Here is a 72,089-nt window from a genome sequence, read left to right as displayed (position 1 = left end):
ATCACTTTATTTAGCGTTTGTAAACACTAAGTGCGGATTCATCATTGGGAATGAATTCATTCAGATTGAAGCAAAAAGGGTCCATGTAAAAGTACCTAATGTCAGATCGTATTGCATTCAAATCGCATTATTATAAGAACAGTTAAGTCCCTGAAATCAACTAACAGTATTTTAGATCCACTCCCATCTTCTGTTAAGAATTGTATCTCATCAATCAGTCCTCATATTGCTTTAGTTGTGAATTCATCATTGCCATTAAACCAGTCCTTCAGAAGCCTAGATGCCATGTTTCTGATGTTTCACAATAGGCCTATACTTTCTAACCATAGAAATGAAAGGAAATTACATTACCATCGTACACATGAAAAGCCCAGAGACCATTAACATTGACATTGCTGTTGGATGACAATTCGGATGCTGTCAGTAAGGAAATAGAAGATGTGTGTGCAGAGTCCACTGTGTCGTAGAGAGCCTGAATAAAAAATGCATGCACTGTAAATTGGTATTTTGTAAACTAAATCTATTTTAAAATGCAGTAACACTGAGTCTTACGAGCCAATGCTGTCTTGTCTCTGCAATGTTTCCATAGTTGAACAGGACGAAGGAGTGGTCAAGATTGGACACTAAAACAACTTGAAAAGTAACCACCTTCAAAACACCAATAGACAGAATTCAGAACATTTCAAAGTTAAATACACAGCACTGGATAATCAACATTGATGAAGTACTGAGATTTAAAGATTTGGTCTTACCCCTTCTCCAGAGGAGTACGGCACACTGTCCCAGGTTGCCACAAAGGCTGATGTAGTATTAAAAAGAAGGAGAAGGTTAGGGAAATATTGGTTAACAGCTGCAGTGACTTGTGTCAGTACAGCACTGCTTGTGTCCTCTCTATAGGAGATAGTTCCTCCAAGTCTGTTGTCAAGGCGAGTCCAAAGAGGAGCAATGATGTCTCTTCCGGAATCCAGAGAGAGGTTGTAGGCAGACAACGGCTCGGTAAACGTCAGATGGCCATTGTTGTTCACCTAAAATTCAAGAAAAAGATTGTTTGTGTATGTGTTTTAAAGGACATATTTTCCTAAACAAGACTGATCCACTTAAAACCCATTCAAATTTGAATTCCAAAAAGTCTTTCTCCGGAGCTAAAGAATTCTTCTCACAGATATTTTTGAAGAAGATTGAAGACTGAAGAAGAAAAAAATGCTTACAAATATCTGATCGTATGTCCGTCCAAAGAATGTGAAAGGCTGCTGCAAAACAATGGCTTCCGAGGTTCCAACATCAGAAAGGGGGTTTACTATTTCTCCATTTCCAAAAGGCAATAAATTTGCCGGCACTGTGAAAATGAAAAGAGAATGAATTAGTTCTGCTAAAGAAACATAAGTTAAAAAATGTTACAGCATAAGTTTGAGATTCCTGTTAAAATGGTTTGTATTGCAAACAATAAGACAATTCATTGACGCACAGTTCGGTGAGCCATCAACATGGAAAGACCAGCAACCAGTCACATTAATATTGCTCCTGGATGAGAGTTCTGAGGCATTGGTTACTGGAATTGTAAAGGAACTGCCAGGGTCCACTGTGATGTAACCAGCCTGTAGAGGCAAATTAATAGTTTTTAGGTCCTCAGCCGGTTACAGATAAATATCTTCTGCTTGTGATGTTGCAAAAATGACAAGCAATTTAATATATGAAGTGAGGCAAGGCAATTCCTTGTAATTCTCCATTGTAAATTACAAAGCCCTGTCTCCACTCACCAGCCAAATTTGTTCGGTTTCTGCAATGTCTCCATAGTTGACCAGGATAAAAGAGCGATGAACACTTGAGACTAAAACCACTTGGAAAGTAGCCACCTTTAAAATACCAACAGATGTCATTAAAAACCTTCACTCTTCACAGGACAACGTCAATTTATTGATAAACAATTATTAGTTCTTACCCCTCCACCACTGGAGTATGGCACACTGTCCCATGTAGCGACAAAAGCTGAAGTAGCAGCAAAAGGTATGTTAGGGAAGTATTGCTGAACAACTGCAGTGACTTGTGTCAGTGCAGCACTGCTTGTGTCCTCTCTATAGGAGATAGTTCCTCCACGTCTGTTGTCAAGGCGAGTCCAAAGAGGAGCAATGATGTCTCTTCCGGAATCCAGAGAGGGGTTATAGGCAGACAGCGGCTCGGTAAACGTTAGATGGCCATTGTTGTTCACCTAAAATTCAACAAAAAAAAAAAATTTTTGATGTGTTTTAAAGGGCATATATTTACCCAAACAAGACTGATCCACTTAAAACCCATCAAAAGTCATCTTTTTCTTTTTCCTTTCTTCAGGACAAAAGTATTCTCACATATATCTTTGAAGAAGAAAAATTAGCTTACAAAGGTCTGATTGTATGTGCGTCCAAAGAATTTGAAAGGCTGCTGCAAAACAATGGCTTCCGAGCTTCCAACATCAGAAATGAGGTTGACCATTTCTCCATTTCCAAAAGGAAAGAAATGTGTTGGCACTGTGAAAAGGAAGAATTAATTATTTAGTTCTGCTAAAAAAATATAAGTAAAAAAATGGTACAGGTTAAGTTTGAGTTTCCAGTTACAATGGCTTTTATTGCAAACAATAAGACAATTAATTAGCTTACAGTTCGGTGAGCCATCAACATGGAAAGACCAGCGACCATTCACATTGATATTACTGCTGGATGAGAGTTCTGAGGCACTGGTTACTGGAATTGTGAAAGAATTGATAGAGTCCACAGTGTTGTAACCAGCCTGTAGAAGTACAGTAAATTAATCATTTTTAGGTCCTCAACCTGTTACAGATATAAATGTCTTTTGCTTGTGATGTTGCAAAACCGACAAGTTATGTAATATATGAAGTGAGGCAAGGGCAATTTCCTTGTCATTTTTCTAATTTGTAAATTACAAGGACCTCCACTCATTCAAAGACAGTCTCCACTCACCAGCCGACGTCGTCCTGTTTCTGCAATGTCTCCATAGTTGATCAGGATGAAAGAGCGATGGACATTGGAGACTAAAACCACTTGGAATGTAACCAGCTTCAAAATACCAACAGATGGCATTTAAAACCTTCACCCTTCACAGGACAACACGTATTTATTGATAAGCAACGATTAGATCTTACCCCTCCACCATTATAGGATGGCACTCTGTCCCATGTAGCGACAAAAGCTGAAGTAGCAGCAAAAGGTATGTTAGGGAAGTATTGCTTAACAACTGCAGTGACTTGTGTCAGTGCAGCACTGCTTGTGTCCTCTCTATAGGAGATAGTTCCTGCACGTCTGTTGTCAAGGTGAGTCCAAAAAGGAGCAATGATGTCTATTCCAGGGTTATGTATGGGAACGTAGGAGGACAGCTGCGCTGTAAATGTACAGTGGCCATTGTTGTTCACCTAAAATTGAGAGAGAGAAAACAAAGGTTTTGACCAATATTTGACCAAATTAAATATGGAAAATATTGCACACTGTTAAATCAAAATAATCTATAAGAAATATATCAATATAACCGTTTTTTTTTTAAATCACCATTGGTGCATAAATAAATCCGCAACCAATTAAATAGTCCAATACTTACAAAGATCTTACTGTGTCTACGTCCAAAGTAAGTGAAAGGTTGCAGCAAGGAAATTGCTGGAGAGCCTCCATCATCTGAACGAGGGTTTATTGTGTCTCCGTCTCCAAAAGGCAGGAAATTAGTTGGCACTAAATAGAATGCAAATTACATTACATTATTAATATGAGAACATATGATAAATAAACCTGCATACAAATATTTGTAACATTTAATTGTATGTAATATTTTCATTTTCAAAAACTTTTCAAATGTTATTTAATTGTTTTGCTTTTGGAATAGTTAAGAGTGTGGGAATACAGAATATGTGTCAGGACGGAAGATATATATATCCCTTGCAGTATTAGCAAAATGTTTTTTTTTTTCCAGACACGCACAAAAAAAAAAGATTCTTAAATCAATTTAACTCCTTATTTTGAGTTTTGGGAAACTTGTGAATATCTTGTGTAGTTTCTGATATATAATTTGTATTATTTTGTCATTACCTTGAGCTTCAGTTATTTCACCTGGTGGAATGAGAACAGAAAATAGTATTTTTCAGAGTTGCAATAGATTAAATTATACTGTACATTGAGCTTTCATTTAAACTATATAGTAATTTTTTTTTTTATATACTTGACAAAACTTTGCAAATTAACATCCAGAATCTATATATTTTGTAACCTCAAAGTATCTAATTAATTTCATCAATCATCAATGAGATTTTGAATATTTTCATATTTAATATCTGACTGCCTTACTGGCAAAAAGAGACAGCAGTGATACAACATATAACAGGATAGGTTCCCCCATCTTTTAGTTGGTCTGTCACACCGTATTCTGTAAAAGAACAAAAACATTTTGTTTGCATAACATGTACAACATTTTATGATGTATTTGTTGCTACTGGGTAAAGCCGGGTTCACATTGTACAGGCCGTCTGAGAAAAAATAGGTGAATCCTAAGAGATTTCTCTGATCAAAGGCCAACATTTTAAGTTTGCCTACAGCCAAGTAATGACCATTGCAATAAAATTTTACCTCAGATTAAATTCTGGCAGTTTCAGAAGGTTTCAGGTTTATAGTGTAGCTTCTCCGATGACAACCGTCAAATCAAAAACCAATTGGAGCGCATGAACCTGATGACAGATTAGTGCGACGACAACAATCCACTGTAAAAAAATATACAAAAAAATAGACAGTGAATGTACATGTCTAATGTAAAATAACATGAAAAACCTGTAACTGTGAATAACAAAAAAATTTTTTTTTACATACGATTTAGACGATTTATTGGAAATATATGAAATGTTTTTTTCTTTCTTAAGATGACGCTGTGTTTACATAATTTTTCATCGGATAAAGAAATCTCTGTCTCTATCATTCTGAATTCTGTACCACTTCTGAACTGTGTGCATGTGACGTCAGATTGAGGTGGGGCAATGCCAAACTTCCACACTTGCTTCCACCTGAGTCTGTTTTGCCCGATGCCTTTTTGTCTGAGGCCACTTCGTCCGATGCCTTTTAGTCAGTTGTTGTTTTGCCCGATGCCTTATTAAACGAGACCTGGTGCTTGACTTTGTTTTTCCTGAGGCATGATGCCATTTCGTCCATTGGCTGATTCCTTTTATTACCGAGTACTGTTTACATGACAGAAATAAAGTCAAACTGAGTTGTTTGGAGCCGTACCAGCAGGCGCAATGATATTACAAACTTAGTGCCGGTCACGTTGGAAGTTACCGAGCTGGGGACTATTTTCAGGCGCTGCGTAATATCATTGCGCCTGCTGCCCCCCTGGTACGGCAGCACAGTTCCTTGATTATTACGCAGGAATGAGAGTATAGTTCCTAGTCATATTGGCATAGAAAATCGCAACTTTTTAATTTTCTGTCGGTATTAGTACACGATGTAACTACAGAAGAGTCAAGTTTTAAATAGGGAAAATATCTTAAAACTATCATACAAATATCATAACACTCTTTGGTCAGAGAGAGATGCTAACGATCTAATCAGATTCAATGATCTATGCTAAGCTAAGCTATGCTAAAAGTGCTACCGCCAGACCCGGAGATCGGCTGAATGGATTCGAAAACGGTAAAACTGTTTAACTCTAGGGGAGTCGGAAAATGAGCATATTTCCCAAAAAAGCGGATAGTTCCTTTAATGTCTTCTATTATCTTCAGTTGATTTCATCTAAGGCTGTGGCTGGAAGTAATTTTGTGTTCTTGTCTTTCTCTTTTTTTCTGTTCTTGTTATTTATCTGTCCTTCATAGATTCTGCTTGTTAACAGCAGGTGTTCATCACTAATGGTCAGGCATTTAATTAATCACTTAAGTATCGAATTAACTTCAACACTGAGCAGTGTTCATTTAACACTGAGGATTTTGAGGGGGTTAAGATAAAGACAAGTCTTCTTGTGTGCGTACATTTTTAACATGTCTTGACTGCTGTACAATCTGACATTAGCACCAAAACTTTGGAACAATCTTCCTAACATTGTTCGGGAAGCAGACACACTCTGTCAGTTCAAATCTAGACTAAAAACACATCTCTTTGACCTAGCATTCACATAACACACTATAGACTTCTATAACTCAATGTTAGGCTGCATAGTTTAGATCAGCCGGAACTGGGAACACTTCCCATAAATCCCATGAATGTACTTTTCTACCTCTGTACAGAACCATTGTCAGAATAATTCCGGTTCACATGGCTATGCGGAAGCTATAAAAAATTCTGTATTATACATTTTTCAAGGCTCGTACCTTGGAACTTATTTTATGGTTTGCGTTCTCGAGACACCAAGCACTGTGCAAATGAGCGGCCGGCTTGCATTAAGGGTTTTCTGTCAGAGCGGTGTCGTGTTAGCGGCCACTAAGTTAATAACTAATGATCGTTGCGACGGAAGTGAATCAATCAAATCTAACTTTAGCTGGACAATAACTTTATTCTAGATCTGCTATAAAACAACTATCTCTGTTTCTTTAATTACCTATTATCACTGTAAAGCTGCTTTGAAACAATCTATATTGTTAAAAGCGCTATATAAATGAAGGTGACTTGACATACATTCATACAACACAATACAATACAATACAATACAATACAATACAATACAATACAATACAATACAATACAATACAATAAAATAGTAACATCTTACCAAAATGCCAAAAGGAAAATGTGATATTATTGAAAAATATCTAATAAGGAACTTCTGCAGTTTTTGGAACACTTGTTTTCAACGTTGTTGTGTCTGTATTTATACCCACAGTAAGTGTTCTGGGTGGGGTTTTCACATTGCACACACACACACACACACACACACACACACACACACACACACACACACACACACACACACACACACACACACACACCCACACACACACACACACACACACACACACACACACACACACACACACACACACACACACCCACACACACACACACACACACACACACACACACACACACACACACACACACACACACACACACACACACACACACACACACACACACACACACACACACACTCACACACAGAGGACTGAATACTTTTTTTAATAATACTTTTTTGAATCTGAGAACTTACCGCACTCCTTTGTGAACATCCCTACTTTATAAATGGGAAAACAATAATTAAGTGTTCACACCTGAATCTCTCTCTTTCCCTCTTTTTTTTATTCTATAATACCGAAAATTGTGCGTTGCTAACCTAAGGATAAATAGCTTGTAATATGTGTAATAATAAAGTCAAGGTTCAATGTTTGTATGGTTCAGAATCTATGGGACTCTGGCATGACATTTCACGTTTTAGATATATACAGAAAGCTTAGTTTATTTGGGATAACTTACGACACAGTTATAAACATGATGATGAATTTTTATATATATATATATATATATATATATATATATATATATATATATATATATATTAATAAAGGGATTTGTAGGTCCAACATTTTTAGAATTTATTACTCTGTAGTATAGGTCTGAACATGATTTATCTCCAACCTGAAGATGAATGGCTTATGACATGCTTAATAACAAAGTATGAAGGTTAAAAAATGTTATGTTTCAGAAGCCGAGGCTACAGCATGAAATACCACATTTTGGACATATATGAGCTGGAGCTTTGGACATATTTAAAATTAAAATTGCCTTTAACTGGTTTTATGAATTTAAAGAATGTCTTCACGTCTTTAGAGACTTTAAAGGGGTCATGACATGAGAAACCAAATTTGCCTTGATCTTTTGGTATATAAGAGGTCTTTGTACCATTAAAACGTCCTGCAAGTTTCATAGCTTAAGACGTCGTCCCCATTATAAACGAATCATTTATTTAATCAAGCTCTAAATACAGCTCGTTCTGGATCCATGGTAAGAAGTGACGTCACGGTACGAAGTGATGTACCAGCGTTTGCATATAGACCGCCTCCAGCACAAGACAGCTACGCTTAAAGCGCAAGACAACTACGCTCATTTCGTATCGTTGTCGCGCCCGCGCGCCGCACGCCTCACTAGTGTTCAGTCGCCGGACAGCGAGTGGGTCTGTGTACAGGGAAATCACGATGCCACGCAGATGTGCTGTTCCTGGCTGTGGACAAACAACATCTTTGAATACGCTGCAGAAAGATCCAGATGTCAGGGAAAAATGGATGCACTTTATTCTTTGCGGACGTCTCAGTCACGGCAGTGTTAGTTTAAGCGTTTGTTCTATACATTTGAAGGATGACTGGTTTGAGAACAAATCCCAAAATGATGCTGGCTTTGCCAGAAAACTGTTGCTCAAAGATAAGTCCGTGCCGACTATTCTGGGCTCAACAACGACGACGCAAACTGTAAGTAATGTGTTTAAAACTTTAAACTACTTTTTAAATACGCTGAATCCGCAAATCCTCTGGCTGGGGGCGTTAATAATTGATGCATAGGCACTGACGTTAGCCAATCATAACAGTGGGCGTTAACACTGAACTCTTAAAGGGGAAACACCCCCAGAACAGACTGTTTGAATCAGAGGATAAGAAACAGGGTGGGAAAAGGTCATAAATCACTACATTTTAAAAGTTTTTTGTAAAAAAAACTATAGTAATACTATAATTGCACCTAAGGGAACATAATAATAAAATAAAAAAACCCATGTCATGACCCCTTTAAGTCTTTACGCTAAAGGCACGGACCATAATTTAGGTGTAAAAAGGTTAATATAATTGTTAGTGCCTTAAGCAAAATATGTTTTTTAATTTCACATAACCAATTCACAGTGCGTTCAATTTCCAACACTTTAAAGAAAGTTTTCAGGTTTCATTTCAAGCAAGTTATTTCAGAAACTTGACAACTTGATCTGTGCTTGAATAGGCTATTATCTGTTCTATTAGATATCTGTTAACTCATACATCATCAGGTGGTATCACTCATTTTTGATCAACAGAACCCAGCAGGTCTGAGTGAATCCGACATTATCTGGGCCTAAAGTGATCAATACAGGTGTTCCTCAAGGATATGTAAGTTTTCCCATTATAGTTTACATTATACACAAACGATTGTATGCAGTCATCCCAGTTTTATTGTCAAGTTTTCTGACGACACTGCCATCTTGGGACTTATGGATACAGAAACTGACATTTCTGGCTATAGTTTGGAGGTTAAATGTTTGTACAATGCTCAAAGTGACAAACCCACTCCAGCCCACGAGCTCAGTCAGGAGCCTACTCCATACTCTATCTTTCATATTGATTAATATCTGTATAACACAGCCATAATATGTTTGTATACATTTGGTCCAATATGTGCTGTAGAAAATGCTACATTGTTTAATAAAATAAAAAAAGAAGAAAGAATTGATTACTGGCTTGGCAATGAGGCTGTTTCTATGTATGGGTATACATTTACTGTCTCCAGTGCTCCATTAAACAATCATTGTTTAATTGATTAAAGTTTAAAATCAAATGGCGACTCTCACAGAACTAAAGGAATTTAATGCTGAGCTAATCAATCAGGAAGACTATGGCACATAAAGAGGATTATAACTGAGATTGGTAACAAATGTATGCCCAGTGACAGTAAATGCTATTTTTTAAAAATATGAATTTGGAGAATATTCAATCATTTATGGGATTAATCTTAGAAAAACTGATTTAGTACTGATTTATTGTCTAACATGCTCGATTAAACACATCAAGTTTGATCAGATTAATGTACTTTACGTCGTCTTGCGACGCTGTGAGGAATAATAGGCTACTATTGTGATCGAGCGTTCAGACAGGGTTCGCCTAACACTTCAGAAAAAAAAAAAAACAATAAATGATAACCGTTTGGAACTCTTCTCCACTTTATTATATAACACCGATCACCAACTCCAAAAGAAACCCGCGACACTCCAGTACCAAGTGCGCGCATGACCCATGCCTATCTACGGCAAGCCCCGAGGGGAAAAATACATTACATACACACATATACAACGAGCGCCAGTACATCCAGAATTAGTGCATCATAACTAGGGATGGGAATTGATAAGGATTTAACGATTCCGATTCCATTATCGATATTGCTTATCGATCCGATTCCTTATCGATTCTCTTATCGATTCTCATTGGGCGAGGGAATAAGAACAAATTTGTTTGTTTGTATTAACTCGCTTTAATATCTGATCAGAAGACACAGCACAGAGCACATACAAATTATGTGTAGCAACCTCAGAACAAACCTAAAAGTAGGTAAGCTACTTCTCAAAGGAAAGTCCAGGGACCTATTGTCACAGTGTCTGGTGGTTCTCTGGGTTTAACACTAGAGGTCTCAGTTTTCACGGTGTCTAGGCATTTTCACTACATTTCCCATAATCCTGTCTGTCACTGGTTGTTAATTTCCTTCAGCTGTTTCTCGTCACCTTGTTTGCACTTGTGTATATATACCCTGTCTGTTTCAGTGTTTGTCACGGAGTCCTTGTATATTGTCCCCACACTTCCGTTCCTGTTGCTGCCCGTTTCTTGTCCTTGTTCATGTCTTGTGTCTTTGGATTGCCCTATTGGATTTTGACCCTTGCCTGGACTGGTTTTGTGAGTACGGATTACCCTATTAAAGAATACTGCTTTTGGATCTTCGTGTCTTGTGTGTGTGTCGTGACACCTATAGCCTAGGGCAGTGTTTCTCAACCAGTATGCCATGGAACGCTAGTGTCTGCCTTGAAAGATTATCAAGAAGAGTGCCTTAGTGCCTTCACATTCATTGGTCCAGACAAAAAAAAACAAAAAACTGCCATTTATGTGCCATAAAAACGAAAAACACAGACTGAAAACAGTCAAGGAAGAGCTTGTGCCTTTTGGAATATTAACAGTGCTCATTTGGATTCAACCTGAAACAAAACGTGTGTGCGCTAGTGAGTGAGCGAGAGTGTGTGCGCTAGTGAGTGAGCGAGAGTGTGTGCACGCGCGTGTGTGTGTGTGTGAGTGCGAGATAGTGTGTGAGTGAGCATGTGTGCGTTTGTGTGTGTGTGTGTGTGAGTGACTGAGCGAGAGAGTGTGTATGTGCGCTTATGAGTGAGCGAGAGTGTGTGCGTGAGCGCGAGATTGCGTGTGAGCGCTAGTGAGTGAGTGTATATGTGCGCGCGCGTGTGTGTGAGTGAACATGTGTGCGTTTGTGTGAGTGAGTGAGCGCGAGTGTGTGTGTGTGCAGTGAGTGCGTATGTGTGAGTGAATGTGTGTGAGACGGCACGCGATAGCTGGTCGGAAAGCAACATGGCGTCCCGTTAAATGCCTCATTATACTTTTGCGTCGAACTTCTGCCTCTGCCATGTTTGCCGCGTTCTGAATCAAAACAACGCAGCGCGTGTGTGACGTCATGACACATTTGCAACGAGCGGAACCGATACGCGGAATCGGTACGCAGGCATGCTAACGGTTCCAAGGAATCGATTCACTGGGCACCGGTTCTGAAGAAGAATCGGTTCTCGGTTCCCATCCCTAATCATAACAGAGTCCAACAAAGTCTGTTACATACGGTCCCCCTCACAAAATAAACGTCCCCGTTTATGTTTCAGAATAACAACATCAACCGTCAAAAACAATAAACAGCCGTGTACAATGAAACACAAAACAGAGTACATAGCACATTATTTTTACTGCAACAAGCCTATTAATAGAACAGTTTTTTTTTTTTTTCTGACAGTTATAACAGGCTCTACAATAGAACAAATTCAAACTTGCACTCTTCCATACCCATAGGTATACAGGCACTTCAATATAAATCAAAATCCTTCAAATGGCCCGGAGGTCTATGAACTCTCCCAGTCCTACTCATGTTTCGCTCAGACCCCTTAACTGAATAAGATGAATCAGAAGAACCACTCAGATCTTTATGGGGAGAAACACATTCCTCTCCATCAGAATCTCCTGACTTCAGGGAAAGAGACTCAGGCTGTGAGTCCGGAACATTGAACAATGTCTGGTTCTGTGACACAAGAGAAACAGGCAATGTGTAAGGCCGCACCCTATTGTAATGTACGACCTGCGCCCTCTCACCAGAGTCAAAAGGATCTACAATACGGTAAGTCAGTCCCTGTTCCCCACATGACTACAGGGCCACTTGTGAGGGGACAGAAAAATGAGCGGCATAACAATCCATCAATTATAGAAAGACGGTTGAATTCAGTCCAAAGCTTCCGTAAGCACTGAGAAGCTTCTTGTAGTTTTCTCCTGGTCTTTGGGATTGCATCACCCAGCTCAACACAGTATTAATATCAGGGTCAGCATGCTGCATTGCCCTAATATCTGATAAGCTGTGTGACAAAACATTCATGGAAGACATGCTGTCTGAATTGTCATGCGAGTTGACAGCAGTCGCATCTCCTGCCGAATCAGTGACTTCAGAGGAACATGGAATGTTATCCATTTGACTAGAACTCACCACATTCACTTCCAGTACCTCTTTAATACTGGCCTCTGCCTCGTTAGGGCCAGGTGTCTCAGGGCGGTGAGAAAGCGCGTCCGCATTCTTATGGTTTTTTCCATCTTTGTGTACAATGACCCAATTCAATGGATCAAGCTCCAGAATCCACCTCCCTCTTCTTCCTGTTGGATCATCATCAATGGACATACGCCGAAGTGCCAAGAGTGGTCGATGGTCTGTGATAATGGTAAATGAGGCAAGTCCAATGTAATGCTTGAATTCCCTTACTGCCCACACGATAGCCCACAACTCACGATCAAATGTGGACCAACGCCTCTGTGTGGAATTCAATGCCCGGCTGGCGTATGCGACCACATGTTCGAGTCCATCTCTATCCTGGGCAAGAACTGCACCGACGGCCAGGTTGGATGCATCAGTGTAGATTTTAAAAGGCACACTGAAGTCAGGCAATACCACTACAGGATCAGATGACAACACACTTTTCAAAAGGTTAAATGATTTGTCGCACTCAGCATTCCACACAAAGGGCATATTTTTCCCGACGAGATGGTTTAGTGGAGCAGCGAGTTTAGAAAAATCCTTGACGAATCATCTGTAATAGGAACACAGTCCCATAAATGCTCTCACCTCAGAAGGAGAATGGGGAATTGGCCAGTTCAAGACTTTCTCAGTGTTCTTTGGATCAGGATGAAGACCTTCTCGAGAAACAACATGGCCAAGAAAGACCACGTGATCTCTGGCAAGGTGGCATTTGCCTGGATTTAGTCTCAAGCCAGCAGATTGTATTCTTGAGAACACCTCTTTCAGGCTTGCCAGGTGTTCTTCAAAAGTTTTGTTATAAATTAAAATGTCATCGAGATATACCATGCAGATGTGCCACGGGAGCCCTCTGAGGACAAGCTCCATCAATCGTTGAAATGTGGCGGGGGCGTTGGATAGGCCCATCGGCATGGACTGCCGCTGATAGAGGTCCTATCCCGTTGTAAAGGCCGTCTTTTCCTCTTCCTCTTCAGCAACTTCCACCTGCCTGTAACCGTTAGAGAAATCTAGCGTGCTGAACCACTCTGCGCCTGATAACGCATCCAGTGTGTCATCCACACGGGGTAGAGGATGAGAGAGACTTTAATAGTCGCACTGTTTAATCGCCTGTAGTCTACACAAAAACGCCATGTGCCACACTTCTTTTTCACCAAAACAACTGGTGACGTCCAGGGACTACAGCTCTCCTCAATGACGCCATCTTCTAACAGGCCATCCACTTGTTTCTCTATCTCAGCACGTTTTTCAGGGGATGCACGATATGCACGCTGTTTGATAGGAGTCTGCTCACCAGTTCTGATGTGATGTTTTACTAGTGTACATCTACTGGAATTCCGTTTGAAAGAGCTGAAGATGTCATTATATTCCAACAGCAATGCTGAAAGCGCATCCCTCTCAGATTCAGAAATAGATGAATCATCCAACGACGCAGGAGGCGTGACCCTGGAAAAGGTCGCTCCAGCTACGTTAACCGGAGCATGAAACGGCTGAACATCGGAGTCATCAACTGTGTTAAACTCACCCAGGTGCATACCTTGTTTCAATGAAATGTCCTGTCCAGTAGGATTCAAAACCCGAGCTTTTGTCAGTCCGTTGTGAACCATGGCAACTGTGTGAGCAACCACTAGACCGGAAGAATCCGCCACATTGGGTTCCAGATAGCCAACAAAGTTACTCGCCAAATGGGCTGCGTTGGGTGTACACACTTTAACTGCCACAACTGACTCACTGAGGGGTGGCAAGTTCATAGCGGTGGCCAGAGACACGTTGCAGCACAGTGGAACAAAATCTTTGCTGGTAAGGAGAGGAACTGAGATGTCCCACAGTTGTAGCTTAGCACGGCCTAGGTCCACTAAAGCATGGTTTGTGTGAAGCCTCGAGTTGTCATAGACGCGACGCTTCTCGTCCGGTGTGTGCGATGCCTCGAGTTGTCATAGACGCGCCGCTTCTCGTCCGGTGTGTGCTAAGCCTTGAGTTGTCAAAGAGTGCTTCTTGTCCGGTGTGTGCGATACCTCGAGTTGTCATAGACGCGACGCGGTGCTTCTCGTCCGGTGTGTGCGATGCCTCGAGTTGTCATAGACGCGACGCGGTGCTTCTCGTCCGGTGTGTGCGATGCCTCGAGTTGTCATAGACGCAACGCGGTGCTTCTTGTCCGGTGTGTGCAATACCTCGAGTTGTCATAGACGCGACGCGGTGCTTCTTGTCCGGTGTGTGAAATACCTTGAGTTGTCATAGACGCGACGCGGTGCTTCATGTCCGGTGTGTGCGATACCTCGAGTTGTCATAGACGCGACGCGGTGCTTCTCGTCCGGTGTGTGCGATACCTCGAGTTGTCATAGACGCGACGCGGCGCTTCTTGTCCGGTGTGTGCGATACCTCGAGTTGTCATAGACGCGACGCGGTGCTTCTCGTCCGGTGTGTGCGATGCCTCGAGTTGTCATAGACGCGACGCTTCTCGTCCGGTGTGTGCGAAGCCTTGAGTTGTCAAAGAGTGCTTCTTGTCCGGTGTGTGCGATACCTCGAGTTGTCATAGACGCGACGCGGTGCTTCTCGTTCGATGTGTGCGATGCCTCGAGTTGTCAAAGACGCGGCGCTTCTTGTCCGGTGTGTGCGATACCTCGAGTTGTCATAGACGCAACGCGGCGCTTCTTGTCCGGTGTGTGCGATACCTCGTGTTGTCATAGACGCGATGCGGCGCTTCTTGTCCGGTGTGTGCGATACCTCGAGTTGTCATAGACGCGACGCGGTGCTTCTCGTCCGGTGTGTGCGATGCCTCGAGTTGTCATAGACGCGACCCGGTGCTTCTTGTCCGGTGTGTGCGATACCTCGAGTTGTCATAGACGCGACGCGGTGCTTCTCGTCCGGTGTGTGCGATGCCTCGAGTTGTCAAATACGCGGTGCTTCTTGTCCGGTGTGTGCGATACCTCGAGTTGTCATAAAAACGCGACGCGATGCTTCTCGTCCGGTGTGTGCGATGCCTCGAGTTGTCAAAGACGCGGCGCTTCTCGTGTGCGGCCCACAGAGGAGGTTGCTGCGCATTTCAACACGCATGTTTTTTTCCGCTTGACAAGCCAACCGAACGTGACATGGGGGCGTGGCAGCATCGACCATTCCATTTTTTAATTCGATGTTTTAATTCGATGATTTTTAAATCTCTCCTCATTCTTTGTTTATAGTTCCCTCACAGTCCCACCTGACAGGGCCATTATGGGAGGGTCTTTGTCTTTGTCAGGTGTGAAACACATCAACATCCATGATGATTCACAGCTCCTTGCATGTTTTCTTACACAAAATGTCTTATTCAGATAAAACAATATATTGATTTAAATTGTGTGAGTACGCAGGAGGATTTCCACATAGTTTTGAAGCTGTTAAAATATTGCACTCTTACACATTGTAATACGGTATCAGTCGAATTACCTATTGTTCTATTTGAAGCTATTACGGTTTGAACGTGATATGACGTTGTTACGTGATTACGTTGTAAAATGTTTCCTGTTTATGTTTTGCTGAATAAAGCTGCCAAGGAGATGAAATAGAGAAAAGCAACGTTTCGTTTGTTTTCCAACAGAGTGATGGGGAACTGCACGCTCAAGTTTAACAGAAGCAAATATTCTAGGCTACGTGATACAATTTTCAAAAGTCTTGTAAATAAATAATTAGTATGGGTTTCATGACCTTCAGTTTCTTTTTATTTATTTTCACAAACCACGCATAAATGTCATTATCTCAAAACTACAAACTTTTACATACATGCTGCTGACATATTATTGTAGCAGAGTTTGTGCTGAATACAGTGTAATAAGACTTCAACCATGAACATGTCATAAGTAACAGAAATAAGCACAAATGTCAGAGCATGTCAGAAACACCTGCAGGGCCCAGAAAACACCTCTGACCCCAGAGGGTTAATCCTTGTGAACCATAATTACATTCACATGTATGCATTTGGCAGACGCTTTTATCCAAAGCGACTTACATTGCTTTTCAAAGGTACACATTTTTACATTCTTATCAGTTCTAATTAGCGTAATTACTTTGCTTTTAACTTGGAATGTCATTTTTTTTTCTGAAATGAGACAGCCTTGATGACGTATGTAGCCCTCTGGAGAGTGCGTACTTCAAAATGAGACACAGCTATTGTGGAGTCCCTGCAGGGACAGATTCATGAACAGGCTTTCGTAGGCCGGGACCTAGGGGTCCACATCGATCAGCGGGCTCTGTTCAGTCATTTTTATTCATTAATTTTTACGCGATACAATTTTCTAATTTTGTGAAGAAATAATCAGTATGGGTTTCATGACCTTATTTCAGTGATTTTTTTTTTTCACAAACCACACAGAAATGTCATTATCTCAAAACGACAAACTTTTACATACATGCTGCTGATACATTATTGTGCAAAATACAGTGTAATCAGACATTAGCCATGAAAACATCAGTAACAGTATAAGTAACAGAAATAAGCACAAATATCAGAGCATGTCAGAACACCTCCAGGGCCCACAAAACACCTCAGAACCCAGAGGGTTAATCCCTGTGAGCCATAATTAGTGTAATTACTTTGCTTTTAACTTGGAATGTAATTTATTAGTTTTTTTCTGAAATGAGACAGCCTTGATGACGTATTTGGCCCTCTGATGAGTGCGTACTTCAAAATGAGACACAGCAATTGACAGATTCATGAACAGGCTACCGTAGGCCGTGACCTAGGGGTCCACAGCGATCAGCGGGCTCTGTTCAGTCATTTTTATTCATTCATTTTTACTTACACCTTATCAAATCTCAGGCCTATTACATACCCTTATCGTCTCTGCTCCAATAAAACACAGATGACTAGTAGCTGCTTTTAGTGGATTCGTATTTCAGTGTTACCTTTGTAAAAGCTATAGAGGTGGATGCCATTATTGTTGGTGATTTTGTTTTCTCATTATTTATGGGTAGTTAGAGAATGATATACACAACAGTTCTTTCTGGTTCTCGAATCTGATTGGCCGAGAGCCTTTTGCAGTCGTGCTATATTCACACAGTAACATCACTCTGACCGTCTCACCGTTTGTATCACTCCACTTGCGACTGTCATGGCGACTGTTATGGCGGTCGGACAAATCCACAATATTTAAAATAAAATACTATTACTAAAAATACTATAAAATACTAATACACCGTTTTTGTATCACAAAATGAAGTTTTTTTTATTTTATGTTGATCATTCATATGAGTACAATCATATTGTATATTTCAGTTTACATACAGTGCTCAATACAATCACAAAGTTTATTTGCAAAAATGTACAATTATCTAATGTGTTTTAAATATAAGTTAAGGCATAAAATGAAGTTAGGGCATAACATATCGCCGGCATTGGGTCGTCTCTTCGCAGGCGTCGAGTCGTCTCTTCACAGGCGTTGGGGCATCTGAAGTCTCCATGAGAGGCTGGATACATAACTGGAGCTGACGAACTCTATTTGAGTTACTGGCGTCCCGAGATAACAACAAAAAAAGGCAGATGGGAAATAATTAGTGTAGCTGCTGTTCATAATATGAATGCATTTGATCTGATTTAACTGTAGTATAAAAGGTATGAGATGCATTATGTGAATGCTTGGCTAAAGAGATGCGTCTTTAGTCTAGTTTTAAACTGGGAGAGCGAGTCTGAGCCTCGGACAATATCAGGAAGGCTATTCCAGAGTTTAGGAGCTAGATGTGAAAACGCCCTCCCTTCTTTAGTGGACTTAGTTATCCTAGGTACGACCAGAAGCCTCGAATTTAGCGATCTTAAAGAGCGCGATGGATTATATGGCGATAGAAGATCCCTTAAATACACAGGAGCTAAACCATTTAGGGTTTTATAGGTCAGTAGCAATACTTTGTAATTGATTCGGAACTTGATAGGTAACCAGTGTAGAGATGATAAAATTGGTGTTATATGATCATATTTTCTTGACCTAGTAAGAACTCTAGCGGCTGCAGTTTGGACTAACTGTAGCTTGTTTACGGAGGATGCAGGACAACCAGCTAATAAAGCATTACAGTAATCTAGTCTCGAGGTCATGAATGCATGAACTAACTTTTCTGCATCAGAAACAGATAGCATGTTACGTAGCTTAGCAATGTTTCTAAGGTGGACAATGGTAGCTTATTTAATGTATAAATTAATGTAAATGTCCAAAAAACGGGTAATGTCATACTTTGTAGTAGCGCTATCGTGGTGTAATAATCTGTTTGGTTGTAAAATGTATTACCTGAATGAAACAAAATCGAATGTATAGTCCTGTGGATTCATTCATTCACAGGCAGCTTACGAATATGTCCAACTAATAGAGATCTTCATCGCTGGCAAAAATATGATGCAATTGCAGATTTGCTTTCAATTGGCTGTACTGTAGGTCCACGGCCACTTCATCTAACGCTCTTGATGTTCTTAAATCTTCCAGTCAAGTGTGAATTTAAACCGCTTTAGACGATTCAGTGCGTGTAGGAAACTGAACAGATCATACAAACTGATTCGTGAACCGATTTAGAAAGATCTGCCAACTTGTTTGATGAAGTCTTTGAACAGAATCGACTCAAAAGAGTAATTTATTTGTGATTGAGCATCGGTCATGCCCAGAAAAAAAGAAACTACAGTACGCATTTAACAACATGCATTGCTTTAAAATAAAGTAACGAGAGGAACGTCGCCCAACGTAACAAAGTAAAAGTACAGTTTTTTTCATGAGAAATGTACTCGAGTTAAAAGTAAAAGTACCCACATTTAAATCTACTCTTAAAAGTAAAAATTTCCCCAAAAAATACTCAAGTAAATGTAAAGAGGTAAATGTACTTCATTACTACCCACCTCGAGAACGATAGAGAGAAGCACCAGTTGTATGGGCTTGCCTTGTTGTCATATGTAAGATTAAGCGAGGTGTGCCATCGCTCATTCTAGTTGTAAAACTATGTTATACTGTAGCTTAGGCTTCCTCTCATGGTGAGAGCATTTGAGGCCGCCACTCATTCATATGAAATATGTTATCAGTGGAGAGTTAAGTGGCAGAACGTCATTCTAGAAAGAAGGTACACACATCCGTGTTAGCCCTCGGGCTATTAGCCACCTCAGGGTAGAGTAGTCGGTCTATCTAAAAAAAAACAAAAATTGTTTTGTTGTTGTTTTGGAGTATAGACTGACGCTGGAGCTTCAGATAGATCTCATGTCCGACCCACAGGGCCGTCTGACATCTTTTGGTCCTGAGTACATCACCCTCTTGTGCTCTGTTTGAGTTTTCAGTAGGCTGAGCGATTCTGCAGCCCCTCGTATGAAACAAATGTATATAAAAACATTTTCTCGTAAGGCTGTGGCTCCTATGAGCCCTCAGGTAGATCTATGCTTACAGGCTGGCCCTCACCTGGGCCGCCTCTGTAGCTGGCCTAGGCTTTACTAGGGATAGGGGAGGCATTCTGCTAAAGCATTTCTGAATCTGGCCCTTCACTATGTGAATGTAGGTTTTTAGAGTGTCCCTATATGACAGCCTCCTCCCATGGGAATCGTTAGGCCAAGGCCCGCCCACTTTCTGCGTTCTGGGGCGAGAAGAGTAGCGCAGCTTGGTGCAGAGGCATGATTTATAATGACCCTGGGTTGGGCCTTAATAGGGCTCCCCGGTACAATGGGTCTTCTTGAGCAGGGTTAGGCTATCTTTTCGCTTCACGAAGAGACTGTTTTTTTTTGTCTGCCCGAACCGGCCAAACTGAACCGGCTACCCTGGGACTGACACCCGGAATCAGGGTTCATAGCAACCAGTTTTTTAGCTTGCTATCATGTAGTAGGCTTCTCCAGGCCTCCCTGAAGGTAAGTTCCCACATATGCTGGCTATCAGGTAGTAGGCCTCACTAGGCCTCCCTGAAGGCAAAGTCCCAAGGACGGGCAACTTGACAGCTAGCCTGATTGGCTATTAGGTAGTAAGCCTCACCAGGCCTCCCTGTTAGTGGTTTCCCAGCGAGACTAGGTTCTGGCATCTGTGTACCCATATATATAACTGGCCGCTCGCTATCAGTTCACCTGTCCTTGGCAGGCAGCTTCTAAAGGCGAGCTTGCGCCCTAACACGACTAAAATTGTCATTTTTCTGCTACTGGTTCCCTCCCGGAATCTCCTTTTGCTTACAGCCTGGTTTTGCCTACCAGGCAGGCCATGTGCTCCCCTCACTGAGGGTCACTATGAGTACTCGGCCTCAGTCTGCACAGCAAAAAGTCGAGTGTTGAATTAACTCTCACAGAGTTGATTTCAACACTTTTTGAGAGTTTATATAATGTAGCTCTACACTCTCCAGAGTTAAATGAACACTTTCACAATAGTTAAACATTTAACACTATGCCAGGGTTCCTTCTTTGACTTCTTTGATAAAGTGTTAAAATAACACTAAAAGGGATACAGAAAAACAACACTGTTCAGAGTTACATGCTTTATGTAGAATTAGTTTCAATCTGTACAGTGTCAAGGAAAATCTGCAAAAATAGTTAAATAAACTCCAGCACACAAAATAATTTCCATCAACTTGTTTAATTTTAATCATCTTTCAAAGTACAATTTTAAGTTGATTTAAAACATTACAAAAGAAGGTATGATATGCAAACTTTCATCTGCAACACTGTATGAGCTTTGAATATCAAATGGCTTACAAAATTGAATCTCATTTTTATAACACAGCTTTCCTCACTTCGTTGTAGTCTGAATGCATGAAGATGCTCATCAAAATGATCTGTAAATAGTTTGTTTACCAATAGACAAATGAGGTTGTCAACCAAAAGTACATTTCTTATTTGAAAAAAGACTGGCATTTCATTTTCCATTGCACTGCAAATAACAAGTCCAGCTCTATATTCGACACCATCAACTGTAACCCAACTGGTTGAGAAGACATATTTTGACAAGATAATTTCAAGGATATGATTGCTGACCACATTCTCATCTCTAAGGGTAAATGATTGAATCAGCCCAAACTCATAATGTTTGAGGGTTGGCCTTTTAGCCAACGATTTTGTTATGTTTTTGAAATGTTTAAAACAATCTTTGAACATCTTGTGTTTGGCCTTAACCTCATAGACCACATATATAGTAAGCGCCAATTTTCCTTATTGAAGAGGAGTAATGGACCATAAACATTTTTATGTGGGTACAAGTACTTAAATAATTTGTGGTGGTCAGAAATCAAGTGCTTCAAATAAACTGTCATTTCTAAAGTGATACAAGGTGAAAACACAATATTCATTATTTGAAGTAACAATAACAACAAACTCCAGTGTTTGTGACCTGGGGGCTGTTCCATAAACCAAGATTAGAGTATAAGCCAGACTTATTTTGGTTAGTCAGACTTATTGTCGGTTGATTCTGTTTCATAAAGCAAACTTAAAATAGTTCAAACTCAGTTACCCTGGCAACTTATGCTGGGAAACTAGCCTGGTCCAGGGCAGGCTAACTGTCAGGCTAAGCCTCAGTTGTTGCACAGATCCTCTAACACTGACCAATAGGAACACAATTACTGACAATCTCTCATTCCATTATTTGACTTTATTAACCACTATAAGTCCAAAAATAAATATACAGTAAAGAAAATCAACTTAAGGCTACAATGATAAATTAGACAATATAGACCTAAAAACATATATATGTCGGGGTTTATATATATATATATATATATATATATATATATATATATATATATATATATATATATATATATATATATATATATATATATATATAGGCTATATCCTACAGGTTTTCTTTTCTTACTGGCTGAATGTTTTGTTATTTAATTAGATAGTTTTAAAAATGTATGAAACACAACATTTAAAAGAAATCATTACAAAAGATGAATTAAGATGAATCTGAGCTTAGTAATTGTATTAACCTACACTTGATTTACCCCATTACAATAGTCCCTTTACAGTTATCATCCTAAAAATACACTAAATTGTAGGTTTAAAATTCTAAATAAGGCACATCTAATGTCCAACAACCAATATTTTAGCATATATATATATATATATATATATATATATATATATATATATATATATATATATATATATATATTATGTACTTTATGTCTTTCAATTCAAATACATTTAACACAATTATACAAATGGACAGTTCCTTTAAAGACATACTATTTCCCCCCAATAAATCTTATTTTTCCTTCTACTTTTTTCTTTTGTGATAATACCCACCAACACATAAAAACAATTAGAACAACAACCATTAAGTAGCCTACATAGTTAGACACTTTTACATATGAAAAAAATGGAAAAAAATCAAACATTCACATATTTATATCAAACTCTTATAATGACACATAATTCATAATAAGTTATTAAAGTAATATTATTTAAATATTAAATAAGTAAATAAATAAAATAACAAATAACTAGGGAGGGAAGGTTATTTAGTTATAGGCTAATATGTATTCCTTTATTTTATGGAATATTCTTTGATTTTAGAGTTGCACATATCTTTTCAAAATGTATACTTTTGCTCTTAATTTCATGTTATCCTCTCCATAATGCACTGTATAAACTAAATCTAACCAAACATTCTTGCTTTCTCCAAAAAAAAAAAAAAGATTGCTTTAAAAGCTGTAATTCTCAGCATTCTAATTAAATAAGTATAAGTCATCTTTTTTAAGTAGCTTAGGTCCTAAACTCAAAACTATATTTTGTATCTTTATTATATTTGGTTTCTTAAAAATGTCTTCCCTGAATTAGGCCTACTTCTGTTCATTTTTATTATAGCCTAAGTATAAAATATATGAGTTTAATGAGATATAAGTTCACTGCAACTGATCCAACATCCTAAAGATAAATTATTATAATTAGAAGATATTTCTGGTGTAATAAAATATCGCATAGCCTATTCATTTTCCAAGCAAAATGTATATTAGTCAGAATTATTGCGCTCCGATTTGGCGCGCATGCGCGCAGCAGCGCTCATTCAATGTGAAGTTTACAGCAAAATGGAACTATTTGCACGACTTTCTAAGATTTTCAGATGGAGAATATTCCTGTGAAATGTAAGTTTAGCAAAAACCATGTCTTAAACGCATAAAACAGCACAAAATATATGCAGTTTGATGGTGGATCGATTTGATCTATGATCGACCTCCAGGGCTGGTTAAGAAACGCGTGCACACGCAGTTATCTAGACTAGATAAACCTGGATCAAATTAGTGGGATTGCGTGAACTTGAATTACCTTTTATGAAACCGCTTTAGCCCCAATTTATTTGTTAGGTTTATTCAAGTCGGGTTTTGGACTTTAATCCCCGCTTTTTTAAGCGGCTTTTATGGAACAGCCCCCTGGAGGAACAATGTCACCAAACAAAAGAGGCAGTTTTTTTGGGTTTGTGGGTTTTCCTGGAGAAACTGGCAATGCATTTCAAATATTTATTTTCCACAAAGGACCACCTTAGGACCATCCTCACTGTGAACTGTTTGAGAATCCTGCTTTTCAATTAAACAAAGGCGACAGAAATGACGGCTACTAAATGACTCATTAAAACCAAGAATTGAGTGCATCCCTAGATTATCGCCAGTGATCTGTCTAATGGTCCCATAAATCTGCTCATCTGAAAATGGAAGACTTAATCCTTGGCTTTCCAGTATCTTTTTATCAGTTATCAACTGTTCCAGTATGACATTTAAACCGTACTTACTTACTGTAGATCTTCTGTGTGAAAAAGTGATAACAAATGAATGTTCATCAGAACATAATTCAATTTGGGGGACAAGTTTCTTACAATAAAATAAAGACAGCCAAGTTTGTGAATTACACGTTTGGAGCCAAGGGGACTGGCAGTTTTAAAATCTTCATAGTATATTTGGATTTGTAATGCATCTCTTGGTTGTAAACAAAAGGGTGAGTTTTAAAATAACTGCCATCGCTAAAATCTGTAAAAGTGTCAGTCTCTAATCTACAGTCTTTCCTAGGAGATCACAAATGTCTGGATTTCTGCACATGCAAAGTTTCTAAAATTGGCACATAAATAAAAGTATCTTTAACTGGTACTTGGTCATAGGCTACCAGTTTTCTGATTCAGTCTGCTTTCATATCTCAGTCCAAGTGTTATCTCAACTGGTTCAACAACTCCCCATTTTTCTTTAAAGTATTTATTTAGTTTCCATTCGGTATTCAGATTTGTGAATGGGTTTTCTAATTTTTCAAAAGATTAATTTATCACAAATTTGTAGGGGTCACTTGTAGGTAAAGCAGAAAGCAAGTTATGCTTTGCCTGTGAGTGAGTGAAGTGTATCTGTTAGTTCCTCTAGTGTCTAGATCTCCTACAAGTGAGGTCAATCCCACTTTTGGAAATCCCACTTCCTTGTAATTTTGCCACAATGGATTCACACAATTCTTTAGTTGAATCTTCAGTAAGCTCAGAATCATTGTTCTCAGAGGAAACACTGGAACAAGGGGATTCATTTGGTCCTCTAAAGTTTCTACTCGAGATGAACTTGCAAGTGGCTCACTCGAGGATCATCCAACAGTTGAAGTTTGAGCAATGTTCTGAACATTGCTATGTTTAGGCTTACAGTCTGTATCCTTCACATACTTCACGCCAGGTCAGGCCTACCTAGTGGCATTCTGGGTGTGTTTTTCTCCTGAATAGTGATTGGCTGGGGCTTCTTTGGGTTCCCTAGCCACATTCCCTAGAAGGGACCCCTTTTCATTTGAAGTTGTGGTCCTAGGCCCTTGAGCAGGCCCATGTAGGCCCTTTCATTAAACAGAGTCTATGGAGGTTTTTCCTGTGAAGCATAAAGCTTGGGCTATGAACGTAGGGGATTGTGTCACTGACAGCCCAGTGTGAGCCCTTTGTGAATGTAATATCAAGTTATATCTCAGTCTGTGAACTCTTACAGTTTTCACTTGCCTGGTATGTAAAAAAACAACAACAAAAAAAAACAAAGTAACAATTTACAATAAGGTTCATTAGTTAACTTTAGTTAATGTATTAACTAACATGGACTAACCATAAGCAATACATTCGTTACTGTATTTGTTAATCTTTGTTAATGTTACTTGATACAAATACAGCTGTTCATTGTCTGTTCATGTTAGTTCAGAGTGCATTTACTAATGTTAAGCTTTTAATAAAGTATTAGTAAAGGTTAAAATATTTTTTTTAACAAACATTAATAAATGCTGTGTTAATGCAGTTCATTATTAGTTCATGCTAACTAATGTAGTTAACGAACCATATCGTAAAGTGTTATCCCAACCAAAAAAGAAAAAGAAAAGCTGGATATTTACGATTTGATATTGGTGTGGTCCTGACGTTCTTCCGAGCAGATTCCTTCACTCCTAACATACATCAGAACACAGGGAAATCTGATAAGATAATCTGCAGAACCATCAAGATAATCAGGACTTGAGCTAGAATTGAAGGGGAGAATTGGGCCCAAAGTTGGCCCGATTATCTTGTAGCATGTGCGTGCCTTTAGCTGTGTCTCCTTTTGAAGGCTGCGGTCTCTGAAGGTTGTATTTGATGTCATCAGGGCTGTCTGATTTCAGAAAAGCTACCATTATGTTAAACAGAGAAAACATCTCAATTAGCAGCAAAATACAGAAAAAGCTGTACAGTATGCTGTGTTGCCGGTGCGACTGCATTTCGACAACGGAGAACAAAGACTTTACATATATTATTCCTGTGGGGCCCCAGGATACCTACCGCCTGTAGGAAGGGCCAGCTCAACACTGGTTGGATGAGAGATAATTTTCTGTTAAACTACAACTGGACATTTGCTGTCAAATAAACATTCTTTACATGCATAACCTAAATAGTTTTTTTAACACGGAAAACTAAGCATTCCTGTTTTCTAACACACACTCACAGTGTTCAGTTTCAGTAGAAGTCAATGTTGCCATCCGTTAGTTTTGACTAGGAGAAAACGAGCTAATTTTAAACCTTTTTGCACTATTTTCAACTTCCAGGTTTAAATTAATCTTTGTGTCAACGTCAGAGGATGTGACGTTTTCTCGTACTAGTACAACGATGACTAATAATTATTCATGAGACGCTTCGCAGAATTATTCATGACAGCTCATTCAAACAGTGAGATGATCACATGCAGTTAGTGAGAGATGTATTAATGGATCAAAAATTAGTGTTTGCTTTGTAAGAGATTCTGCATTGCATAGTTATCTTGAATAGATAAGTCTTCGACACAAACGCGATTCATCCACAATGGGGGCCCTATTTTAGCGATCTGAAACGCAAGTATCAAACGTGAAACGCAAGTGACTTTGTGGGCGGATCCCGGGCGCTGTTGCTATTATACCGGCGAGATAAATGCCTCTTGTGCCCGACGCAAATCTAAAATGTGTTGGTCTGAAGTAGCTTCATTACTCATAGGTGTGGTTTGGGCGTGAAATAAACCAATCAGAGCGTCCTCTCACATTCCCTTTAATAGCAGGCGTGCTTGTTTCATGGCGGATCGCTATTATAACGGCGGATTTGCCAGGCGAAAGCCAGGAACGATTCACAGCCGACTGAGCCGAGGAGACCGACGCTCTCGTCAGGGCCGTAAAACACAGAGAAGTGACATTGGAGATGATGGGAGAAACCCACCGAAATTAGCTTCGGTTAAACAAGCGTATAATAATTTGGGTAAATGTGTAATCTAGATTTGATTTTTTCACATGTGATTTCCCTCATGTGTTAATATAATAATGATTTGCAAAAATGAAAACTGCTGCGTCTGTTTAGATTAGAGAAGCAAAGTGTATCACTTTTTCACACGCTACATTAGGGCCAAGCATGTGCCCTTAAAATAGCACAACGCGCCACTGTCTTTAGACTAGGTTTTTCCTGGTCAGTGGCGGAATTATTTTCTGGAATTGAAAAATAGGAAACGTTTGCGCCGGAACACGCCTCCTCTTTTCGCTGAACCAGGAGCGCAAGTTCATTCCCTAATTTACCGACGTGCGTTTTCTTTTCCTGTGGAGGGAAAAGTCTGCTGTGCGCGGGTGCAAAATGTCGGGACGTATGCGAATGACGGATATAGTGGAAAGGCGGCTTAAGAAACTGTTTTTATTTTTCTGAGCATCGTGGCTGAAACAACAACACACGTAAGTATGGCAATGAGAAACTCAGGTAATGTTTATGTGCTTTATTTAAAGCTGCAGTCCGTCGTTTTTCCTCTTTGTCGCCATCTCTGTTCGAAATCTGCAATTGCAGTAATTCGCGGAATTATTAACTGTGCGTGGGTAGTAAATCGGCATGAAACAGCGCGGATGAACACAATGTATTGAGGAGAACATGTCGCTGTGGATACTGTACTGTCATCAGCAATGTCAGAGTATACTTTTTGAAAGTGTCAACATTAGAATTTACGTCGGAAAATGTCATCCGAACAAGTAAGTAACATTCACTTTTGTTCTGACCAAATTCGGGGGGTGGGGGGAAGCATTGCAGTAGCTATATCATGCTGATTAAATCTAACGATTGCTTATATCACGTCAAAACGCGAAAAATATATTTTTTCTGTAGCCACTCTGAAGTCCGAAGTCTTTGGGGTTTACAACTGGTGAATCTCCAGTTGTCACTGGTGATTGTCGCTTTAAACTTTCGGGATCCGCCATACCAAGTGCTAAGCTAAATCTCCACCTCCATCATCCACACACGCTAGCCGGGACTGCTTCTCTATGTGTACAGAAGTGGCGTAATGACGCAAAGACATGCTCGAAATTCCCGCGGAAATCCACCAGTACCACTGGAATTAAAATCATTATTACAAGCTTACCGTTTTGAATCGAGGTATGGCAAGCAGATCGTTTTGAACACTGGCTGGTTACGTTTTTTTTCAAAATGTATCTTTTGGATATTTTTAAACCCAAAAAAGTGCCGGACTGCAGCTTTAATGTTAAACGCGTGCAATGTGATTCTGAATATCATTAAGTGCTCCCAGCATTGTAGCCGTACTAAAAGCAACAATGGATAATTCACCTCAGATCTTGTGACAAAGATTGATTTAGTAACTCAGTATGTTTTTTTAATGTTTAAATGGTGTAACATTTGTGAATTTGATTATGTACTTACTCGTTTCCTTGTGAGTGTCGTCAAGATTATTCTTTAGTGCCGCCTAATCCCGCCCAAATGCTGTTCTGATTGGCTGTGGTTTTTGAGGGATTTTGTCACATCTCAGTCATTTATGAACCTCTTGTCCAACAAAAGAAAACATTAATCAAAGCATTTCAATCTTCTGTTTATTCAGCTACAGTATGATGCCCGATAGGGATTTCCTGCAATGATGTGCGTTGTCTACTTCTGTGGGGCATATTTGGAGTGTCTGCTCAAGAGCGCCCTCTGGCTTTCAGATGGAGCAGCACTTACTACCGATCACAGAGCCGTACTTCACTGACAAGCCAATTTGCGTGCGGTTTCATTTCGATGAATCGTGCAGCCCGTGCATCTAACAAATGATTTATTCAAGGTCATAGTGCAAGTTTACTGCAATATTGGAGCCACGGATTTCACATACTTTTGAAAATCCAGCGTTTAGTTGATCCTGGTAAGCGCTCATTGTCACAGTTGTGAACACCATGGTGGACCATTAAAGAATGCAACACATCCTGTATAACTCATATCTTCCGGGACATCCTGTAGAACTCAACCATCAGATGACGACTTAGAAAATCCTGTAGTGTTTCCAATTAAGTGTGCCATATGCATCAGCCGTTTAGCCAATGGCCAGCTTTTGACATATTGTTCAATTTAAAGATTTTTTTTTTCAATAAAAAGGCCGTTTTTAATGTCATCCGGCATCGTTTTGTGAATCTTTTTTTTTTAAGTATCGGTTCAGGCAACGTTTACTATTAAAGTCGGCATGAAACGGAAGTTGAGATTGTAATTTTGTCCTTGTTGTGACGTATATCCGAATGAAACGGCTTCTGAAATTAGAAAAAAATGTAGGGCGGGGCTTGATTTCGTCCTTCGGGAATCGATTGGATCGTTGGAGGTTGGGCGTTGCAAACAAAATGGAGGCAGATTTGAATGCCAGTTTACATTCAGTTGTGGAGGATTTCTCTCCACCGGACTCCCCAGTTACCCTCCCATGAAGGATTTTTTTTATTGAGAGCCTGGCGACGAGAACGAGGACGAGCAGCTACATTTTCAGGCAGGAATCAGCCCATATTTATATTGAACGAGACAGACACCGATAACCGCACCCTCATCGGCTCTAGCCGCACCCTTTCGCCACGGCACGTGACCGGAAGAGAAGAGAGGTCGTTTCGAGGGGGGAGGGAAGGGTAATGTGTTTGATTTGAAGATTATAAGGGTACATGAATTTTTAAAAAATAATGAAGTGCACAGATAAATAATTTATAATAAACACTACAATATTACATATAAAAAGAAGATTTGTCAAATTTGATTTCATGCCGACTTTAAACATTACTATTACTTGTACTAAAAAAATAAAATAAAAAAAACGATACCCAACTCTGTTTATATACAAAATCATTCAATAGAATTATTACATGAAGTGCTTTCTCCTACTGCAGAAACGTACACTTTTCTAAGTGATATTTAACACCAGTGTGGCGAGGGGGCGTGGTTCCATGAGGTCTGTAACGGGAGAGAAGGATTGAGGACTTGTACGCTGGAGAGAGGGATCAAGAAAGTGGAAAGAGTCAGAGAGCTGATATAGTTTAGTGTTGAGTGTTAATGTGGAATTGTTTTGTGCTGAAGCGTGGCTACGGTGAATACAGCTTTTCCGCCTTTTGTTTTGATTTGGTTTCTGTTTGATTTACAATAAACGTACGAGTCCCAGTCACGCCGACCCTGTCTTCTTCCTTCCAAACCCTGAACTCATCACAGCCAGTTTATCAGGAACTGACCATTTTGCATTTGCATTTTCTTCTTGCAAATGTTTTCTGAGATATTCCAATTTTACAAAGTTAAATTCGCAACTTTAGATAGAAACATAGCTATTGTTTGAAAGGGACTTCAGTAGTGTTTAAGAAACAATGTTGAGTATATGATAGTGATCATGAACGATTCGTACATTTTGAACAACTCTTGTCCCCTCAACAGCCCTCAACCATTGTGGAAGTTATCAAGTGCACTCATTCAATCACACAATGCACCGCGATAACAAGTGTACAACCGATGTACGCTATAGAGAATACCCATAATGCACTGTGAGAATCGTGCGTCTAATGAATTCCCGTGTCTGACCAGAAGAAGGCGCCACAGCTGAATCATCCATTTCCCAAACCGCTGGTCCAATGTAGCTACAGCGTAATACCAAACTAGTTTAAATTCCCTTTTAATTGATTATTAAAAGGTTTATACGTGCAAATTACCATGGCAGAGTTCAAGTAAGGGTTAATGCCCGACGAGGTGTCCAATGTCAGGTTTTAATGGACGACGGCGAGGTGTGAACCGGCGACGCGCAGCGGAGGACGGTTGCCTCCGCCGAAGTCCATTAAAACCTGACAATGGACACCTCGGAGGGCATTAACCCGCTTATACCATGGTCACTTGCCAAATAAAACATTAGTTTATATTTTAATTAGGCTAAATCTAGTTTTTACAAATAATAACTTGCCTGACAGTTTATTTAGCAACCGGAGATATTTATAGTCCGCTCAGCTTGTAGAACCCTTCAGGTTCAAAAATTCATTTTTTTTTTTTCATGAAACACAAAGGTAGGCATAGTTATTTTTTTATTACACATAAAACAATGAATCAAAAAAAAAAAAAATCAGTTCTGCCCTCCAGCGATTTGCGCTTATAGAGGGCAACAAATTAATCAGATCAAAGAGAGGGTCATTTGCTTACATGCTAGCTTTTTTATTTACAATCAATTTCAACGTTTCCATTTATAGTGCAATTTGAAAAAGCCGGCCAGTCAGACATAGGGGCCTTTGAAGGAGGATCCACAAAAGCTGGGTACTGCCCATGATGGGCCCTTGATGCAGACAGTACGTTGCTCCAGCTTCGTCTCTCACGGACTGACGGAGCCCAGTAAGCCCGCAGACTGCTCTCGCATCGATGGCCTGTCACCGACATTATTTGACGGCTCTCCAGTCCAGCATCGGAGAGTGTAATTTTCAAAGCTGGAGTCCTTTTTTTTTTGAACAATAAAGTCTCTGAGTGTATTTACTGCCCATTTCGTATTTTTTTCCATGTGTTGATCTCATCTTTTTCGTCTTCTATTTGATTCAATTCTCCCGGTGTTATCTCTTTGTGTCGTTTCATTTTATTAATTTTTTTTTCTTTCTTCAGCAGCATCCCAGTCGTCAAAGTTGTCATGTTCTCCATAAATGTTAAAAGAAATAACGAAGTCGCTCATTGTTGTATTAGTAGGCTATGTAATATCTAACTAACGTTAGATGTTTGTTTTGATATTGCAAATTGTTAACGGATACATTGACTGCCTGTTGCTATGGTTACTCACAGCTGTTGTAGGCAGCGCATTTATTTATTAATTTCGAATGGTAAACAGGCAGTTTCACCAGAACCACTTTACTAGGTGTCCTCTATCACTTTTTAACGGACACCCTGCAGCCAATCAGAATCGAGTATTCACCCAGACCATGGTATAAGATAAATCAATACTACTGGAGCTGCAAGTTTGCTACGTTTCAAATGGTTATTAAAGCACACCCAACGCAAAAGCGCAAGACCTCCGGCACACTCAGTGTCCGAATTCACTCACTCGTTTTCATTTACTCCTTCAAGTGGACTATATTAGAGGAGGAATGTAGGGAATAGTGAATGAGGGTCTATGGGGGCGATTTCGTACACAGCATCAGAGTGATTTGTTAATTTTGTGTCGACCGCATATACACAACATCCCATAGGTTCTGTACAGGAAACAGAAATGATCAGTTTCCCTCCTGAGTCATTCGTTCTTTTGTCACATGACATGACAGCCGTATTGGATAGAGAAATTAGTAAACAATTCCCAACCTTCCTAACAAACAAGTTTTTTGTGTTTTTTTGTACTCTTGCTCTCTTAGTAATGTGATGTAGCCTGGGTTTCCCCATACTGCCATTGCGCAGCGCAATTTTATTCACGCTGAAAGGCAGTCTGGATACCATGGACCAGATTTTCGCCTCATCCAGGGAACCAATCACAGAACGGGGAGGGAGCAGCAAGACGATGACGACATCTTTGCGACACAACTAAGCAGTTTGTTTATATCCATATATACCTTCGACCCTCATGTTTATCTTGCACAAACGGCAATAGTCGCTGAACGTCATTGTTTACACAAAAATATCTTACCCATCGTCTTCTTCCTTGTCTAATTTCTGTCGCTCTACATTCGTCATCTGGTATAATGGAAACGATTGGCTATGAGCTACGTACAGGCGCTTTTGCGTTCTTAGCACCCAATAAACGCCGCCGGGCATTCGTAAACCACGCCTCAAATACGAGAAAATGCACATGTGGTTCCCAGACCCAAGTCTCAACGAGAATTGGGTCTGGCGTTAGCCAGGCTAAACGTGATGCCTTTCTGGTCTCAAATTCCTAACAATTGCGAATTTTCTGTTATGATGGTTCTTTTCCATAGCTCGTAATGAACGGACGACTCGGACCGAAGTCTCGGGTGGTGAACTAATCATTTCTGTGTCCGGTACAGACTGAATAGCTTCATGTGACGTGACAAAATAACGGACGACTCAAATCGGGAGGTGAGGTAAACAAACGGACTCCATCGCCTAAAGTCCCAGCTAACTAATCTGTTTCTCATAATTTGGCCTTGGTTTCATTATAGTTTTTTTTCTTATTCTAAATGTGATCAACATTTGTGCAAGTTCATGTGTTGCGAAATTTGGCTATTAAAGTGTAACATTTCAATTATATTCTGCTAAAATGAACAAAATGACTGAATGAAAGATTTGTTAAAGGTCCCATGACATGGAGTTATTATATTATTGTATAATGTGTCCTGGGTTGCCCTTATAATGTTAGTATGTTTTTTAGATAGAAAATAGTCATAATTTAGAAACAAAAGGCATTTTTCCTAGCCCAGTTTTAGCCTCTGATTTGAACGCTCTGTTTGAAGGGGCGTGTCTGTGTGAGACTTCGGTGTAACCGCCCACTGCTGTGATTGGCTGACATGCTTGCATATGAAATAGCTACTTATTACATGTGAAACTCTCTCGAATACTTTTACTACAGTTATTATATGTTTTTACTATTACAGCCATCGAGATTAACAAATCGTCAGAAGTTTTTAAAGTATTTAGATCTATTCCCATCACATAAAATGTTGCCGTGATGCGCATTGCGCAAGCAGATGTCTGCAGATCGCGAGAATGAAGATCTTATCATTGCAACGCAGTTTCTGCACTCTCTCTGCTTTCACCAATATAAATACAGTAAGAGCGATCATGTGCAGTGTAACGTGCGTCATTGATTTCATAACGAGTTTGGCAAGTGTCCAGATAAACTCGATCGCGCTGTGTCCATGAGAAAATGAGCTAGGAAGTAGGAACGCGTGCGCGCGATTCTTTGATGCTTTCTGTATATAATTTATTCACAATTTAAATACGATTATTTTCATCCTACTAAAAGAAACGATGTGAAGTTGATATTTTAGTCACTGGCTTGACTTACTGAGGCATAAACAGCAGTATTGAACGATTTGAGAGAAAGATTACCTGTCTGAACTTGAACAATTAACGTTACACATCAGAAATTGTTGCTCGGCTCGATCGATTTATTTTCAGACGTTCGTCGAGGCCAGCTCTGTAGTGATCCAAGTTGAGGAAGCAGTCGTCGGTGAAATGTGTGCCGCAGACATGCAAAACTTTGGGGAGTTGTGTCGGCGCATTTCCAGAGGAAATGAAATGAATCCACTGGTTCTTCTGGGGCTTGGATGAAGGAACTAAAAAAAGGCTTCGGTGTTCATTTGTACATACAATTATTAAACAATTATGATGCTTCGCTCGCTCAAAAGCCATGATATCTCCGTGGACAAACTAAAATCGCGCGCACGCGTTCCTGCTTACTAGCTCATTTTCTCATGGACTGGAAATATTCTCTGGGCGGGCAAAGCAGAGAAAGGGGAGGTAACATTTCCTCCTTATGACGTCATGAGGAGATTCAAGATCAGCCCGATTGAGCTTCCACTTTTTCAAAGGCAGAGAAAGATAGCAAAAGCTCGATTTACACCGATTGAAATTTCTAGAAACTTGGGGACCATATACAGGCTAGGGGAACTCATATTAATGTTAAAAAAACCTAAAAAAGTGAAAATTTCATGTCATGGGACCTTTAATTTTGCTGAACGAGATTCAAAGATCCAAACTTCCCATCAAGGACTATAAATTCTGTAATAAATCTAAGACCCGTTCAGCTACAAATGTGTAAATTTTGTTTAGATTTGACATTTGAAAATGAATGTCTTTGTTTCACTAGTCTTTGTAATAGTAAACCATCACAGCCCTTCACACAAAAGCCAGTGTATATCGTCGAGCAATTGTACACACAGTGCAATATGGTTCAATGTTGTTGAGGCACAACATTGTTTAACAGTTTTCCACTGAAACCACTTATTTACTGAAAAATCCTGTGAGCTTGTTTTATCCAAAACCCAAACACCAAAGGCAGTGCTTTTTTTGTAGAATTTTATTTTTGAAATTATTTTATAAAATCATCGCTTTAATTAATTTATATAATTATAGGATTATACTTTTACTGACACACCCCGACCCACCCAGCCACTTCGCCCCACCACGCCAGAGAGAGAGAGATCTGATGAACAGCAGGACAACGAGGAGCAGAAGAGTACGTGTCTCTGTGTGTGTGTGTCAGGGTCAGTTCACTCATCATCATCAGTCGATCTCCAGTGAGACAGATTACCAGGTCAAGATGACGTGTGTGAGAGAAAGTGTCATCCATCCCCCAAAGGTTAAAACACTTTCAAATGGCTCAGTTACTGTGCAGATAAGCAGTAAAGGTACGGTTCTGCCTTCACAGCCTGTGGGTGTTTGGCACATAGCAAGTTTTGACTGGTTAATCATGCTGTCATTTGGGTGGAAAATCCAATCACACAATTCTTGGCTGCTGTGTTGTACTGGAAACAACTGCAGGATTTGAAGGAGGAAGCAGAGTTTCGTTCAACGGAGAGGCTAGAGGACGAGCCGCATCCACTAACACTCATTTCACTAAATCAAAAAACACATACTGAAGTTATTTGTCCGAACATGCCGTCTTCATGTCTTGTGCTAGATTCTGTTTCCCTGACGTTTTTTTTTTTTTTTTTTTTGGCCCTCGCTTTATGCTGCGTACAGACATTAAGCATCAAGTCCTGCATTGTGTGCAGCCTTCAGGTTACCTAAGGCAGCAAGGAGAGCAGGCTGAAAGGTCTCTGAAATTAAAGATATGCATCCAGAATGATATACTGACTTATTTTTGTTCGTACAGGCAAAAAAAAAAAGATACATACATATATATATATACACACTGCCCGGCCAAAAGATATTCGCTGTTTGGATTTAAATAGGCAAATGCTTAAGAGTCTATATGACTGGATCATTATTGCAGTGATTATTATGTTTCTAGCATGTTATATGTTTGGCAACAGTTCTTCTAACCCTATAATTGATGGAGTGAGTAGCTTTTCATTTCTTAAACAGCCATGTAGGGAAACACAGCATGGCCATATTGATGGAAGTTATAAAAAAAAAAAAAAAAAAAACATCGAGTAATGGTGACTCGACTTGGACTCGACTCGGACTCTTCTTTGGTGACTCGGACTTGGACTCGAACACTGGGACTCGAGACTCAACTCGGACTCAACAGTTGGTGACTCGACTACAACACTGGATGGAACAACATCACAACATTTATCTCCATCAAGAGGTGCATACATTTTTAGTCAAGATCTTGTATTGTCAATGCAAGAGTCCGGCACTCTGTAAAGTCTCCTCCAGCACAACCCAAAGACTTTCAATGAATTTAAGATCTGGAGATGTGCCGATTCATGTGTGAAAATAATTCTTCTTGCTCCTCACAGCCATTCTTACACAGTTTGAGCCTGATTTGAGTTTGAGATTATCATCCTGGAATATGGCAATATTCCTACTTCATTTAAGAAATGAAAATCTACACACTCTGTCAATTAGCATATAACATAATAATCACTACAATAATGATTCAATCATAGACTCTTAAGCATTTGAATCCAAACAGCAACTTTTTTCTTGTGGTCAGCCAGTGTGTAGATTATATATATATATATTATATATATATATATATATATATATATATAATTTAATTAGTGTTACCTTCATGGAACAATAGAAATCAGGCCAACTTTTGAAAATTGTGCTAATACAATGACTAAAAATTTTGTATTAGGGTGAATTTCACAAAAACATGTCCAAGTCATATTTTACTCCAGAATAAAAAATAAATAAAAACAGCACAAAATAATATTCTGCATAAAGAAAATTAAGCCTATGCTGGACCATTTCCTTGTGGCATTATTTTCTTAACAATCAAGCACGATTCCCCTTAAAATACACTCTGAAAATAATCATAATTCTCATAACCATGACCATAGTTCTCAACCATAAGTGAAAACAACACTTGTAAAGTATTACTGTAAGAATGCGATAGTATTTGTTGTACTGAGTTCAGAAAAAAAAATCCTTCAAGACCAAAAATGATGATTTTCAATGTTGTATTTTTTTTTTTTTCAGTGCAATAATGAGAATCTTATTTTCTCGAAGCATAATATAATGTCTTATTTGGATTTTGGGGTGAAATATGACCCATACAATCCTTTGTGACATTCACCCAGTAGTAACACTTTAGTTTGCAATGGTATGTGTACACACACAAGTCATAAATTTCATGTACAATGAATTAACAAAAATAACGTTAAACCCTTTCTAATGACTGTCAGTGTAGCAAAATATTAAATTATTCTCCATTTCAAATGAATTAAAATCTTAACAGGTTACAATAATGTAAAGGAAACCTGGACAGAGGAAAAAAATAATATACACAGACATAATCATACAGTATGTGCATTAACTTTGCCAAGAAGAGATTCATGGTTCTTGCAAAACATGTTGAAGCCAGGAGTGCCCTCTCCTGGTGTTACTTTCAACAGCAGCATTTTTGACCAGCGTAGGCTGACTTCTGAGGGGTAAACCCACAAGGCATTTCCTGTCAGAGGACTCAATATAGGGACTTAACAGCGACTAGAAGTTCTGATACAAATGCACAACTTAAACCCCATTCAACTGGAAAAGTCTTACATAGATCTATAGTTTCACAATTCAAAATATATACTATTTACGTCCAGTGTAACATTTTTTTTTTTTTTTTTCATTTGTTCAAGTTTGAGAAGTTCCAACTTACTCAATTAAAATCCAGGGTGAAGTCTCTGCTAAACTTTCACAGTTCACGCTGCATGGTTATCTTAAAGTTAACAAACATTGATACTGAAGGGATTTCTCTGGTTAAACACCTTTTTTTTTTTTTTTTGTCCTTGATAAAGTAGAGCTACTGAGGGACAAGAAATGCACTGCAACATCACATGACCAAAACAAGTGCCAACTGAGAGAGGAAGCAGGAAACGTTAAATAAAAAAACAAATCAAGGGTGGAAAAAAGCAGAGATAAAAGGAGCAATAGAGGTGTAGTGCACAACTGAAGCGCGGCTGTGTTCCCGGTCTATCGATACACGAGGTGGGATATGGTGCTGGATTTGAAATTGAGCTGATGATTGGGCACAAAGTTATGATGAGGATTTTTGCGGGTGCACACATCACTGCCGTAAAGGCTCATGCACATGTCACATGACACCTTGGAGCAGTTCACACAGGTGTGGGAGGCGCCGGGCTTGTTGCAAAAGCCACAGCGGGAGCCGCCCAGACTCATCCGCTCCCCCCCGCCGCCGCCGCCGCCACTGTTGACGGAGCTGCCCACCGATCCCACAGGTTTACTGGGAAACAGCTTGCTGCTCATCACAGCTTTGTCCAGCAACAGCGAGTGGGACTGAGCGTGGGGGAGTGGATGAGGGTGAGTGTGCGAGTGGGCGTTGGAGTAGACGGACAACTTCTCCTTGATGGGCATGTATCCGTCCAGAGGGCGGGAAGTTTTAGTGTAATCCTGGAAGCCGCAGCAAGGCGTCGGTTCCACCGCATGGCAGGACGAACACAAGATCATGTCGCAGCGCTGGCAGGAGGAGAGCGAAGGGCAGCCCAACCCGCAGCCCTGGCACTTCATCATGTGCCCCTTCAGAACCCAACTGTCCCGGGCTTCTCGAGGCTCCCGGCTCGGCGGTCTGGAGGGCGTCTGGAGGCCACCCAAACCCCGCTCAGTGTACAAGTCCACCTCATCCAGGGAGGACAAGTGGTAGGAGTATGGCTCGGACGGGGGCGACTGGATGGGAAAGAAGTCTGCCACTGGGCTGTACGAGGGCGGAGCCGCCACGGGGTACAGCGAGGGACTCGGTCGGAGGATTTCATCCTTCATGTCTTCCTCCGTGTCGACGAACAACGGCTCTTTGCGGAGGCTGAGCGTAGCCTTTAACACTGGCTTGCTGGCTTGGTGCCAGTGTCCTGCGCTGTCCGTTACATCCACTGATTTGGAGGGTCGACCACTTCTCCTAAGATGGGCACGGTCGATATCCACGGGCCGCACCGACAGGCGGGACAAGTCCCCGGTGAGGCTGTCCCGTCGGCGGAGGGCGTCAGCACACCCTGCTGCATCTTCTCTGGTGTTCCTCCTCACATCCACGGCCTCCAGCTCCGACGCGAAGCCCCGAGACATGGACACCACCTCGCTGAGTAACCGGCATTCAGCCTGGGCGAGAAGCAGCTCAAAGGAAAGCTGCCGAAGGTGGGAGGCTCCGCCCGGATGGTCCCGAACGTGGTACTGCAATTCTTGGTCTCTTGAATAGCCCATGGAGCGCAGAAGTGAACGCAGGTCTGCGTCGCATATCACCGACTGCAACTGGTACACGTATGGCCCTGTGAAGGTCTGTAAGGGTGAAAGAAAAGTCATCAAAAGGTCAAAAGCACATTCACACTGTCTTGTCTGAAATCTTTCACATTTACAAACAAAAAAAGTGTAAGGTAAGGTTTTAATAAAGGCTCAATAATGCACTGAATCTACAACCTTAGCTCCTCACACAACTTGTTTCCTCTGATATATCGTAGTTCACCCAAAAAAGAAACATCTGTCCTTTTGTGCTCCACAGAAGAACTGAAAAATGTGATTTTTTTTGGCCTTTTTTTGTTGTGAGAATCCTTCAATCTCTCGACTCACCTTAATGCAACGGAACTCCTTCTTCCACGGAAAGAGCAACAAGTTGGTACAGATGGTTTCCAGCGTCGCAAAGGCTGTCTCCAACATACGCAAGTTTGCGCCTCTCTGAGTTCTCAGTGAGTTCTCCGCTACGTCGTAGAACCGAACCATGCGAAAGCGCTGCCCGGGATCAGGCTGGTATGAGCCTAGCAGTGCCGTTGCAGTGGAAATCAGTGCTTCCTCAGTCTTAGCCCCTGGCTTATCTCCTCCTCCTCCTTCACCGGTTCCCTCCTCGAGCCGATTCTCCAGAGATGCCACATACCTGCGGAACAGATCTTCTCGCAACTTGGCATCCATTGGTGGCGGTGGGCTGCGTAGCTGGCAACCGCTTATCCCACAATCCAGGAGTTTCTTTAAATGGGACCCCTTGCCATCTCAAGGCCTCTCTCCCACTGGACACCGAAAGACCTGGGACAACGGTGCAGTACAGTGGGGAAAATCAGCAAGTTGCGATCATCCTCCAAAGGGGTGATATGGAATAATGAAAGTGAAGAGGTGGTGTGCGGTTTAAGTTGGGCGTACACCTTGCCCAGGGCTCTTCCCTGCTGCTGTTGTAGGCATCTCTGGGTGCCTCACGAGCCAAAAACACCCCAAAAGAAGCAACATGACATGAGAAGATGGCTGGACTGGGGGCTGAATGGAGACTCCTCACCTTTTTAAGCCCTCACTGTCAGGTTTTCCCCCTGCAGTAGGTTGAAGGTCAGGGCTTGCAGAGAGGAGAATACGTTAAAAACACCATGTCCAACGCTGCAACGAGAGAAGAACAAAATCTGTTTGAACAACACCAGTCTGAGTAATAAGTGGAGCCTTGACTCAAGTCTATTGACCTGCAATCACAGAGCGAGTTCATAATGCAGGCATGCATCACAGAAAGACCAAAGCAGACCATGAGAATGAACATTACACATTTCTGATGTGGTCTAAATTATAGTAGGCTGTTTTTTTTTTTAAAACCTGAGCTTTTGTCAATGGAAATGTGTGTAATGGATTTAACTATGGGTTAGCCTAAACGGAGTAAAATGTTTAAAAAGTTAGCATGGGCAGTTAGCCCCTGCTGGTAATGCCGTAACACCATTTTAGGTACAAAAATAATCCTCCTCCTCTAACAGACATTAAGTCAAGTCATCTTCATTTATATAGCGCTTTTAATCCTCATGCCCTATTCACATAACAGCCCTTAGTGGACAAATGTGGGCACAGAGGTCTCACGTGTGATCCAATTTTTGTTTATATATAAATGTTATATCACTGTCTTCGATAAAATTTATACTATCCATTTATGCTGTTTTTATTTTTATTTTGGGGGTATTTTTGAATTTATTTAATCATATCTGTTTCTCATAATTTGGCCTTGGTTTCATTATAGTTTTTTGCTTATTCTAGATGTGATCAACATTTGCGGAAGTTTATGTGTTGCGAAATTTGGCTATTAATGTGTAAACATTTCAATTATATTCTGCTAAAATGAACAAAATGACTGAATGAAAGACTAAACAAAGACATTCATATTCAGATTTCAAATCTAAACAAAATGTACACATTTGTAGCTGAACTGGTCTTAGATTTATTACAGAATTTATAGTCCTTGATGGGAAGTTTGGATCTTTGAATCTCTAAAAGTACCACATTTTCTATGTAAATTAGCCTATGCTTATTTTTATGTTATATTTAATATTTTTTAACTACATTAACAATGTAGATTGTTTCAAAGCGGCTTTACAGTGATAAACGGATAATTTAAGGTAACAGATTGTTTTGGCTTTATAGTGGTTCTTCAATAAAGATAATTTCCAGCTAAAGTTAGTTTTGATTGATTCACTTCCGTCCCAACGATCATTAGTTATTAAATTAGGGGCCGCTAAGACGACACCGTTCTCTCTACAGACTTTAAACGCGAACCTGTGATAAACACTGATGGCGCTCACGCGCGATTAAAAAACGGCTCTTTAAAATGTAGTCATGTATTTGTACAAAATGCATTTTTTTTGCAGGCAACATATGCACTACACATATTTCATTATAAAAAAATAATTAAATCTTTCAATCTTTATTAGATCTATCTATCTAATAAAGATCTTTTTTTTTAAATGGCATTTAAATAAAATGGATTAACGCAAAATGGACTAAACTTTTGCCTTTGATATATCAGCTCATGTAACCAGAAGTGAAGGGTTTCGGACCGTGGTTCCATCAGCCAATCAGCATTTACCGCTCAGGTGATTGACTCGTACATGTCTGTGTCCAAAGATGGCAGCATGGAGAATACTTCCTGAGTTTAATGAGAATTAGAGATGAATGGGAATTCAATGGACTTTATGCACAGCTGCACTACTTCCTGAACTTTAGCCAGCTCCATTGTTTCATGTCTGCCATTATTGGACAAACTGATTAATCCAGGTGTGCCTGACCAACAACAATAATCAGACACACCTGGATGAATCAGTTTGTCCAATAATGGCAGACAGGAAACAAAGGAGGTGGCTAAAGTTCAGGAAGTAGTGCAGCTGTGCATAAAGTCCATTGAATAGCTTTCTCCAGCCTATAGATGCTGAAATCATCAGCAAATTAGATTTTTTTTTAAATTACGAACAAACTGGTAAGGACAGGGGACCATTTTTGAATTGTCAATCTTGTGAATGACAGGAACTTGGAACTTTCCACAAAGCTTTGTGTATATAATCCTGTATATAATACAGGAGCTCAAAACTACTATGTTTCTAGTAGTGAATGTGGACTGTGTACAATAAGGCCACACACACCACTTCGTTCCTCATTGGTTAGGCTGCCAACTGAATACTCACAGTATTTACCTTCAATGAAAACTGATGAGACTGTCATTCAAGCTACCAAATACATACACTTAACACCTATCTATCTATCTATCTATCTATCTATCTATCTATCTATCTATATCATTATTATTGTCATCACCACCATCAGGATATCATCCTATCATGATAATAACAACATCATACTTAAGATATAAAATGTGAAAAACCCCACAGTAAACAAACCAGGGTTTACAGAGAACAGTGAAGTATTAACCAATGATTATTTCTGCCTACATTGCATTGCTACAGTGATAAACAGTGACGTGTTAGCAACACAGCTAATATGAGTCTCGTTTACTTAGTAGCTAAATCTGTCAAAGCACCAGACAGTCCGATCTGATCTCTTAACAAGTGTTTATTACATGAATAGACATTAAAATAGTCGTTACTCTTAACTCGTTTCTATGGCTGATGTCAGATGCAGTTAGCACACCACTGCTAACATTAGCGCAGTTGCAGGGCCCTGTAAACCCACTCACCACACAGTTTAACCACACACCATCCTTCATTGACTTTTTAATTACCTTAATATGAACAAGACTTGAATGTAAACATGCCCGTTGAGTGTCGTGCGGTGCTGGGCACCATTAATGAGCCGCCCTCCTCCCCATCATCCAGCGCCTCTTACCTTCATGTTCCGCTGGAAATCCCCATCGCCACACTGCGCATGCGCCACACTGCCTCCTCTGCGCGCTCCCGAGGCTGCAGGCTGCAGATAGGACTAGCGTTGGAATCTCCGATTCATTCAGCGAGTCGGTTCGGCTACAAGATTCGATTCATTGGAGTCATCGCTCAAAATCCCAGAAGTCCATGCGCTGCATTCAACGTCTTTGTTGTTGTTGTGTGTGTGTTTTTTTGTACTTTAACAATGTTTGCTCAAACACCGAGTCATTTATTAGTTAGCGTAGGATAGTAATTGTACAAGTATTTAGTGACGACGTATGTGTTCCAGTGTGTTGTTGTCATTCCAGTTAGGCCATTTTTTTCTGTCAAATGTTACGTTGTTTACGTTTTTCACCCATCAGTTTCACTCTAAAAGGTTTCAACCGTAGACATAATAAATACGTATTTGGTTTCAACTACCTCGCAGTCGAGTAGAAATTCGTGATTTTCATATTCACGCATTCCGAATCAATTAAAAGAACCGGTTCAAGTGATTCGTTTATGATTCGGATACCACTAGCAGCAATATCACGCTCACAACTCTTGATTAAAAGACGACACACGCACACACTACATATGTGCCATCTCTCACTCATTTGGGTAACCTCTGCGGCTTTTTGTCATTAGTCAAACAGGTCTGTATTGATGTATTTTCTCATGCGTGTGCATGAGATCAGCTGAGTTTGTGCTCCTCCCATCCCGACAGTGAATCTCACCGGACTGGAGTTCAAGAACACGGAAACACAGCGCAGCAGACATGGCAATGCTCAAAACAGTCCCTCAAACTGATGTGAACGATGCTGAAGATAATGAATTCATGTGTCCTGTGTGTTTGGAGATATTTATCTGTCCGATGACCACACAGTGCGGACATACGTGAGTATCCATGAGGTCTGGTGCCTTACCGCAGTAACTTCTCGATTGACATGTGTAATGTTGATTTCGTGATCACGTGAAACCGACGCACAGCCTTCATGTCATGTAGTTTAAACTTAATATGATTGCGCCCAATGATGATCAATAAATGTAGCTGTGATATGAGTTTCTCAGAAGACAGACATTGGTTACTTTCAGTTTTGTTTCTTGTGTAGAAAACTTTGCAGTGTGGGATTGTGGGAATTGTAGTGCTAGCTTAATTATGCTTTGATCAAACTACAACACCCACAGTGACCTATGAAACGGGGACTTTTCCATTTTGATGAGGTTTAAAAAATAAAAATAAAAAAGTATACATTTTATATACATTTTAAGGGTCATACATTACCGACAATCATAACAAAACACCAGTAAAAGCGATATAAAGAGGAATACTTTGTTAAAATAAATTAAAGAGTATTTTGATTCACGGACTAGTTTATTACTTTAAATAGGGGGGACATGGTGTAACAGTGTTGATGAATCCTTCAAGTGTACATTATATCAATTAAAATATATAGGGTGAATTAAGGGTGATTGGGACAGTTTTTTTTTTCGGCCTTGTGTAAGGGTTCTTGCCATACATTAAAAACATCAGCCAAACACATGACACATTTATGTAATCTGAAGATGTTAACTATCCATTTGAACAGGAAACAAGTTTACATTATAATGAATGGATAATGTTAACGTTTGTATGTAAAATGAGCCAAACAGCCCAACATGTTTGTGGTTGATTAGGGTTTGCACAAGTGAAAATATTGGAAAACACACATTTAGAGCATAATCAATGGTTATCTATTGCAAGGTTAATCATTTTCTTAATTTGCTTAGTTGATAAGCACTGTCCCAATCACCCAATGGGACAAACAAATGAATAATCTGAAAATCGAAACATGAAATTAACACATTTTTACTGATTGTGTTGCAGTAGTGCATCATATTCATGGTTCCAGCTAAAATGGTAGATATGACAATTTTATGACCCTATTATGAAAAGCTTGTTATTTTCCTTACTTCATGCATTTCAGGGTCAAATTCCAGTTTGATGCCTGCCCCGCCCACCTCCATAAAGCCACACCAATGAGGGCGTCTGCTTTTGATTATATGGTCCCACAGATAGGACTCAGCAAAAAAGTTTTTATATTCAACCATTAGGCGAGAAAATGATCTCCCGATCTCGCTTAACTCACCCTACACAGTGAGAAACAAGAGTCATGTTTAATGTTGGAAAGTGGGATTCTTTTGTTGTCATCCAAGTGTGCATATTTGCATCAGACATTTCTGTTCTGAATAAAACATATCCCCTCAGATTCTGCGAAAGCTGCCTTCGGGAGTGCTTGCGGCCTCAGAAGCCTGTGTGTGCAGTCTGCAGGACTGATCTGCACAAGTGGGATAAAGCAGACCGTTTACAAGACTTGATGCAGAGATCAGTCGGGAGGTGCAAAGGCTGTACAAAAGAGGTGTGTACGTATGTGAGTTAAACTGTGTATGTTACGTTTAGATGCCATTACTTATTAATATACAAGTGCTTATTCTGGCCAAAAAACACCCACTTAATCTGGAGGAGAATATTCTTCATATTCTGTGTAGTGATTCATTCATAGTAGTCAGTGTTTCCCCTAGAATGTTTTGACATTTTTTGATATGACATACCATCAACAGATTCAAGGCCTGATTGTTTGTTTTAAACCCAAATAAGTTTCTTTTTTCTGTTGAAAATAAAAGTTATTTGGAAGAATGTGGGTAACCAAATAGTTGATGTACCCCAGTGACTTCCATAATATATATTTTTTCTACTATGGTAGTCAATGGGGACCAGCAACTAATTTGGTTAGCCACATTCTTCAGGATATCTTCTTTTGTGTTCAGCACAATAAATAAATGAATACAGGTTTGGAACAACATTAGAGTGAGTAAATAATGACAGAATTATTATTTTTAGGTGAACTATCCCTTTAAGGACAAGCGGCAGCGTGTTTACTATTATATGGGTACTGTCTCTTTAAGACCTGCACACGACGCGTCTAATATACACGCATTTAACAAGCAGATTTTCTCTACATTTTCTGTTTTCTTTCACTTTAGACATAACCAACTTTGTTTATGTAAACCCTGTGTGTGTATTTGCCAGTATTAGCGCAATAAGACTCGAAAGATAACTTAGCCCAGTAACCAGGCGCTGATTGACAGCTTTTAGTGCGTCGGGTGTTTGCGCTCAGAAAAGCGCGTGAACCGGCAAGACTTTAAATCACATGCAAATAATGAACTTTTGTGAACCGCATGTGTCCAGTTCCTCTGCGTTAACATTTGATGTGAATACACGTCGCAACGGTCGCGTACAGTATGTTCAGTTGAGACGGAGGCGTCTACTTTTACTGTTGTGCTTTTACAGTGTGTAAGTGAATGTCGTAATATTACTGATCATGTGAAGATTTTGCAGTGGCGCTGACAATCCAGCGGCGGCGCTGCGCCGCTACTGAATATATTGGAGGGGAAACACTGGTAGTGACAGAAACTAATGGACTTTTTATGCCCCTTTTTACAAGATGTAATATGAGTCGTATGTGTCCCCAGAATGTGACTTAATTTTCAGCTCAAAATACCCCAGTAACCCCACAGATCATTTATTTTACCATGCCCAAAATGCATGTTTGCAAATGTTTTGGGTGGAAGCAAAAACAAGATGTTTTTTTGAGTTTTGTGTCTTTAAATGCAAATGAGCCGCTGCTTCCCCATTTCCAGAAGAGGGCAGAGCCTTCGTGCCTCAGCTCAGATACTCCAAAACTGGAGAAACGGCATCGTGCGGTTTCCACTAAACCTGTTTTTGAATTCCACTGCGCTGCCTTTCCATTATTCTCCATGCAAACATGCGCTATAAAAGATGCCAAGAAGCGAACGCAACGGTCAAACACATCAGTCTAGCTAACGACTCATTTTGAGACACTGTTTTTTTTTTTTTTTAGTTAGCATCTATCACGAATTCTGCTACCAGGAAGCGCATGAAGGCGAAGATTCAAACCAAATAGTCTTTAATCCAAATATATCACAAGAAACAGACAAAACAACGCACCTTAAAGGAACACTCCACTTTTTTGGGAAATATGCTAATTTTCCAACTCCCCTAGAGTTAAAGAGTTTTACCGTTTTCTAATCCATTCAGCCGAACTCCGGGTCTGGCGGTAGCACTTTTAGCATAGCTTAGCATAGATCATTGAATCTGATTAGACCGTTAGCATCTCTCTCAAAAAAATGACCAAAGAGTTTTGATAATTGTCCTATTTTAAACTTGACTCCTCTGTAGTTACATCGTGTGCTAAGACCAACAGAAAATGAAAAGTTGTGATTTTCTAGGCCAATATGACTAGAAACTAAACTCTCTTTCCTGCGTAACAAGGAACTGCTGCCGTACCAGCAGCGCAATGTGTAATGTGTTTACACAGCTTTTTAAAAGAATGGCGGGTGCTGTTTCGTATAGCATGCGTTTGACCAATCAACGTACACATCACTGGTAGTTCCTATTGTGCTGTGTTAGACCCTGTTCACACCGCCTCTATCACTATTGTCACTAGTCTCTATACTGTGTAGTCGCTTGTGGGCGTTCCTAGTATTGTCGCTCTAATGTTATTGGTAGACTGCACGTCTGGCTATATCTATACTACAAAATACCATCACAAGTGATATATACAACTATATCATTTTAATTTGACTAGGAATTAGGCTCAAAAGAAACAGTTTGCTGTTGGGAGAGTGTTTGTTATATTACCACAGCAGTGTTCAGTGGATTAGATCATTTACTAGATTACCGATCGATCAATCAACATTAAAATCACTCATACTGTCATAAATTACTAAAACATAATTCGAATTTGACAAATAATACGTTTCCTTGTCTCTAATAGTCATAATGCAGGGGAAACTGTAAATGAACTGCAGAAGTGCTAAACTTGCATCATAAAACTTACAACACTCAAACTATAAATGTATGAATTAAACTCACTGAGACTGTCGACAGTTTCTTTTCCATGCATCATTTTATTATATCCACGAATGTGGTTACAGTCAAATCATATAAAACAGTGAAATCGCCCTCGAGCTCTTCTGTCTCGCCTGCACTCGAGACGGTGACGTAATCCACTGAAAGTCTTCTTTCCTATTGGTTGTCGCTCGCGAAAATCGCTTCTCATTTGCATAAAGTTGAAATTTCTGAACTTTTGTCGCGTGTCTCGCGTCGCTTGACACGCCCACATTCTGTCGCCATCACGGTCACTGTCGCTCGTGTCGCCGGAAGTCACCAGCACTCCATTGAAATGAATGGGATCGTGTCGCTTTGTCGCTGGCGGTGTGAACGGGGCTTTAGACCCTACTCCGAAGTATGAGCTAATTTATAAAACGACCGAAAGGCGTTCTTAGAACTAAATCTGTTCCCAGTTCCTGTGGTGCAAACACGCCAAAAAGTGTGTACTTTCGTTATTAGTTCTAGGAACTATGAAAAGGTTCCTCCGGTCGAAAGCCCCTAATGTGTCGGTGAGTGTATCCTACAAACAACACAACACGAGGTTGAGTAAAACACCTGTTGAACGGAGAGGGCCAGTTCAAATCAAAGGTCATTTCCCATTTAAAGTCGCCCTGTAGTCAATAATTTCATCTCATCTATGATCACCAAAATGACATATTTAAATTTTTTATTTTTGCCTTAAAATAGCTTGAATGTAACTCGACACCCTTGCCTCATTTAGTATGTGTAGTGTGTTTCTATGAATATGTAAATGAGCCCCGCCTCCACTCACTCATTCAAGCTCAGAGATCCACTGGTTGACGATCACACGTTGATCTGATTGGTTGCAAGGTAGTGTGTGACGTCAGAAACACCAGCGATTTCACACCGTGTTTTTGAGACGGTCTTTGGCTCACTGCAGTTTTAAGCAGAAAATACTCAGCAATGCTGTCGACTTATGAATTTACACATGGTTTGTCTTAAAGCAGATTAAAAACACCACAGACACATAAACAACATTAAAAGCTGGATTTTCCCCACAAGGGGACTTTAACTGTGATGGCCGTCGATTCACACACAGCATTGACTTCGTTAATATGAAAAACAGTGACAGATCATCAGACCCGGCTCTACAGGGGTGTTAGAGAAACTGTAATAATAGCTTTATGGGGAAAAGAGATATTTGCAGCGTTGAGGATTGTAGCCAATCACAGACATATTGGTTGATATCTCCAATGAAATGGAGGAATATCTAGTTTCAGACATTAGTCAGAATCCTTGCATTAGTCAGAAAGTCTTTTTTCATTGCTAAGTTTTACTAAATGAAGTTAACTCTGTACCTTTTAAACACGTCAGACTGATTTGCACCCTGATTTATGGAAACTGTGTGCTATCAGGCAATCTGATCTGAGCTTTCGGTTTCCACAAGTGCTGTTCGGTGTAGTGTGTGGTGTGCATCAGCCGGGCCGTGAACCGACTGTGGGATGACCGTGAGCTTGCTCTCTGAATCCAAGATGTTACTAGTTAAAATGTGTATCTGCTACCCAGGTTCTGTTGTCTGACATGAGAAGCCACACAGGAGTTTGCTCCAAATATCAAGACTATATCAAGGATGGTATGAAGTCCATTTCAAAGACCCAGCCTTCCATTGTCAGGTAATGTAGCGTTCTTCAGCACTTAACACTGTATATGGGGGATTCTTCAATTAGGATATAATATACCGTATTTTCCGGACTATAAGTCACACTTTTTTTCATAGTTTTGCTGGTCCTGCGACTTATAGTCAGGTGCGACTTATATATCAAAATTAATTCATACTGACTGAGATGAACCAAGAGGAAACATTACCGTCTACAGCCGCGAGAGGGCGCTCTAGTTAGCGGAGTTGTTCAGAAGCGACACCGAGGAAGAACTCAATGTATTCAGTGTTGAGGAATGAGATCGGGAGCTTGGTGAACTTGCTGACCGGTAACTTGTTGGACTCGCTGGCTAATGTTAGTTTAGCCTATTCAGCCTCCCAGTATATGTTCTTTATGCTGTTGTGCAGCTGAATAACTGTTAATGTGTTACGTTAAAGGTGCAATGTGTATTATTTCTGAGGATCTATTGACAGAAATGCAATATAAGATCCATAACTATGTTTTCAGTGGTGTATAAAGACCTTACTTAATGAACCGTTATGTTTTTATTACCTTAGAATGAGTCATTTATATCTACATAAGCGCGGGCACCCCCTTCTATGAAGATCGACATATTGTGACGTCATGTTTCTACCGTAGCCGTCCGCGAACACACAGCGCTACAGAGCGTTTCCTCACTAACTTGAATAAGAAGCAACAGAAAAAGACGCCGCACAATTCCGCGAAAATGAATGACCACAGATATTGTATAGAAAAACGAAGCCAAAAATCACGGGTCAACTTCGGTGTGGCTTTTCACTGATGAGGGTCTTATGAGGGGAAAAGGCTTTCAAAGCGACACCGAAGTTGCCTGTTTTCTGCTGAGGTATTCCAACTTTAACAATGCAAATGAAAACTGTTGTTTCATAATGTTAGCATTACCTAGAAGCTAGCCATAGACACTGTGTGAAGTGACTTTTCCCTTGTCAGTGGCGTAAAATATGTAGTTATATTGTTTCATGTAACTTAGTTCTTCTCCCTTGTTGTGTTATGGCTTTGCTATGTGGGGATAAATGTGCTGGTTACGTTCGTGAGACAATCAGCCGATTAGTACCGTTAAACACTAACGTTAGCCTACAGCACAACAGCTCATATTAGCCAGCTACACTTTTACTAATCTTCTCCCTCGCGGTGTTGTGGGTTTGCTATGTGGGCAGAAATGTGCAGGTTACGTCGGCCACCGTAGCTTCGCCTTCGAGTTTGAAAAGGGAGGGATAGGCCGTAAGTTACTTTCTGTTCGCAATTCGCAAACCTCACCACTAGATGCCGCTAAAAATCACACACTGCACCTTTAACACACCAGACACCTTCAGCCTGTTGTTCTGTGTGCTGTTGTGCAGCTGAATAACTTTCCAGATTAAATGTCTGTTATTAGTCTTGGATTTTGTGAAATAAATTTCTAAATAAATGCGACTTATAGTCCAGTGCGACTTATAGTCCAGTGCGACTTATAGTCCAGTGCTAGTGCGACTTATAGTCCAGTGCGACTTATAGTCCAGTGCTAGTGCGACTTATAGTCCAGTGCTAGTGCGACTTATAGTCCGGAAAATACGGTATATAAATACGATATACACACACACACACACACACACACACACACACACAGGTTATGCCTTATATACATAGCATCTTTACATCTACTGTTTCCATGAAATCAAAACTGATTATTCTATTTTTATTTTTTTTATGGAATATTGCAGTTCTTATTATAAATAATTAATTTGTACACATCTTTTTTTTTTTTTACAACCTGTCACTCACACGAGATCACTACAATAGCAAACCCTGATGTAATAGACTTCACAGAGAGCGAACATGTCCGACAGCATTTCTCACTGCTTAATAGATTAGTTCATTTCAAAATGAAATTCCTGTCATCATTTACTCTCCCTCCAGTTGCTCAAACCAGTATGAGTTTCTTTCTTCTGCTGAACACAAAGGAAGATATGCTGAAGAATATGGATAACCAAACAGTTGATTTCCATAGTATTGTTTTTCCTTCTATGGAGGTCAATGCGGTCCATCAACTGTCTGGCTACTGACATTCTTCAGCATATCTTCCTTTGTGTTCAGCAGAAGAAAGAAACTCATACTGGTTTGAGCAACTGGAGGGAGAGTAAATGATGACAGGAATTTCATTTTGAAGTGAACTAATCTATTAAGCAGTGAGAAATGCTGTCGGACATGTTCACTCTCTGTGCAGGACAGGCATAAATACAATGTACGGTTTAAAGAGATCCTTTCAATTCACATTGGGAACATTTCTGTTGCTTCTACAGGGCGCCACATAATAACACGTACCATTACTAGACCCAGAATGAGGCATACTGTGCCACTAAAAGGAGAAGAACAATCCACTGGAAGGATTGTTGTATTAAATTAAATATTAGTTTAAAAAAAAAAGTCAATCAGTTGTTGTAATCTCAGTTGGAGCTTTGTCACCGTCAGATGAAGGTTTCTGTTCATTTTGAACAAAATATTTTTTATTATTTTTTCCATTTATTGTGTTAAAATATTAGAACATCAACCAAACTAAATTATATTATATCTGATTTACCAAGAACATTAGTTATACATGTTTAATATTAAAAATAAGGGTGGAGAATTAAGGAATTTAGGAACTGGGTTGTTCATAATAACCCTAACCCAGAAAACACATTAGAGAATATATTTATTTCCTTAGCTCCTTTACTGAACACCATTATTACATAATTAAAGTCTTTACTGAACACCATTATTACATAATTAAAGTCTTTACTGAACACCATTATTACATAATTAAAGTCTTTACTGAACACCATTATTACATAATTCAAGTCTTTACTGAACACCATTATTACATAATTAAAGTCTTTACTGAACACCATTATTACATAATTAAAGTCTTTACTGAACACCATTATTACATAATTAAAGTCTTTACTGAACACCATTATTACATAATTCAAGTCTTTACTGAACACCATTATTACATAATTCAAGTCTTTACTGAACACCATTATTACATAATTCAAGTCTTTACTGAACACCATTATTACATAATTCAAGTCTTTACTGAACACCATTATTACATAATTCAAGTCTTTACTGAACACCATTATTACATAATTCAAGTCTTTACTGAACACCATTATTACATAATTCAAGTCTTTACTGAACACCATTATTACATAATTCAAGTCTTTACTGAACACCATTATTACATAATTCAAGTCTTTACTGAACACCATTATTACATAATTCAAGTCTTTACTGAACACCATTATTACATAATTCAAGTCTTTACTGAACACCATTATTACATAATTCAAGTCTTTACTGAACACCATTATTACATAATTCAAGTCTTTACTGAACACCATTATTACATAATTCAAGTCTTTACTGAACACCATTATTACATAATTCAAGTCTTTACTGAACACCATTATTACATAATTCAAGTCTTTACTGAACACCATTATTACATAATTCAAGTCTTTACTGAACACCATTATTACATAATTCAAGTCTTTACTGAACACCATTATTACATAGTATTTACCCTGTTGTTGGATGGATCAAATTAAGACAGCATGCGTTTTAATGCGTCTGACGGAGATGACACAAATAAAGTTATGAAGTGAATAAATGTAATAAAAAAAATAAAATAAAAAAACAATTCCCTTGCATGTTCATGAGATATAGCCTACATGAACATGCAATATATGCATGATGTATAATATACAGTTTTGTGTGGGGTATGCATATTCAATACATTTTAATTACTTTTTTTATCATTCAAAGAAATATATAATAATTTCTTTATTTGAACTTAAACAAACCTTCACACGCTCCTTACATCAGTGCTGAGCAATGCTCCGATCGTTATTCCGTTAATACAGCGTGATACAGATATTTAAATGAATCACCCATTTGTTTTACTCCTTCATCTGCACTGACACACACACACTTGCTCCCCTGTTCTGTAGCTCAGTGCCGAACCGCCACACGTTCACCTGTCCCTTCTGTAAGCAGCAGAACCTGGACCAGGACGGGCTGGTGGAGCACTGCACCTCACGCCACGCTCACGACCCGCGCCAAGTGGTGAGGCTTCGCTTGTGTCTGAGACACATCTTTTAATGTGGTTTAATGCCAATTATTGTTTGATTTCTTTGTCTCAAGACTAAAGGGGCATTTACATGTACATTTTTAAAGCATATTTTATTATAGTGACAGCCACATGAAAAAGTAAGTACACCCCGTGGACATTGTTGGCTATTTTATTTTATTTTTTACATATTTGTACAAGCAAGACTCTTTGAAACAATGCATATTAATAAAGTTGATATACTTGAACAAACTTTCTCAAAATTCACTTTTTAATAATTTATTCAACAAAAAATATCAATAAATGTTATTTTCTTCACTGGGAAAAAAGTAAGTACACCCTTGGCCTCCGTAGCTACAGCTATACTTATTTATCATATACTTACTGTGTATCAATTTCATTAATAGGCATTGTTTCACAGAGGATCACATCTTTGCTGGGGTGTCAATATGTCAACAAACCAATCATGTCATGGGATGTACTTGTTTTTACACGTCCGTCAGTTTAGGAGACTAAACACTGGTTTGGCTGGTTGCATAATATGCTTAGACTAGACTTACAATTAGTTTTCTTCAAGAGTGGTCATAACCTTTAAAAGTCAGTTACACAGGAAGATTGGTGTGAATGTAATCTGCAAGTAACGGTGACCCCTGACTGACTGCTGGTTGAATGGTTCTTAGACACAGTCTTAAATCTGCTCTGTTCCTCCTCACAGTTTAACAATCATCTCCTCAAAGCGTCAACACGACCCAGAGCTGAACAATTACACATTTCTTCGTCCATAAATATCAGTCTATTTCTCTTTTTTGTTGTTGATTTTAATTTTATTTACCTCTATATTAATTTAAAATAAGCTTCTTTTTTTTACATTATTGCACAAAAACAACATTAAAAAAGAGAGATTATTCCAGTCCCGTTCTAGTGAACCCATCATGTTAGGTCATGCATGGAGTCATTAAGTTCCTCTTACAAGGGAAAATGTCAGTGACCTACATTATGATTATTGCCACTAGAGGGCACATGGTCTCTGTGCAGCGTCTATATTGAGCAGATCAACTGGAAGATGGGAACAACTCATATTTTAAATAAAATAAAATGTTACACTTGAATTTGTTTTGTATGCATTCATATATATATATATAAACATTAATTTTTTTAATGAATGTGCGTGTGTGTGTGTGCGTGCGTGTGTGTGTGCACGTGTGTGTGTGTGTGTGTGTGTGTCTATGAAAAAATAAATTAGTAAAAAATAAATTAAAACATTTTTGTATTTCCCATTCATTTCCTGAGACGGAGAGGATTAAGGGTTATTTTTTTGTTTGCCCACAAAAACTTGAATCTAGTGTGTGTTTGTGTTTCCTATTTCAAGTGTGGTACCATTCAGATGAACACCTGATTTTATTTTTATTTTTTTATTTTTCGATTTGTTTTAAATAAACCCTGTCAAATCAAAATGACCCAAAGAGAGGAGTAGGGTTCACATAGAGGCTATTGTTATGCAACCGGTCAAAGCAGGTTTTGATTATTGTAAATTGCATATATGTACTGAACAATTTAACCAGCAAGAAGTCACACTTGTTAAAATTTAATTAATTATTAAATTATTAAGTCAGAGTTTTTGCACAATGCCACAATAAATGAGAATTAGGGGGGAAAGTTTTTTATGCCGTACATCAGTTTTGAAAGGGTAATTTCTAAGGTTCTTGGCGGCTCTCCATTGCCTGAGCCTTTACCTTTAAACGGAGAAGACTCTGAGAAGTGGCACAGAGTATGTAATCCGTGTTGATCTGCATATATTGAATATGATGAATATCAGGATTGTCTGTTGAGTGTGTCCCGTCTCACTCCTGCAGGTGTGCCCGATCTGTGCCTCCATGCCCTGGGGCGACCCCAATTACAGGAGCGCCGACTTCTTTCAGCACCTCAGGATCAGACATGCATTCTCGTACGACACGTTTGTGGTGAGCAGGTTATAGCAGTTCAATGCCCTGGTGTCCACCGTTTAAAGAAAAATGTCACGAAGCCATCCAGCTATCGACACAGATCAATCTTGCTGTTTGCTTTTTCACGGATTTAACATGTTTTCTCTTAGAAAATTAAGGTTTTACTGAACTTGTATATTATTTTTGGTATGCATAGTTGGTCATATTTAAGTTAAGCTGGGCATTAATTGTGTCTTACTGATATAAAGCCTTTTTAGTTTAGCGGACGTTTGTGTTAAACCATTTATGTTGTCAGGTGTCAGGTAGTTGTGCAAACTTATGAAACTGTAAAGAGTCACCTCTGTGCACCAAAACAAGTTGAGTTGACGACTTATTAAAACTGGAGAAACTTAAAGGTAAAGTCCAGCCAAAAATACACTCTCAAGTTGGTCTAAGCCTGTACGAGTCTCTTTGTTCTGGAAAAAAAAAGAAAAGAAAAAAATAATAATAATATATATATATTGGAGAATGTTGGTAATCAAACCAGGGAAAAATACGATGGAAGTCAGTGGGGACCAGAAACTGTTTGATTACCAACATTCTCCAAAATATCTTATTTTGAATAACAAATATTTCCACGTCCCTGAAAATAACCATGCATTTACCAAAAAAAAAAACATGTCGCTCATATTGCTTATCAGTTATTGCTTATAAAATGTATTAAATGAAAGATCATACTTTTCTAAGCTAAAGTATGAAAGAAATCATGGTTAACTAGCAGATATCACCATGAAACTTTCCCAGTTGATCACCTACATTACAATGAGAAAAAAATGTATTACAAGTTTTCTGTAATTTAATGTTTAAATATGCAAATTAGGCAATATCTAAGTAAATATGCGCTAATTTGCATATATATATATATAAAAAACTAATCTGAGTATTGGATAAAGCCAGGTTAAACAATATTTTTTCATTGTGTTCACATATTAGATGGGAAAAACAATACTGAGGGATTTATGGATATCTACTTTTGTTATCCTGTAAATCAGAATATACTGTCAATAGCGTTAAAAAATGATTTTCGCCATGTTTTTTGGAATAAAATGTTTTATAAACCAGGCTATGAATAATGTATTTACAAATTCCTCAGTAAATGTCTTCATAATATAACTAGGCACAAGACTGGAAGGTTTGGTGTGTATCGGTGCGACTGAAGTGGAGATTCGGACTTGGAGAATGAGAGAAAAGTCATTTTGAGAAAACGGCTTTAAAAATGTATCATCAGCCAATGAGATTGCGCATTCAGCCCTTTTACTTTCACGATTGGTTGCTGATAAAAAGGAAATGACCATATTTGGATCGACAGCATTGTACAGGAGAGAGAGAGCTTTCTAGCGGTGTGTGTGATGACGGAGCAGACAGAGATCGCGGATCATGTTGATTTATAACGCCAACTTTTGTTGAATTTATGAGAAATCTACAGACGCAAACAGACAAAGTTAGTAAAATAAAGACCTAAATGTGTATTTCTGACTTTTTTTCACCACAAGTCTGAAAGAAGGCATGTTATTGAAGACAAATATCTCAAAATTGACCAGTGAAAAATAAAATAAAAAATTATTGCCTAAAAATTGAATTTAATGTGTGTGCAATGTCAACGTTTTCCTAGATGAAATGGTTCAGTCCACCTGTAAATGAACTGGCTGGCGGCCTGTGTTCTGAGCTGAGACTGCTTGTCTGAATCTTGTTCTCTGTTTCTCAGGATTACGCTACAGACGAGCAGGCCATGATGCAGGAGGCGCTACAGCGCTCTATGCTGGAAAACTGACATGGACCCGCTGGACGAGACGCAACCAAAAACTACTGATTGTGCTTAAAAAAGAACCAACCAGGGGATTCAGGGCTATTCTGATATATTATTATACATACACTAATTTTGGTAATGCCAAAGTTCCCATTGGAGATTTGCTTATTCGAACTCAGTCATAACAAACATATGGATCACGTATATTCATATACAAGACATATTGCGGACCGGTATACATTCATAGCTGTCAAAATATATAGATATATTCTGCCAATCTATAATTATTTCAGCTTTTATAACAGATTATTGTTTATATAGTTAAGTTTGTATAGCAGATTGTGTGGCACTGGAACAGAATGGCCCGATTTGAAAGTTTTTTTTCTTCCCTTTTTATGGGTTATTTTGAAACCTCAATATTGAGGTGAGCTCATAGGGTAGAAATACTGATATTGAATCAGATCAGTCTTTTGATCCTGAGATTGATTTGTCCGTAGTGTTTTGTTGTTTTAAGATGCGTTGAACACTTGTCGGAGGTGTGTTTCACAGATTAGTCTTGAGATGCGAGTGTTCAAGCCAGTAGGGGGCAGTACTGTACCATTAATCCACTGCAGAAGCACATGCCTTGGTCCGACTTATCCGAGGTTTGTACGGATCTGCCCTTAAAGGGATAGTTCACCCAAAAAATAGTCAAATTGCAGAGTTATTCACCCTCATGTCGTTCCACATGGACCTGAGCGCGCTGACTTTCATCGTGTGCTTCTTCGAAGTATCTTCTTCTGTGTTCATGCAGGTTTGGAGGAATATAAGGATGTGTAAATGATGACAGAATAGACATTTTTTGAGTCTCAAAGTTCATACATGTAACCCTGTAGAGGCTGTTTGCACTCTTCCTTATTTTTGTCATGTTTATATAGCAGTCATACTGTTTATAATATGTTCTGTAATACATTTAGTCTGTTTAAATTGGCAGTAGTTTGAAATCCTACGATATATTGAACAAAATTGCGGCCTATAAAGTGAAACTCGTGAAACTATAAAGTGTTGCATGTTGTTTGATGCAGATATGTCATATCCTCTTGCTTGCTTTATTCATGTGTTATTATTATTATTATTATGAGTGCGTAATGGTACTGATTCATTAACCTGTACGTTTCTTGGGTGAATTGCTTGTGTATAGTTAATAAACTTTTTTTTTTTTCCTTCAAAAACCTTCAACTGAAACTGCTTCAGTGTATCTGTTCTCACTCCTTGAAGGTGTTATTGAAGAAGCATGTCCAAACACAGCCTTTATTACTTCACATATTGCTCTTCTCCTTCTGTTTAATGCATGCGCATTCAATTTGGTTACAGTGTGAATCTCTCTCCCCCGTCCGCTCTAACTCCATTACTGTTGTTCATTTTCTGTCCCGCAGCGACTGTCAGCTCTCATGTCTGAAGGTGCTAAATCCTGATAAATTAAAGCTCTTTAATTATTTAAACACTGGACCCTGAAATCACTGTGAGTGATTTATACCGGTGTGTTAGACATGCTGGGCCAGAAACAACACCCAGCTCTCTGATGGATGACTAAATGGAGGGGGGAGAACACACACGCTATACCAGTAACTGGCCCGTTCCCTGAAACCTTTATACAGAAGCCCGTCACGAAAACCCGCTCATCATTCAAGTCTCCACAGCCGGATGATATACAAGGAATTTCCTAAATTCATGATGGAAGAAACAGGAATCATTTTCAGTTCCTTGTCCACTTGTTTAGTCTGACGTCACGGTTTCTGGGTGTGCAGATCACAGAACTACAGACAGCGCTAGCATACACACGCTGTAATGCTAATGCAAAACCATGAACCTAACTTTTCCACCGCAAGGTGATTCGTGTTTCATGAACCGTTGAAATACTGGTGCTCATAAACCTCATTCTCACTTGAGTCAGAGAGAAATGGACCTGGGTCCTGGTGCGTCGAGTGGATGAGGGTGTTCACACTTGTAGTTCGGCTCTCTTGGCTCTTTTGGTCTGGACCCAAAAAGAAAATGGTGCATTTAGGGTGTGTTCACACACTTAGCATGTTTGGTTGGATTAAAACACACCCTGGTGTGATTGCTCTGTTAGTGCTGACACTGTTTTGACTCCTTTACACATTTTTTAAGCTCTTCACGAGTTCTCCGCTGGTCAAAATACCATCATGTGTAGCTGCACACACACACAATGAGCACATTTAGCCCAGAACACAGCATTGTTCTGAAAGTTCGGCAAGTTCTGTCACAAAATATACTAAATAAAAGCCGACCAATCAGGTTGTGATCGTACAGTATCCCTATGCCTTTAGGTTCAGTGTTAAAAGACCAATGCGAACGCTAAGCGGACCAGGACTAAAAGTTTTTTGGTCCAGACCAAGTGAACCAAACTACAAGTCTGAACAAACCCTTAGGCCGTGCACCGAGCTGCGTTTTGACACCGGCGTTTTTTGTTTTTCAGTCGAGACGCATCGTTGCTATGATACAGAATATCCGTTGGTCCGTGTGGTATTAGTCCCGCCCCTCCTCCACTGTGATTGGACGGTTGGCTAAAAAGTGACAGTGATGAGCGCTGCGTTTTACCCAAAGTTGAACATTCTTCAACTCTTGGCGACCTGTAAAAAATGCCGAGCGTTCAGCGTTAAATACTCGCTCAGCGCCTCGTTTCGCTCCTGGCGTTATAAATACGCGGCGCTCCCATCGAAAACAATTGAAAAAACACGCCAGCCGCGTGAAAAAATGCTTTGGTGGACACACGGTTGCTTAGCGCTCGAGTCTCATCTTTTCAGCGTCCCGGTCCGCTTGTTTGGTGGCACCAGGGTTCAGACGCCAGCGTTCACACTTACTCAAATGAGCAATCACACCAGACTTCGTTTTAATCCAACCAAACATGCCAAGTGTGAACTTAGTGATGCTAAGAAGAACTCTTTAGCTACATTATGTCGCTGGATTTTGCTGGGAATTGCACACATGCATGATCCACGCGTCACGTCATCATATCTGTACACAGAGAGTCGCTCCGGCATGAAGCTGTTTGAAGCTTGTCACAACAAATGAGCAAACATTACATGGCAAACAATGGTAAAAAAACAACAACATAAAGGTTATTTATTCATCCATCCACTTTGATAAGATGTCCTGCATCCATGAATACACCGTTGCCTCGAGCCATGTTCATCCCTGAAGAGGAGCAGAGACGAAGAAGTTGAAATAGTTGTAAAGTTATACACTAAAAAAAATGGTTTTGTGGCACTGTTGTTTTTACCCAATTATTTTTTGTTAAAGTAACGCAGATATATTTATTTTACCTCCAAAACACTATTATATTGTGTTTAATTAACTTAACCTGTAGAATTTTCCACTATACTTAATTATCAATCGTTAAATTAATGTAAAGGGTTTCATTTTGCGATTCAACAAAAACAACCTGATGTGGTGATTTCCAACATATTGGATGAAGACGGCGTGCGAAGAAGGTGGAAAGGTGGATGGCAGAGCTAGAAATATCAGCCATAGAAAAAATAAAGTTAATCATTTCTGTTAGTATTTCTGAAAGTCTGTTCTGGGATGCTTTTAATATATTGCACAGAAGAAAAAAAAACATTTGGCTGCTTGTTCAAATTGCTTCATTCAAATGAGCTTAAAGTGTGTATGTCAGGTTAAATTTTTTTTTTTATATATTAAATAAGGTTTAGATGTCTGAGTGAAAAATGTAATTATCATTAAAATTATTACTGTAACTGCCCTACAATAAGCTTTATAGCCACTTCTGTCAAGATCATATTTTTAAAACGCAGCTGAGCTGTGACGTCATACAAGGGAGACGTGCCAACACAGTTCTATTCAAGTATGGAGAGTTTTGAGTCTGAGGAGATGCAAAATCCCCCTCAAACCTATACGATGGCCCACAGCCATACAATCTTGAGCCTCCCAGGCGGGAGACTGATGAGGAGCCAAACAGAAATGTAAATAATTCATATCGAAGAAACATAAATATCTGGTGTGAAGAAGAACCAGTGGAGAGTTGGTCAGGTGTCTGGTAAGTATAGGCGTAACGGTATGTATTCGTATTGAACCGAAACGGTACGGGCGTCACGGTTCAGTGCATGAATATACACGGAGAATACACAGTATAAAAATTAATTAAACTCGCGTGCAAATTAATAATGCGGAACTACTGTTAGATACGCGGGTTATTTAGGGACACCTAATCTGTAGCTCCGCCTTAGCTCTGAAGCTCCGTGGCTATAATGAACAGGCTGCGATCGATGTCAATATTGCAATGATGGAATATGTTGGTTGGTGTGTGTGTGTGTGAGAGAGAGGGAGAGGGAGAGAGAGGGGCGCGGGCGCGATCGACTGCTTCAGTAGCATACACCGTAGGCACCGCATCAGCTGCCAGTCTCACTCGGGTTTTAAATCCCATTTTATAACTCATGAGATCTCCAACCGCGTAGTCCTTCTCAGTGAAATGGGCGCTGCAAATGACCGAAGTCTTGGACACCAAAGAAGCAGCACTGAAGTCAGCGCGTTTGGTCCGAACAAAGTTGACCCAGGCACGGAACACAGTGGACTCTGACTGGTTTTAACAGTGTTTTTGCACACAGCACAAACGCAGTAATTCACCATCGTGAAAATACGCCTGCGTAATGCGTATACTAACGACCTAACTTAAATAACTAACTAAATAACTAAATAAATGTCCTAATCACTAATTCTCTCGCTCTATCACTCGTACAGTTATCAACACAGCTCAGCGAGCGGGGGAGACGTCTCCCTCGTATGACGTCAAACGATTCGTTTGGAATGAGGAGCAGTTTTAAGGGAGGACTGAAAATAACGAACTTTTTCATCTTATATTCTGCCTTTAGGCATCGAAAAACATACAACAATACATCAACTTGTCAAACGTGTATTTCCCCTCACTATTTTGTGTTAATCAAAATTAAAAATTTAACCTGACATACACACTTTAAGCAACACAATTGCTAAACATTTTGTCCAAACTTAATTTGATTGTGTTCAATCTGCTTAAATATATATACAATTTAAGTTTACTTAATCCATTTGTGTTGCATTAACTGAAGCTGGGCGGTGCTTGTTAGTTCCCAGCATGCTTTGCATTTGGCTGAATTAAGATAGGAAAAAAGAGAATGAATGTTGTTATTTTTGGGGTTTTGATAAAATGAGAAAAGAGGAAGACTTGATACTTGTAGTCAGTAGACTGTCTATTGAGGAGCATCACAATAAAGAGTTAGCAGATAAGTCTAATAATACTCTAATGAGAGTTAGTTGATATGTAGATGCAGTTACTTACAGTTTTTTTCAGTCGCTAACAAGCGTTTGTCCAGCCAGTTGTCACATTTTCAAAACTCTTAACACAATTAGCACAGCATCGGTCTTTTGTGGCCATACCATTCACACATTTCATGTCGTTTTCAAACAATATGCAGTCAGTGAACACATTTCCATAATGCTTACATTTTCTTAACAGACAAGCTATACCTCCCAACAAAACTATGGATTGTTTTTGTAGTATTTACGAATGTTAACACACAACATCCCACAATAGCAAAAACAATATTCCAAACCTTAGATACAGTATAAAAACCTCTGCTTCTGCAATGATCAGTTCAAAAACAATATATCTCAGCTGATAACAAACAAACAATTGAATAATTGACACAGAGCTTATTTATGTTGGGTAAATTGGGCCAACCACAGCTGATTCCAGTCTGGCTTAGACTGGCTTAGAGTGGCAGGGGTTATTTTTTTCTATTACATTGACACTTATACAGTAAAAGAAGGACTGTGAGGAGTGATGTTTTTGGAAACAGAAACTAAAAAAGAAAAAAACACTGTAATGTCTGGAAGAGGAAGAGTAAGAGCAAGGGGCCCAGTGAGAAGAGCCGGCCCAGTGAGAGATGCAGTGAGAGATGCAGTGAGAGATGTAGTGAGCCAGTGGACCCTATAATACCGAGCGCATCCTTGCCTTTCTCAATGATCTCCACCAGCGCCTGGTTCCAGAGCAGGATCAGGAGGGTGAAAACATGAGGACCTTTGTAATTACCTGGGACAATGTGGCTTTCCATCATTCGCAAGCAATAACAACATGGTTTGAAGTCCACCCAAGACTGGTAAGTCTCTTCCTTCCACCCTATTCACCTTTCCTCAACCCCAGAGAGGAGTTATTTTCTGCATGGAGGTGGACGGTTTATGACCATCAGCCACATGACCAGATGTCCCTCCTTGAAGCCATGGATGCTGGTGCAGGGACATCACAGTTCATGATTGCCAAGGGTGGATCCAACATACCAAGTGGTTTTATCCCAGGTGCATCGCCTTGGATAATATCAGATGTGATGTTGATGAAAACATGTGGCCTAACCCTGAAGATCGCAGAGATTAGATACAGTAATTTTGTGCTTTTTGCTGTTGTTTTTTTTTTGTTCAGAATGCTCTTATGTGTTTCATGGATATTTTGTTCACTGTAAGCAATACTGTAAAACTTTTTCTGTTCTATCATAACGTGTTTCTACTGTACCTCCTGTAGTACGTAAAGAGTAAAAGGAAAAAAACTGATTTGCTTTTTACTGGAATGCTTTTGAATGAGAACATTACTGTACATGTGGACATACAGTTCCCAACCAAGACATTTAGTGTAAAAACGGTGGATTGCATGGTTTGCATGCAAATACCTGTAAAACTGAAACATAAAAGTATATGCAGTTTTTGTAATGTCAAGAATAGCCAGTATTCTGAAACCTGGTGTACTTTGATTGACTGCCTGTACCTTGTGAAAAGAAATCAAGTGTTATTCTTTGACAGAATAATTTAATTTTGAGTCAGATTTCCAGTGTTTTGGTAAAGTTAGTGTGTGCAGAGAAAGATGTGTTCTATTTTGAAATGAAGAGTTAGTATATATTTAACAAAATGTGTTTTTGAGAAGAAAATTAACCATTTGGCCAATTGTGTTTTGTAGGTGTGAGTCTGTGTTAAGAGTTTAGAAAAAATATCTGAAGTATGGGTAAGCGCTTGTTAACGATTGAAAAAAACTGTAAAAGTGGACCATCGAAATAAAGTGCTACCAAAACATAAGCACCTAAAAATTAACTGTCGGATACAGTGTTCATTTTTAGGCACTAAAGTTTCTGCTACGCTTGCAGAAGATCATTGTTTTTGTCGAACTTCGGCCAAAGTTTAGTATGATACCACTGGGGAACACTTTCCAATTCCTTAGGATGCAAAGAATAAAAATTTTATGAAACCTGGAGATCCTTGAAAGTTATATTTGATACACAGTAAAAACAAGAAAAATGTTTCTTGATATTAAACAGTGATGTGCAGAACCTTATTTTTAAGAGGCATCTATGCCTCAATATTGCTATTTAAACCTATTTATTTGGGGTTTGTGTAGATAAATTGTTAATTGCACTTCTTTGTGAGTGACAGGGGAATTTATGATGAAACTCTTCCCGGCAATCAGTGGCGAACGGCAAGTTTATTTACACCGTCCGCAGGGACAGAAGACGGCTGTTGTCTTTCCTTCCCACACACGGCTCCAGTAATTAGTTTCCAGGTCTCCATCAGGCTCCTCTACACTGTACATTCTCCAACCTGCTACATGCTTTTCTTTTTTAGAGATTTCTTCTTTCTTCTTTCCTCGTGTTTTTTTTTTTTTTTTTTTTTTTTTTGCTCCTGGCAGCTGTAGAAGTTCTCTAAGTTTGATCTAACAAGTTACAGTAGGGCTTCCAGGCAGGAAGGAAATGGTCCTGCAAAACACCGTCTCTCGCTCTCACTGTCTCCTTTTTGGTGGCAGTTGTTTTAAGGGAAGATAGCGGCAGGAGAAAAAAAAAGAGAAGAAAGTGAACATACTGAATGAAAATTTCATAAAGTTGAGCATGTGGTTTCTTTGATGAGGGAATGTGAAATGGTGTTAAGTCTCAAGGCTGTGTAAAAGCGGTTATTAGCGTCACATGTTCCTCCTGCGGGCTTGTGCCGTGAGAGAGACGAGGGTTTTGTTTTCCTCAGATGTGTCTGATGCCTCCTTTTCTCATGTTCCCTTCTTCAGTCTCCGATCTCATCACCTGTCATCCCTCATCCTCGCCATCATCTCTGGCAGCGAAGTCGTTCTCCAATTGACTAAACAGACATTTTGAATAAAGGCCCACATACAAATAATCTGCGATTTTTGCAGAATTTGAATGGCCGTCTTTCACAAATTCAAATATTCTCCCTTTTATTTGTTGCTTATTTTATAATGATTTCAGACACCAGATAGAGAATCAGAAAGAGCTTTATTGCCAAGTGTGTGTGAACACACAAAGTATTTGCCAATTTAAAAAAATTGTCAAATTAAATTAACTTTTATGAGTGTTTAGAACTTTATTTTTCTTTTGAGTTCATAGAACTGACACATTTTAAGTAATCTGAGTTGTTTCCTTGTTTTGAGTTTAATTAACTTGTTTCTTTTAATTTTGACACTTAAATTTAACTGAAACTGGACTGGGATTTCCATTTCCCAGCATGCTTTGGCATGACACTCAAAAGGGAGAGTAAATGCTATTTTTTATGGTGCAATATTAATGTTAGTGGGAAATTTAGTTATGTTTTGTTATGCTAGTTTAGAAAACTTTCTGTAACGTTTATTTTTTTTATTTTTTTTTATAGGGTTATCATGGTGACGAGTGGAGCATGAACTTAGTTTGAGAACAGATATAAGTTAAATGTTTCATATTGCTGTATGCTGCATTGCTTTTTTTCGATAGTCGACTTTAGACATTCTCCTAACTTTAAGTAACTTTGCAGCTACATGTCAACTAACTGTCATCAGAGTATCAGTAAACTGTCTGCTTAATATCTGCTAACACTTTATTTTGATGGTCCTCAACATACACTCTACTGACTATTGAGCCCCTTTCACACGGCGCGTTGATCCCGGGAAATTGCCGTAAAATTGCTGGAGTGCCTTCTGTGTGAACGCAAACACGTCCCGGGATTGATGCCGGGATAGGGACCTAGTAACATTGCCGAGATCAGTCCCGGAACGCGCCCTGTGTGAACAAAAGCCAGGACCAGTGCCGTAAAAGGGTATTTTGTTGCTCTTAGAAGAACGTTTGTGTTCGTCATCAACAAAGAAAGAACGAAAAAATGTCTGCAATCTAGAATGAAGCAGAGACCAGGAGCTCCTCACTATCCGCGCTGAAGCTGAGAGCGCTCGCCAGCGCTGTGGAACGGTACGCCGTGCGTTAGTGTATGACCGAATCCGGAAAAAAAAATGCTCAAGGTTTCTCGAGATCGAAAGCGCAGATCATTAGTAAACTTAAGACACTGCGTAAAAACATCCACCAAGTGCACGACTACAATGAAAAGAGCGGTATAGCGGAAGATTAGACTGGCCTTTCTACAACACATCCTGATATCACGTGTCTTTACTGGATGTGTGTGAACGCACTCAGATTCTGGAAAATCACTGGCAGTGTGAATGAACCAAAATCAAATGATCCCGGGACACATTATCCGTGTATTTTCCGGAATCTCTGTGTGAAAGGGGCTTAAGTAACTTGGCAACTACAAGTCAACGTATTCTCCTAACCCGAACCCTAACACCTAGCCATAACCTAACAGTCTACTACAGTCTACTAATACTCTAATGAGAGTTAGCTGACATGTTGAAAAGTTACTTATAGTTAGTAGAATGTCTAAAGTGATTATCGAAATAAAGTAAAACCAGGAATTGTGTTACCAATTAGCAGGTCAGCATTTATCGAATTACCTGGTTAAAGATAGCCAAGTTTCCACTTTCCACTACTAAAAATATTTAAATTGAGATTACATGGTAATTTTAAGTTAAATGTATGAATTAGCTTACTCAAATATTTCAAGGGGCAATTAAAATGTATGAGTAAAAATTAAGTTCTGCTAACTTAAACTTGAAAATTCTTCACTTGAACATTTTGATGTAACATTACCTAATTTTTATTTAGTTTTACCAACTTATTCAGGTTTACAATGTGGCATTGAAGCTTCCAGTACACACACATAAATATAACAAGACACATCATAACGTTTAAGAATAACATGTATAAAAAAAGCATAAGACAGATTTTAGTCAGAATAAACATTTACAGAGAATTAAAATATATGTATTGTGAATATAGGACTAAATTAATTTTACAAGGATATTGCTCAAAAAGTGGGGTATTGCACTTGGAAGGTGTCTAACTGATCAGATGGAAAATAGCCTGTGGGAAGAAGGTGATCCTGTGCTAGATGTTAGACTGTCCGTTGTAGTCTCCTGATGTCTGATCCTTGGCTGAACCAAACCAGACAGTTACAGATGAACACAGGACAGACCCATTGATTGGCATAGTATTTTATTTTCTACTATGGAAGTCAATGCGGTCCATCAACCGTCTGGATATGGACACTTCAAGATATCCTCTTTTGTGTTCAGCAGAAGAAAGAAATTCATTCATACAGGATTTTCGTTTTGAAATGAATTATTCCTTTAAAGGGATAGTTCACTTTGAAATTAAAGTTTGGTGTGTTTTATCTTACCTGAAGTGCATCCAAGATGTCGGTGTCTTTGTCTCTGCAGTAGTTTCAATTTTGATATTTTTAGGTCAAACCGTTCTTGTCTGTCAGTCATATAATGCAGGTCTATAGGCACTGTCTCTAATAGCATGCAGAGAGAAGTCCAAATTAAACAATTCCCCAGCGTAAGTGCACATTGATGGCCTAAGACACGAAATGAGTGGTTTGTGTGAGAAAACAAACAGTATTTATATCGTTTTTATCTCTTGTACACAACCACGTCCAAGTGATCTGAGGGCGCGGGCACTTCCTGGTGTGTGACGTGTGCGCGCGTTCTGGCTTAATCTGCGGACTAATACGTATAAATACTGTTTGTTTTCTCACACAAACTGCTTGTTTCGTGTCTTAGGCCATCAATGTGTACTTACGATGGGGAATTGTTTAATTTGGACTTCTCTCTGCATGCTCTTTGAGACAGTGACCGTAGACCTGCATTATATGACTGACAGACAAGAACGGTTTGACCTAAAAATATCAAAATTGAAACTACTGCGGAGACAAAGACACCGACATCTTGGATGCCCTTGAGGTGAGTTAAAAAATACTAAAACTTAATTTCAAAGTGAACTATCCCTTTAACCTTAAAGCACCACTCAACGGACATTTCATTTTATTTTAATTTTTTCCTTTTAACTGATGTGATACGTAGAACAACCAAAATAATAAAGCATTGGCTGATTGCATCTTGCAGATTAGTGTAAAACCTGACACACTTCCTCACTCACTGGACATTTTGCTTTGAAAATGCCGCAAAACGTGCAAGAAGCAATGGGATATAATTTCCCCGAGGAGCCTGGGTTGACTTTCTGGCATTGTGATGGCGAGTTTTTCTTCGCAAATTTTTTAAAATGTATTTTATTGTCCTCTTGTCTTGAAAAGGTATTAAACATTAGAAGAAAATGTCCATTTCACTGCCCATTGAACTCTCTTTCACATCAGCATGCAGATCATACGTGCTCCCATTAACATGATATTCACTCGCGGCTGTGTACTGTTTATCTCCTCATATTTGTGCCTGGAAAGTGTAAGATCTCTCTCCTTCATATTTTTGCTGATCCAGGTATATATGTGCGTTTTGATCATAGCATGGGGAGTCCGCTCACCGCCAAAAATTCCTCAACGTCAGGAGAAACAGGAAGCCCGAAACAGGAATCCCGCCACATGCCCTGGCGATGTGCGCGCGGCGCGGCGGGTTAATCCTCTCGAATGTTTGAACAGAAACGGCCACCGGGCATCCCCGACTTCAAGACCCAGATCTGCACGACTCTTCCGCTGCTAAACTCCTGCCGTCCGACTTGCAGTTCTTCCTGTGCGGCTGCCTGTGTGTGGGAAGCGGCCGAGACTTTGATTTTTATAACGCCTGAAACCAAGCTGGCACTGAATCAGCTCCTAACACTCACCAGGCTTTCCAGGCGCACTCTCGTTAACTTCCTGCGCCCCACGCCAGCCTTAGCATGCATTACAGAGAGAAAGAGGAAGGGAACACGAGAGAGGTTGGCATGTTGTGAACCCACAACACCTCTCCTCAACCCGATGTTCAGCGACTGTGAAAGTGACCTCCAGTCATGAGGGAACTCTATATGCCCATAGGGAAGACGTTACTAATGGCATCTCTGTAATATCTCTATTGTTTTGTTGCGGTCTCTAGGGGAGTCTAGGAGTCTTTTGGATCCATTTTTGTGTAGAAAAACGGGTTCAGAGCGACTTAAGGTTGCGTAAAACCTTTCTGATATTTCACTTGAGAGAAAGACCCAATGCTCTCATATGCTGCAGTCACATGGTCTCAGATTAGCCAAGATGCCAAACTCACAGATTTCTGAATTGATTATTTCTCATCAAATTGTTAAAGCTACACTCTTAGAAGAAAAGGTTCTATATAGAACCTTAAAAGGTTCTATAGGCGCTATGTATTTGGAACCCCTAAAAGGTTCTACACTCTTAGAAAAAAAGGGTTCATTGGGGTTCTGTATAGAACCTTTTAGGGGTTCCAAATATGAAGCACCTATAGAACCTTTTCTTCTAAGAGTGTATGGCTATCTACACTTAGTCTAAACATAATTTAACGCTATTTGCAGTTATAACGCTATAGTACAAATAAAGTATGTTTTTGTTGCAATCGGCACTTGGGGATATTCAATTTAATGAATCAATCAATATTACTATTGATTAGCATTACCAAACATGGACGTTTTATTATTGTTTTAATTTAATACTGTGAAGCTGCTTTGATACAATCTGTATTGTGAAAAGCGCTGTACAAATATTCTTGACTTGACTTCACTTGACTTAGTCTAAACAGCATCTATCATTATTTGCACTTATTGGAAATAGCGGCTGCCTAATAAAATCACACAAAGCTGATCAATAAAAGAGAACTGTGTATTTCTCAAAGTCTCCTGAGCTCTGAAGGTATAGCAATAACGCGGCTATCACACAATGTTTGGCTCATGTGGGAGACAAGGGGTTAAATCCAAATCCAAAATGTCCCTCGTTTTACTGTATCTCTACTCTCTCTACCATTTAAAAAAAAAGCTGTCATTCAACGTTGAAATCAGCGAATTGATGCATGCATTATCTTTAGCTGGGAATAGGACACGAGAGCCATGGGCTTTGGCTTATAAATGATCTGCTTGATTATAATTCCCGCCTTTGTATTTTTTGCTATATAGTGGCAGTGTCTGCAAACACCACGGTGGTTTCTGTGGCAAAGGAGTCTTGGTGTGGATGAGGAGGCGTTCCATCGCCAGGGAGGAGAAGAGCTGGGATAAACACAGAGGAATGGCCGTGTCACAGTGGGTATAATGGTGAAATGGACAGTAAACCGTCTCCGTAACCTCACGGAGGTATTAGGTCACCACACTGTGGCTCTGGAAAACACGGATCACGTTTACTGACGACACACGTCTTCCTCAGTTCATCTTTTCCAGTGTGTGTTTTACTGCGGTAAAGTCACCGGTGATTCACCTGTGGTGTGTTTCAACTTTCAGAAAGCTATTTGTTTTATGGTCACTCTGATTGTTTGGTACAGACATTTTTTTTCATTATTATTGCAAGAAGTGCAGAAACTTTATTCTTAAAGTCACCATGAAATCAAAATTGACAATTCTTTTAGTGTTTATTATTATTTCCCTGACACCATTTTTTTAAGTTTCCAACCTATTTGATCTCCAGGGTTTTTGATCATGTTCACAAAAGTTTCATGGCCCCCAGAATAATGTGTTGTATGAATATCTGAACAGAAAGAATATCAAAAGAAAGAACAAAGCCTCTGTTTTTATCAGTTTTTTTAAACACCCGTTTTAGATAAATGCATTAGGTTTTTTTAGTCAACATTTGAAAGTTGGTAAGTTTCATAAAAAAAATCAACATTTTGAGAAAAAAGCTGAGAACAAAGTCCTGTAGCTCGTCCTGGGTCGACATTTCATTCAGAAACGTTAGGCAGTTTTGATTTGCTCTTTAATGTTGATGGTTAAAGGGATCCTCTCATCATTTGCTGAACACAAAGAAAGATATTTTTAAGGATGTCAGTAACCAAACAGTTAACTGGTCCCATTGTGTTCAGCAGAAGAAATAAATTAATACAGGTTTGAAACAACTTGAGGATGAGTAAATGATGACAGAATTTTAATTTTAAAGTGAACTATCCCTTTAATGTTCTTATTTTACGCATCTGCTTACACATGCTATCGCTTGTTTTTTCTTCTTCTTCTCCTGTGTTTTGATCAGGAGATTCAGTGTTCTT

The 72,089-nt window shown here is 39.4% G+C and overlaps 2 protein-coding genes across 4 annotated transcripts; one reads left to right on the top strand and one right to left on the bottom strand.

The window, feature by feature from the left end:
- Positions 1-37,210: 37,210 nt before the first annotated feature.
- spata2 (spermatogenesis associated 2) lies at positions 37,211-44,039 on the bottom strand. 3 transcript variants are annotated; one of them, XM_079588607.1, is made up of 4 exons: positions 43,292-43,377; positions 40,485-40,579; positions 39,794-40,240; positions 37,211-39,505 (listed from the first exon to the last, which is right to left on the bottom strand). In XM_079588607.1, exons 3-4 carry the CDS (start codon positions 40,127-40,129, stop codon positions 38,195-38,197), a joined length of 1,647 nt encoding a protein of 548 aa, XP_079444733.1. In that variant the 5' UTR covers positions 40,130-40,240; positions 40,485-40,579; positions 43,292-43,377; the 3' UTR covers positions 37,211-38,194. The 3 variants fall into 3 exon arrangements, with proteins under 3 accessions (XP_079444733.1, XP_079444731.1, XP_079444732.1); XM_079588606.1 differs by having other exon boundaries at positions 37,217-39,505; positions 43,188-43,316; XM_079588605.1 differs by having other exon boundaries at positions 39,794-40,579; positions 43,292-44,039.
- Positions 44,040-44,066: 27 nt separating this feature from the next.
- rnf114 (ring finger protein 114) lies at positions 44,067-59,292 on the top strand. Its single transcript, XM_079588608.1, has 6 exons — positions 44,067-44,202; positions 45,554-45,704; positions 49,787-49,893; positions 53,889-54,003; positions 55,861-55,968; positions 57,695-59,292. The coding sequence occupies exons 1-6, from the start codon at positions 44,084-44,086 to the stop codon at positions 57,758-57,760; spliced, it is 666 nt and encodes a 221-aa protein (XP_079444734.1). The 5' UTR covers positions 44,067-44,083; the 3' UTR covers positions 57,761-59,292.
- The last annotated feature ends 12,797 nt before the right edge of the window (positions 59,293-72,089 follow it).

This window comes from Phoxinus phoxinus (assembly GCF_949152265.1).
Source record: "Phoxinus phoxinus genome assembly, chromosome: 18".
NCBI lineage: Eukaryota > Metazoa > Chordata > Actinopteri > Cypriniformes > Leuciscidae > Phoxinus > Phoxinus phoxinus.
The sequence above is the reverse complement of the archived record's forward strand: the minus strand, read 5'-3'. Positions and strand labels throughout refer to the sequence as shown.

What these genes read in the sequence shown, in the direction of transcription:
- rnf114 (XM_079588608.1), top strand. Translation starts at nt 44,084, where the DNA reads ATGGCAATGCTCAAAACAGTCCCTCAAACTGATGTGAACGATGCTGAA. An exon ending in GCAAAGGCTGTACAAAAGAG is followed by an intron (nt 45,705 to 49,786) that starts GTGTGTACGTAT and finishes TCTGCTACCCAG; the next exon opens with GTTCTGTTGTCTGACATGAG. An exon ending in ACCCAGCCTTCCATTGTCAG is followed by an intron (nt 49,894 to 53,888) that starts GTAATGTAGCGT and finishes CCTGTTCTGTAG; the next exon opens with CTCAGTGCCGAACCGCCACA.
- spata2 (XM_079588605.1), bottom strand. Translation starts at nt 40,129, where the DNA reads ATGGATGCCAAGTTGCGAGAAGATCTGTTCCGCAGGTATGTGGCATCT. An exon ending in AGGAGTTCCGTTGCATTAAG is followed by an intron (nt 39,506 to 39,793) that starts GTGAGTCGAGAG and finishes TCACCCTTACAG; the next exon opens with ACCTTCACAGGGCCATACGT.